Source organism: Callospermophilus lateralis, chromosome 10, assembly GCF_048772815.1.
Source record: "Callospermophilus lateralis isolate mCalLat2 chromosome 10, mCalLat2.hap1, whole genome shotgun sequence".
NCBI classification, from domain to species: domain Eukaryota; kingdom Metazoa; phylum Chordata; class Mammalia; order Rodentia; family Sciuridae; genus Callospermophilus; species Callospermophilus lateralis.
Window position 1 is genome coordinate 24498292 of NC_135314.1, and position 72089 is coordinate 24570380.

At 34.9% G+C, this 72089-nt stretch overlaps 2 pseudogenes; one reads left to right on the top strand and one right to left on the bottom strand.

Annotated features, from left to right (window-relative positions):
* Positions 1 to 18360: 18360 nt before the first annotated feature.
* Positions 18361 to 21323, bottom strand: LOC143407770 (glutamate dehydrogenase 1, mitochondrial-like; annotated as a pseudogene).
* Positions 21324 to 21426: 103 nt separating this feature from the next.
* On the top strand, positions 21427 to 44135 carry LOC143407771 (low molecular weight phosphotyrosine protein phosphatase pseudogene; annotated as a pseudogene).
* The last annotated feature ends 27954 nt before the right edge of the window (positions 44136 to 72089 follow it).

Here is a 72089-nt window from a genome sequence, read left to right on the forward strand (position 1 = left end):
GATCTGGAGCCTCCTGAGTCACTGAGATTATAGGTGTGTGCCACCATCCCTTCTTGGGGATTAAGTTTCTACATGAATTTTGGAGAAAACAAAACCATCCAAACCCTAACTCTTCATCTGTCTCAGCTCCATGAAGAGGAATAATGGAACAGGAGATAAAACTGAAGGTGTTAGAAATGGTACAGAGAGTAGCATGGGTATTTGTGACGTCCTTTCCATTCTCTTTCTGGGTGAGTACAACATATAGGAGGTCAGACACAACCAACAAAATACATAAATCTGTTTGAAACCCCAAATCTCTAAAGCATTCCGAGACCTGAACCAACATGTTTTTTGTAGGTTAAATGTACAACAATCATTTAATGAGAAAAATCTGACAGTTATACTTTACCATGATGGCATATAAAACAGAAATGAATCTAGTTTGATAGCTTCAGGGGGTCATATTATCATCTGATGCATATTCTGAAAAGAAATTGTGATTTCTACTTTTTAGAAACTTATGACCAAATTTATCTTCTTATTTATCTCCTGTGGAGAGTTTGGGGGAAAAAACATGTACAGTTAAGGGGAGAAAAAGACTAAGCAAAGTCCTTCTATTTAGGTAAAATTAAATTTCACTAAAACAATGGAATTTAAAATTCAAATGTTTTCAGAGCAGTTGTAGTTATCATTGTTTCCACTAAGGTGTGCTAGATCTCTAAATATTATTCATGCTCTTGTGTTACCAGATTCACTGCACTGAATTCAACAGTGTTCCCTGCCTTCCCCGGGGCTGCCAAGCCCTTGCTGCACAGGAGATTTTAGAGCTGAAATGAAGATATGCTGCACAAATTCAGCTAAAACACAAAGGCGAACAAGTGAAAAGGACAAATAGTTGCATTTTGAATTGGTGAATTTTATAAACAGACTCATATATTGGCTTTGATTTTGTGGAAATTGGTTTATCCGAGAAGTTCTAGAAGGTTAACCCGATAGAAAGACGTTTTCCAGGCAATTTTTCTTCGAATAAAACCCTTTAATGTCCTATTATTATTTATAACTAGTGCTACAAATGTGAGTTATCTTTGCTTTAATAGCATATCAATGCGACTCTCTCATGATTCCTAATGATTTAAGACCCTAAAGGTTTCCAAGATCATTGAGTGAAATTTGAAAAACAGTTAACACAAAAGAGCAGGAGGTAGTCCTGTGCTGGATGCATAATTAAAACTTTTCTTGGAGAGAAAGAAAAATTAATTCTTTTCATTTGCAGCAATGAACTTATTTTTTTTCCCCCAAGTCTTAAAGTCACCAACCAGAAGTTTAGCTATTTTGCTAAAAGCTTTCTACATATTTAGTAACTTAATGATAGACACTAAAATATTTGCCAGGAGAATATGCCAACTTTTCTCACAGCCCAAATATGGGTGCTTCATAGATGGTACTAGACATTTACCTTAGTCCAGAAGCACTTTTATATGTGGAAATAGCTTCTTTTGGTCATAAAATGTCATTTGGGGTGTGCTTTGGAGTTTGTTTCTTTATCTCACCACCGTGTTTTCAGTTAGAAAGACAAGTTGTACCTCCCTATCTCCAATCTAGATCCTTAGTTCAGCTGCTAGTCTACTCAGATAATTTGGTGTCATGATTTTGATTATATTGCCTACTTATTATAATCAATCACCTTTGAGTAATAATTTTTTTTTAAATTAGCTCTAAATTGAAATTAACCTTAAAAAACTCAAATAAAATAGCAATTAACCTTAAATTGTTGATAAGGTTTATTTGTGAAGGGAAAAGGCATTTTTATGCAGTTGCACAGTTAATTTATAAAGTGGCAGTTGATAAGTAACTATAGCTTGTCTTAAAAATGACAACTTTAGGGCTGGGAATGTGGCTCAAGCGGTAGCACGCTTGCCTGGCATGTGTGCGGCCCGGGTTCGATCCTCAGTACCACATACAAACAGGGATGTTGTGTCCGCCGAAAACTAAATAATAAATATTAAAAATTCTCTCTCCTTCTCCCTCTCCTCTCTCTCTCTCTTTAAAAAAATGACAACTTTATTGAGTAGAACTAAAAATTTTACACCAAAATAGATATTTTTTCATAGATACTTTGTTGTTGTTTCCTAGTTTGTATCTTTATAAAACACTGCATTAGAAGTCCAGACCAAATTTCATAATATTAAAAAAAAATCTTCTTGAGTCTGTTATAATTCCTTTTGTTTGGAGGAGTTTTCAAAATAATTGCAATTAGAGTGCATAATCAAGTCAGTGAATTTTCATCTATATGAACAATTTCATTGTAATATTGGAGAAAATGACATGTGTTGTGGTTCTCTTACCTTCTCATCTGGTTATTATGTCAATGAGTTGAGCAAATGTGAAATGACATCTCCTCTACTTTTACTGAAATATGTTAAAACAACATATCTCAGTAATGTAGAATAAGGAAACAATTTAGGACAGCAAAGTTTTACAACATTAACCCAGAAAACCCTTTCATTTGTGAGATTATTTGAGGTGATTTATTGCCACAATTGTCTCCATAATTATCGCCTTCTAAGTAATGGTGATTAATGATTACTTCCTAAAACCTTATGTAAGGGAATACGATTCATTAAATCCATTTTGAACACATCTAGAGGTAGATGGGAGTAGTTTGTTCCCCCAAATAGAAGTTTACAGGAATTTTTATTCAACTTAACACAAAAATGAAACAAATAGAACTCTTTATGCCCTGTGTTAACAAGTTTTAAAGAAATACTTTCTAAAAACAAAGAGGAATGAATGTTGAATATCAGCAAGAGTTAGAAGGTAATGAGAAAATTAAGAACATGCAGAAAAGTATCTAAACACACTAATTATTTCTTTAAATAATACAAAGAACAAAATGAAGATCTGCATTTGGAACAGCAGCAGCTACTGCAGAATGAAACCTGCTGGGAAACTGAGAAGGCATTTGGGTGGTGCTCAGCTTGCATTATGAGGCAGCAGTTCATCTGGTTTGCTTTAGACTCAGGGCATTAATAGGTGTGCTTTCTAAAAAGTGAAGCCTGTTTGAAATTTAATTAGAAGTGTGGAAACTCTACAAGGAATATTTATATCAGCTAATGCTCTATAATAGATATAAAAGAAAAGAAAAATACTTCATTTCCTTTTTGACAACAAGTGAAAATAAAAATGTTCTCTAGGAATGCTTTCCCAGAAATATTTAAAATGAATACAGATAATGCAAATTCAATAGATGGTTCTTTGGGAAACATGAATATATTACAGTAGTAATAATAATCATGTGTGTGTGTGTGTGCGCGCTTAAGTGATTGAGGTAGGGTGCAAACCCTGAGTGAGTGAATTAGAAAGCACTACTCATCTGCATTTGTAGAGAAAAATTGGCTTGGTTCAATGTTAAGGTTATAGTAAGAGACCAACATGAACTAGATAAACCCACTTCAAGCTTTGCAACAAAGCTATTTTGTTACTGAAGTGAGAAATTCCAAACCTGTTTTGGAACAGGAATGAAGTTTGGCTCTACAGAGGACATGGAGCTAAGGGAGGGCAGCAGCTGGGTAGAGGAACAAGGCCTCTGTGTTGGAGGTCCTGGGAGCGTGACCACAAGGACTCCAGGAAGGTCAGAGGGAAAATTTTATTTCACAATTTCATTAGTGTCACTCTGAATTAATTTTTATTCAGGTAGAAGAGAGCTATGTTGCACAAAGAACTAGGGCAGGATACTTCTTCACATGGATTGGTTTTCATTAATATTCTTTTATTGTTTTTAAATAACTAGAGTACAAATAAAACCAAATTTCACTTATAAAGGCCTAAATTTGGAAGGAAGAAAGCTGAAAAGAAGAAACTTCCAAACGGTTGGTGGGCAGGTGAGATTGGGTGGGGAAGACGAAATCTTGGATGACACAGTCTAATTTCCCAGTGAGCAAATCAGCTTATAAAAAACTCAGGATTAGAGAAAATATAAATTATAATAGGTTAAGAGTGGGAAAAGTATAAGCTTAGGATCTGAAAAAATTAATTAAAAAGGTGGTCTGTAACTTTGGCTGTTTCCTGCTATTCCATGCAACTTACTTGCAATATTAACAGAGAGAAATGGCTTCAGTTTCTTAGGAGGAGCAATTTCTTTTCACTGTGTTCTGTAGAACATGGGAGAGAGTTTTATGATTAGTAGTTATTACTTTGTATTAATCTTCATTTTTCTTTTAAAATGCAAATGCCCAAGAAATATATATGTTATATTAAGTCCCATTGGTGGGAGGATGGGCTTAATTTTGCCAAGGATGAGTCATAGAATTAGTAAAAGAATGGTTTATAATTTAGCTTTCCTTTATGCAGATTTTACTAATTCTATTTTTCTGCCTATATTGGTTGCTTATATTGGAAAAAGAAATGAAATATATGTAACCCATGAATAAAGTTATTTAACTATATTATAATCTTAGATGCTAGGGGCTCTGGGACATGTTTATAGTTACTCACTTAATCCTTATAGTCCACATTATCAATAAACCTTCTCTTTTATCAGGCAAAGACGGATAATTTTTGTGAGCATACTTTTTAACTAGATCAAGTTCACTATTAGTCCATTCAAGGAAGCCATTTTCAAAGAGATGCAACATCCACAGAGAATCATTTAGTTTGCTCTTTGGCTGGTCTCAAGGTGGGGTAATTGTGTTTATTTAAGATATGGACTCAGATATACCTGCAGTAAATAGTCTTTAGTTTTGGTAATGGGTATTTATACTTGACGTTGACACCTCACTCATTAAATGTTTTTACCTTCTTTGTCTCTCATGTCTATTGCTTTATGTTCTTGAAAGTGCAGCTTGTCTACTTCATTAACATTTTAATTCTTAGAACCAAAAGAAGCATTTTACTGCAGGACATTACTCATATGTGTTGGTTTTCTTTAATATTCTTTTTTGTTTTTTAATACTTACTGTACAAATAAAAAACAAATTACTTTAGAAAAACAAACCCCATAAACCCATAGCAAATAGAAGAGTCGGACTGAGATATAATGAGCTTTGACAACACTAAACCATGAGTCAAAATATAATCTGTATTTATTTTTAGTGGTGAATATTACTTTTATATTTATTTTTTAAAGTTGAGGTCATGTGATACATACAAAAGAGGGAAAATGTCAGATTTAATGGGTTATGCATAGTTCATGCTTTTCTGTAGTGGGTTTGAAATTTGTTGCATGCATAGTTTTTTACTGTTATCTCAGAGGACAAAATTACTAGTTCTTCCCTAAGATACCCAAATATTCCAAAAGAACATACAGCATGCCAGCGTGTTTCTTCTGTCTGGTCTTTGCTAAGGATGTTTAATGTCCCCAGAAGCCTTGAAGATGCTCATCAGTTCTCTATTTTATGTTCTACTCAAGCAGTCCTTTGTTGTGACTCTCCTCCAGTTAAAGGAGAAAAGATGGGGTTTCTTATTTTAATTGGTCAATGGGGAAATCCCTGCCGTGTGGCAAATCTCTTTTTCATTGCTGAACACAATTTTTGCTTTTCTGTGTTTCTATCCTCATGTCTGGAGTGTGAGATATTTTATCTAGGACAGAGAATAAGAAAGACATTCTAATAGTCAACAGAGCAGAGTACTGATTCAACTTGTATTAATTTTTCTAGATACCACATTGGGAGCTGAAAAACCACAGATTCAGGTTTTTAAAAAAGGATAGGAAGTACTGTGTATACATAAGATACTCTACCTCCCCAAATCTCTAAAATAATTACAAAAATAAGAAAAGGGAAAGGGGAAGGAAAGCACTGAATGTATAGAATAAAAAGCTTTAGAAGCCTTCTACCTGAGGTGAAATGATATCATGGGTTGCCAAAGTGGTAATTCGTCTACCTCAGCTATAGAGTAGAAACCAAAATTTGATTTTATATGCAACAGAGAGGTTAGTTCCTCTTAAATGAATGCATTTTAGAATTTAAATCAGAAAGTTAAAGGAGCTACCACCCATATAAAATTAAAATATATAGGGGTTGGGCCTGAGGCTCAGCGATAGCACACTTGCCTGGCATGTGTGAGAAACTAGGTTCAATTCTCAGAACCACACATAAATAAATAAAATAAAGGTCTATCAACAACTAGAAAAATATTTTTTTTTAAAAAAAATTGGAATATAAAACAGTTGTATTATTAGCTATCTCCTCCTCTTATCCTATTTTCTTAGGCTGAAAAATTTTCCATTGGTGCTTTATTGTCAACTATATTGTATAAAACAAAATGGTTTCACTTTCAGTAAGACTTGAACATAACTATGGACTGTTTCTAATATTTTAACATAAAGTTCAACGCAATATTTTTGTAGCTAATTTTAAAAAATCTTACATTTTGCTAAGAATTTTGGTAATTGACTGAAAACTTAAACTTATATTCTAAAATGAGAATATAAGTCAAGCTTTAAACTTCTAGGCTTGATATACACTTATGCATGACTATAACATTTAAAGTTAATTTAATACAAATACCATTTATTGTTATTTGCTTTTTCAGTGGAAGAGTAGTTCTCTTAGGCTCCAGCATATTTTTAGTAGCTATAGATGTATTTAAGACTTCAATTTTTACTTGTTTCTTTCCTTTCTATGTTGTAAAATTCTCTTTTAAGTTTTTCAAGTATTGTTTCTTGAGAAAATGTATTCCTTAACTTTCCCTGTGCAGATATGAATTATAACATTATCATCAATGCCCTTGCAACTGGAACACAGAAAGTCACACAGGCAAATGTACAAGAAAATAGGCTTGCTTTCTCCCCGTGAAGACAATAAAGGATTTCTATTAGACAGTAAAAACCTAAAGTTAGAAATTTATTGGACAGAGGACAGAGGGCAATCTGTGGTTATGTTGGGATTTTCAAAATTTATTTAAAATTTACCACAATTTTTACGTGGCATTTATAAAGGAAAATATCATCTTTACTCTATGAAGTCATGAATACTATTTTATAGAGTGTGTTGGGGGAATTATGGTTTAAATTTTGAATTAATGCAGAAAAACTAAGGACAGCTAACATAAAACAGTGTTATGTTTATGCAGACTTATTTAGCCAAAATATGGCATTTATCTGAGGTAATATTTACACAGCACAAGCAGTCAGAAGAAAATTTCTTTTCCGTAGGATCTTCATAACATAGTGTCCTAAGAGACAGCTATTAAACTACATACAAGCACTATTTACTTTTAACTTTCTTTCTCATTAACCCACTCCTTAACACTGCTTAGCATTCTAGAGAAGGCTAGAAAATATTTGCTTTGCTCTCATTTTCATTTGAATTATCATAAATAGTCCATTTATAGAACTGAGTAAATGTATTCTTTAACTCTTTTCAGTATTGAATCCTGATCATAACTTTCTTTCAGGGAAAGAGATGTTACATAGGGCCACTAAATAACTGATGCTACATATTAGTTATATAAAAATGAAAGAAAATGGCCAGCAGATGTTTGCTATGAATATCCTTAGAATTCTTAATTTAATGAAATATTTTAAATAACTGAAATAAAGATTAAAGTGTAAAGATTTAAATGTAGTAAGATCAGATGCTGTATGCACCACTAAATTTATGTGTTATCTTGTTTGCAAACTTTGAAGTTCAGAGGCTGTCTAAGAAGACATGTGAAATTATATTTGCTAGCGTGATTACAGATTTTACAAATGACAATGACACAGGTCAATAGAAATTGGCAAATGCAGCGTACTCCAACAATGCTAATAATAATACATGTGTTTTCTAAATCAATTTCTTTTTACGAAGGGTAGTGTAAATAGGTAACTGAAAATTTTAGGCATGTGTATCACAGCACTTTCATGGTAATGCTCAAAAAGATGCACAAAGAAAAAAACAACAACTAATTTCTATATTGGTGCAATATTTTTGTTTTATGCAAACTCCTCAAAATATGCACTAAATCATGTCATTGCAGATAGGAAACAGCCACTAAAAATGGGGTCATTGTAGTAAAGATGATGATCAGAGGACACCTACCAGGCATTGTGGACTTACTGAAATTGAATGTTCAAACCTACAAGTTTTTCCTCTCTACAAAACAAGATTTTGCATCTAGAGGTTAAGATGCTGGTTTTAAAAAGGCCAAATATTTTGTCTGATATGTGGATGTTGATCCATAATGGCAGGGGGTGGTGGGGCTGGGGAAGAATTGAGAAACTTTGGATTGGGCAGAGGGCAGTGAGGGGAGGGGAGGGGGGTGTGGGGGTGGGAAGGATGGTGGAATAAGAGGGACATTGTTACCCTATGTACATGTATGATTGAATGAATGGTGTACTCTGCATCATGTACAGCCAGAGAAATGAGAAGTTGTGCTCCATTTGTGTACGATGACTTGAAATGCATTCTGCTGTCATATATAACTAATTAGAACAAATAAAACAATTTTTAAAAATATGCCACCTATATATTGGGAGATTGAATTTGATTCAGTAAAAATATACTGTCTACTTTATTTAGATTTTTAAAAGTTCATGAAATAAAAATGATAACATTGTACTTAAACACTTTCAAAGAATCTTAGGAGAGGAAAATGTTCAGTTACTAATTGAGTTATCTATTAAAGTTCAGCAATGCAGCCTAATTTGGAGCAGTCTACATTTCTTTTTTTCTTTTTCTTTTTTGCAATGTTGAGGATTGAACCTAGGGCCTCTTGCATCCTAGCCAAATGCTGGAACACTGAGCTACATTTCTAGCCCCTGAACTTGCTTAAATTCATCAATAGTCTTCTGGGTTTAAAGCAGTTATATTATTTTTATGTGCACAGTCAGGCAAACTAAGTAAACCAAATGTTGCCTTTTTAAAGTTACTTTAACTACTAGTTAAGGATCATTTGCAATTAGTTGAGTGTACAAACATAATAACACTTGTTCTTGCTTATATAGCAATTACTTGTGTGTAACGAGAGACTTGCAAATTTGTAAAATAATGCTTTTCTTCTAGAGGAAAAAATTTCTTTGGAATTAATGTATTTAAGAGACTTCCTTGTCAATAAATAGTGCAATGTGATTTTACCTACTCTTTGACTAAATCAAAATGAATTCTATGTAAATCAACTTTGAAAGAATAAACTGCAGAAGCATTAGTACATTCCCAAATAAAAGCAGTTTATTTGTTGCTTGTCCAATGTATTCTTTTGAGAAAATTTTATTTCTTCATAGTTCTGTTTCTGTGATTCCTGTATCTTATGCAACAGGAAGTTTATCTACAAAAATTTCCCTATTGACACTGAAGATAAATTGGAGATAATTTGTTTTAAAGGGGATTCTTTATCTCTTGAAAATATTCATACCAGAATTGCTTTGAATAATAATGTACACTTGATGTCATTTAAACCCAGAAAGCTTACACATTTTGAAGATTAAAAGTTATTTCCAAGATCATTTTAAACTGTGCTTTTCAAACTTTAATGCATATACAGATCCCTGAGGGATATTGTTAAAATGCAAGAATAATTCAGGAGCTCTGGAAGGGGGCTGAAGATTCTGCATTTCTAACCAGCTCCCAGAAGCTGCTGACCTTGAGACCATACTTTGAGTTATGGGACCTAAAACATCTTTACTAATGTAGTGATTCTTAGGGTGATCTGATCATTATAAAGTTCTTTATTGCAGCAAGATACATACTGCCTGTCTCTGACAGTGGATTTCTTTTTCTATATTAATAATTCCTGAAAGGCTCAGAAGAAGGAAACCAGCTATATTAATATCTGGATTTAAAGTGACTTAGTTTTCATACACACACACTATTCCTTTCTGTCTTTTAGGACAAATTTATCCTGATTTGTGAACCTGGTTAAGACATTGAAAATCGCTGGGTTTCAGTTTTCTCCTCTGTGGGATGAATTGTGGAATACAAGGCTGAGTCTCCGGTGAACATACCAATATATTTGCTGTATAAATAAGACAATCAATTTCAGCTTTTGATTTTGTGATTTTATAAATCAAGGTGGGTGTTTTGAAAACTGGAGCATAAGTTTTTGATATTATTAATAAAATGTGATTGCATTTGGGACTTGTATATACCAGGTGAAGAGAAACAATTTGGGTCGGAATACATTAAAATTACATTTTCAAATGATAGTATTCTTTCAGGTCATTGATTCCCCAAATCCTAAGAAGGGCTTCAGTGTTTATTTTGTTCTAACTGACTTATCTTAGGAAAAATATACATTTTCATGCATGGTCTACTTGGGACTGGTTATTTATAGCAGAAAGATAGTTTCCATACCCTTTATTTCATTGACCATTTCCTGAGTAATTTACAAAGTACAAAGGAAGTATATTAACCCATTAGATATCATATTTTCTCTCCATGTATTTGTTCTTATTTTTGGCCTTAGTTTTCAGAGACTAAGTACTTTCAAGCTTTATAGAAAACTTACTACCTGCTCTTAGTTATAGACTATAGTGACTAAACCAGATAATGGAGAACATAATTGAAAAAAAAAACAGTGTAAAAATTTCAAAATGCAATATTCTTGACATAGGATCATGCTAACCATATAACTAAAAATAAAGTCCTTTCCATAAATTGGCAAACTCTATGACTCTTATATTTTTATACCTTCAAGTTATATTTCTGAGAAATTTCTGAGTGTTCTAACTCAAGAGCTTCTGAGGACAAATTTTCAGGTTGATTTTTTTTTTTTTGGCATGGAGATATTTTCAGGGTAAACAGTGTAGGAAGCAAAAGTGTTGCGAGGGCAAAATAATCGGCAATGGAAAGTGACACTGGGCATTTGCTCCATCTCCTGTTTCTAACTGTCCAGAACTGAGCCCTGGGTTATGGATGTGCCATCTCTGGCAGGTTTAGCAAGGCAAGGAGAAGAGAGTACATGAGAAGCATTTCCTGGGGTTTCACAAGTAAGAATTTGGATTTAAGGGGAATCATTTTTAAAGAAAAAGTTTTCTCAGGGTGGAAATTCAGCTAGTTAGAATTCGTAAGAACAAACTTTTTGCTAAATGGCCATCATCTTTGGAATCTCCCAAAGAGCATTCCCCGTTTTTTGGCTCCCTTGGCTTCTCTCCCAGGCCCCAGGTATTTAACTGGTTATAATTTTTGGGGGGGAGGGGGGTGCTTGGGTATTTGAACTCAGGGCCTCATGAATGCCGAGCAAGTACTTTACCACTGAGCCACATCCACAGTCCACTAAATATTTTTAATATTATCTTTAACTTATATAAGTTATATATCTTTAATTTATATAACTTAACTTATATTTATCTTCATAAATATAACTTCATAGTCTAGGAAAATAAAAAGGAAACACAATTTGAGGAAGAAGATGGTCAAGCCTTTCAAAGAGAAAATACAGAGCTGTGCAGAGACAAATATAAGTTAGCCGTCTATGGGTCTCTTTGCTACTATTAGCGAAAGGTAACTTCTAGAAAAAGTTGGCAAGGAATTTCCTTTCCAGCCTCAAATAGAAGACCCTGAAATGCAAAAAGACTGTGAGTGGCTACTCCTTTACCTTTCAAATCTTTGTTGCCCTCTTGAGCAAAGTGGTTTTGGGATTGGAATAATAGAATCATGCTATGACTTTGAAAAAATTCACAGAATAATCTCAAACTGTGCACTCCTAATGCCAATTTTAAGAGAAATTAAATTAGAGGTTTCTATGTGATATTATTTTAAGGGGTGCTTTTTGCTAAATACATCTGCAGTTAAGTACTGTGATCTTTAGAAATACCTTGCCTGGATTACTATTTTCTTTTTTAGTTGATTTGATTTTTCGGTGAGATACTCCTCTGTCCTCAGCAGCCATGACCCTCCAAGCTGTCCCTCAACCCTTTCTCAGGCTGTCATGGGGGCACTGAGTGACAAAAGCTGAAGAACAGGGAAGATTTTGAACAGATGTGGAATTTAGAGAAGGAGCCCACCTCTCCTGAGACTGTCCACACCCTGGAAATTATATTAAGAAAAGGGTTGTATGGTTAAGAGGACTAAGGAGCCGCCACATCTGGCGATCCCCCACATCCCTGTCCAGTAAAGGAAAACTCAACTCAGACTAGCTCAAAGACTCACTGTCATGTGATGGTCCTTTCTTAAACTTGAAAAGTGAATTAACATATAATTATCAGTTTGAAAATTAAGTAAGGCTGACAGATATTGTTAGGAGTAATAAGAGACATACCCGATTGTCTCAGATTGAGAATTCTGAATTATTTCAGACATGATTTCCAAAATCTTGGTGGCCTTTGACAGAGTTGATCACACTGTTCTTAATGAGACTTTTTTTTTTTTTCCTTTTTTGAATTCTTTGACATTATCTTGGCTTTTTGGCTCTCTCTGGCCACTAACTTTGCATATCTTCCCTTTGTTGCCTTTTCTTGCTGGGTCTTTTCTTCTTCCCATGATACCCCACATATTCTCATACAGCCATCTCACCTCATGCACAATATGTTTTTATCCACTTCTCACCCTTCAAGATTGCAGCAGGTTTTATTGCTTCATGCAAATGACTCCCAGTTCCACAGCTCAGCTCCCTAACTCCACCAAAACTCTAGCTACACTTCCAACTGCCTGCTAGACATCATTATTTGCATGTTCCACAGTTTCTTTTAACTAAAAATTTCTCGAAACAGATTTATCACCTTCCTCCACAAAACAACTTATTATTCCTAAATATCCAATTTCTGCCAAATATAACACTTTTCTCCTATTGACTCAGAGTAAAAAATATGGAGGTTTGTTGGAGTCCTTCATCTCTGTTTAATTAGGTATTTTATTCTTCTGTCTCATTGTTTTAATTCTGCCTATCACTTCTTCAGTTCACATCTTTATACTCCTCCATTTTTGTTCAAGGGCTGTTTGAGTTTCTGCTCATGCACTTCATTTACACACATCAGGGGATTTAGAATCTATAAAGCAAAAATTGTGCCTTTCCCCTTTTTAAGCTGGGGTAACAAGTATTTGTCTTAAGTTTAGCAGATGCTAAATAGATATTTGTTAAATTGATTATTTTACTATTACCAACTCCATATTATAGGGATAATAAGAATAATAAAACATAAAAATAATATACAAACTTGGTCATTAAAAAAACCCACCAAAATAAAAGAAATATTTCTTTACTGATTTGATTTGAATGAGTCTTGGCTAGCCAACATAAGTTCAAATATATAATGGAATTTCTTTAAATTATTTGCCTTACAGTGAGACAAATCCTGTTTCACAAGATCGACTTTAATAATTTAAATGTTTCTTTGGATTTTAGACTTGAAAGCTAAGTATATGTGGGTGGAAAAGGATGACTCTGACTGGAGTTGATAGGATTAAGAAACAACCCAGCTGAGTAAGCTTTTGTGGCTGCAATTCACTTAAAATGCAAAGGGTAGACAGTTGTATAACTAATACTAGAGACAGAGACCAATTTTAAATGTAGGAGAGGGGTTTAGACTACTAAATACCACCTTGCTTATGCATTTAGAAATAATTTTACTTGTCTTTGAAACAAGAATTAAAGATAAATTCACTTTGAAGCATTCAATGAAACTAGTGTGATGACCAAGTATCTTTATTCTTCATCTAAATGAAAATCACATGATAACACCAGGATTGGCAAAAACAAATGAAAAGGCCCTTGGGTATTATAATTGCCAAGATGTGGGCTTCTTATTATTCTGGTCATCTTTTGCATCTGGCAGTAGCTTATTGTGAACCTCTGCCTTCCCTAGTATGGATCATCTTAAGTCAGAGAGTTCCAGCACTTCAGGTCCAGTGTTATCCAGTTAAGATTCTGGACCAGGGTAGCAGAACATTTAAGCCTCATTGTCATCCATAGGTGGGAATTAGGCCCAGTCTCCTTTGTGTCATCTCCCTGGTCATTATCCCCCTCTCATCTTTATTTTATTTCCTCTTCAGCTTAGATTCCATGAATTAATTTATATTTTTGAATGAGAGTAAAATCAAGCCCAGAGAAAAACAAAATACTGTATTTTTAAAAAGAAATTACATATCTATTACCAATTTAAATATCTCTTAGAAACAGGCAAAATTGGTTTGCTAGTCTGTCTTCAATCATGTTTTTCTGGCAAAAATACCATCCCTGCATCTACCTAAATATCTCCTTTCTCTAAGCATGTGCCTAAGCACAGCTACAGAAAACCATGAACTCAGCAGATTACTGCTCTCATAAGTTCCTTAGCTGTACCCTTAACATTGTCCTGTGACTAAAGCTACCCTAGAAAGAGGCACTATGGAGAAGTGACTTTTCCTATCCATTTAATACTATTGATACTCTGTGATCATATTTACTCTGTGCATATATTACATTTGCATTGATAATCAAAGGATGAAACTAGCAATAAAGCATAACATTAGAAGGAAGAGAGAGTAGTTAAGGGTGTCAGTTCATCAACAACTGCTGAGAAGTCAAATAAAATAACTGGAGAACAATCCCTGAATTTAACCAGGTGAAGGTCATTGGTCATTAACTGAGAAAGGTTTGGGAATGCAAGGGAGTAAATACCAATTTTTCAAGATATTTGACTTTTTCTGATTAATATATGAAATTTCTCCTTTATGTGGAGAATAGAAATAAGGCTATAAAAATAGAAATTGAATATGGATTTAGAAATAGAAATAGAAGTAGTTAGAATGTGGAGTCAATATGATGCTTAGTCTTTATCATTACTATTTACTATTACACATTTAAATGTACATGTGAAGAATTAAATAAAGGATGCAGGTTGAATGATTTGGAAAAAAGGAAGTTTGCTAATAAATTTCTTGAGAAGAGCAGAAGGAATACGATTGGGAGGCAAGGAGTGGAAGAGTGGACATTTGTAAGAAAGATACTTAATTCATTGTTTCAGGAGAATAGAAGAGAAAATGAATGTAGGTGCATGAATCTATGAGCAAGCATCTAGATTTGGTGAAGGTAAGTAAAGAAAATTCATATAGTGATTTCTATGTGCTCTGTGGAGCTAACCAACTTACATTCAGAAGTTTGAGGTGAACAGAAACGTTTTGAAATATTCCTGCACAGAATGGGAGTTGAGAGTTGACCAGTGGTATATCAGACTACTGGACAATGTTAAGGGTCCAGTTAAGGAACTTCTGATGGTAGTGGTCTGCTGAGCATGAAAGCAGATGTGTTAGATGCAGGGGCAGTATTTTGCCAGAGAGATGTGATCAAAGACAGAAAAGCAAGACAACTTTGCCTGTTTTTAGAGAGCTATTAAAATTGGCACAGATGCATCATTTTAGAAAAACAATACAGAATTTTATTTTTCTCTAACTGACCTTGATTTCACTTCCAAACTCCATGTAATCCAGAGGCAGAAAAATTTTATTAAACTATATTTTTTACTATCATTGTGTTTTATGGTGTGTTTGTGCCTCTATTTCTTGCTAAATTAACTTTGAAAGTAGCAAATTTCAAGGCATGAAAGATGAGAAATTTTATCTCACTTATACTTTTTCCCCTTACCCAAGTTTTTCTTTGTATATGAAATGGGATGTCAAATGGTAGCTTCTCCTTGGGCCCAAAGTTCAGAGCCAAGGAAAGGCCTTGAAGTGAAGGAAGGTGTTTTGAATTGAATCTGAATGTGAAGTTCTAATTTAGCCTAAAGCGTATCTTTTTAACTTGAAAGTCTATCATTACATTGTTTCCATAGGTGACAGTGGTGTGAGAACCAGGGATCTACTCCAACATTAGTTATGGAAGGGAAGGGAAATCTCACAGAGCACTATGTACAGCTTTTTCTGAAGTTTCTAGTGTTTAGAGAAAAAGGAGATCATTTCTGTTTGATTCTGACTGGCTCAGACTCCTTAGCTTACCAATTGCATGTCATATTTGGTTTTTCTGTTGGTAGCCCTTATGTCTTTAGATACTAAACACAAATTTCTGATTCTTTTTCACATAGGAAGAGGAAATTAATTCTTTCCAGTTCTCTTCCCATCAGACTTCACTTTCTAAACAGCTGTCAACTACATCTTTACTGTGGAAGTGTAAAGTTGACATCATATTGTGCCAATATAATTATTTTAGGCACTATGTTTGTACACTGATTCTAAACACTAGAAGCAAAGAGTTTTGTAATACTTTGAGGATGTAAATGTTATTTACGATAGAATCAAGTCATGCAATTGACTTTACAGCTGATAAAAATAATCCTGTCACTAAAAGTAGAATGTTCCAAATATCAAAGTTAAATGTATTATATTTCAACATTTGCTCAAATCAATGCTTAATTTTAGTTTATTTCATATTTGGGCCTTTCGTTACTTGCACAGCTTTTTCTGAAATTTCTAGTGGACTTCTGCTTTGTCTTCTTTATCACATAATTATGATCTTTTAGATTAACAAATATGTAATCTGTTATGATTTTTATTTCATTCTTTGTCCAAAAGTTATATTTCTTGGAGTTCTCTAACATCCGTCTTCTGATCTCTGTTCACTGGTTTCAGAGGTTTTTCTCAGCCACAGTATTGAGTTTCTCCTTTTAAATGAACTTCCATATTGTTCCACAATTTTTTTTTCTCCTCCCTTTTTTTTTCCTTTTGATATTTTCTTACTTATTTTGTTAGGGTGCATCCTGAAATAATTTTCAGGAAGAATGTATGAGAAGTTACATTTCTCAATGAAGCTATGTGTACTTCTTTGCTTTCTTTTATCTTTAATTCTGTTTGCTCAGGACTTTAGTTCGGAGATATTTTTCTTTCTTCAGCCTTCAAAGTATTTTTCTCTGTTTCTTTGATATTTTTTCCCACTGTGTTTTCTCTTCTATTGTTATATATGGTGGATGTTAGATAAATAGAGTTGACCCTTTAGAACTCTCAAATTTTCTTTCTTATGATATATTTTTCTTCTAAATATTTTACCATTTATAATTTTGGATATGAATGAAAATTTTCTTTTATCTCCCCTTTGTTCATCTCATGACCATATTATTCTCAGTTCTTCAAATGGCAGAACTGATAGAAACTCAATGAATGGATAAATAAATAAAATTTATATATATATGCTTGGAACCATAATGCATGGAAAAATTCTCATGGGTTACATTGCTAGAATTAAGCACTCAGTGATCCAGTGCCTGTTATATGTCAGGCATTGTTAGTAAAGCTGGGGATGTAGTGGCAAGCTTCCTGTTCTTTTCTTTTCTTTCCTCCTTTTTCTTTTTTTGAAATGGTAGACTTTTAATAACTGCTTTTATCACCAGGTAAGTCATGCAGTTACAAAGTAGATAGAAATTTTTGAAAGGGCATTATTATTATTTTAAAAAAGCACCCATTCTTACATAAATATTTAGCACTTCATTGGGACACAACTGCTCAAAAGGCCTTGCCCCCCCCAAAATCTCTAAATACTAGAACCCATGTTGTTTTCAGCCTGCTGTTCACGAAGCTGGGTGCAGAATGCAAAACCTCCATGAGGAGAGGACATATAGTCAGGCTGGGTCAGGGCCACCAGCAGTGCTCAGAGCAGCTGGACTTCAAACAAGGAGCTCAGTGGGTTTTCTTGGGACACTCTACTTAAATTATGGTTCAATTGGTCAACACAATAGATCTTCAAAAGGGAAGGACAATTAACTGACTTGATAAAGGGGTTACTGCATTCTTTGGACTATGTGTCATAATGGTAGTTAGTGAATTCTGATAATCTTAACAAAAAATAGCCTCCAATGTTTCCAGGTATGAAGACAGACCTTCATCAGGCTTTTTATTTTTGCTGGATAATACATGACTGGTAAGCTCTAAATGATAAGTTTTATGTTATAAAAATACTAGCTTTCTTCATTTACTATGTTTATAGGCATTCACTACTTGAGTCTAGGTTAGGCTTATTAAGTGATTCAAGGCAATTTTATTATAGAAGCATGTAATAAAGAGACAGATTTTATTTTTGTTTGTTAACTTGTAAAATTGAGTTATTATGCAGATGTAAATCATCAGTAACTCATTTGAGGACCATGCCACCTTCTAAAAATATCATACATTTAATTCTCATATGTGTCAAAGTTACAGCACATTCCAGACTTGTCTAGAGCAAAAAATGAGTGATTGTTCTTGACTTCTTTCCCTGGAGACAGCACTGACTGTTGGGAAGAGCCCTGGAGCAAGGCAACACAGTAAGGTGGAAGAGACTTCTTATTTTAAAGCAAAAGGCCTAAAGGGCTTTTTGGAATAGGTAATTTCTACTTTCACACTCATCAGATTGTACATGATCCTCTGAGCTTAATTCCTTTCCTCTTAAGAGGCTGAATCAGGTTGACTTGTTGAGAACAGTGTCCATTGTTTAATGTGCCATGAGAGAAAGATATCTGCAGTTACATCTAAACTTGTGATAGGTCAGCAGAAGTTACAGGTGAAGAGGGTGGTGAACAAGTTAACAAAGATCTATCTTTGTGAAGGTCATGGCAGCTTCATTGCACACTTTGAAGACTTTCTCAATGGTATTGACATAGGTAGCTGTTCTCAGGTCCAAGCCCAGGTTATACTTCATGGTCGAACGCATAATTTGCATGGCTGAATGCTCCAGGTATAGGCTAAGCCAGAATGCACAAGGTCTTTCTATCATGCACTCACTATCCTATCCTGGAACACTGTGGTGGGTACAACAGGAATTATTCCACCATGCTTTCCAAATTCTCATTCTAAACACGCTTGAACAGACATGAACAAGGGGTAGTCAGAATCCCGTTCATATTTGAAGGTTAATCGGCCATAGCTGACATGATTCAGATTCTTCAGTCACTCAAAGTAAGATACTGTCACTCTACCAGCATTTAAGTAGAGATCTGGAATAACCATGATGTTCCTCTCCAGGAGAATCTTATTAGCTTCTGGAGTAGTTGGTCCTTTTGCACCTTTAGCCATGATCTTGGCTTTGACTCTGGGTGCATGGGATTTGGTCAACTGCTTCTCACATGCAGCAGGGATCAGTATTTCACAGTCAGCTTCCAAGATACTTTCTTCATATACCTTTGCCTTGGGGAAGCCCAGAATTGATCCATGTGACAATCTGAAATTTTCTAGTTCCTTTGGGTCAATACCATCTGGATTCCATATATCCCATCAGATTCACCAACACCAATACATTTAGCACCCAAACAATGTAAATACCTCATAAAGTACGGGCCCATGTTACTAAGTCTCCGAACCACAAATGTTTTATCTCCAAATCCTGGTGTCATTCCTAAAAATGCTCCTGTAAGAAGCTTCATTAATGAAGTTTTCAATCCCATAAAAAACATTCAGGCTAGTAGCAGAGATGACTCTGTGGATGCATCCTTGACTGATGAATTTACCAGTAACACATGCATGTGCATTAATATCATAGTGCCCTATGGTGCTGGCATAGGTGACAGTGATAGAGGACATCTCTCCCTAGCCTGTGCTCATGTCTGGGGGCAGGCACGTCAATGCCAGGACCACTAAAACCTTTTTCTGCACACTCCATGGTAAACCTTCTTGTGATCTTCTCCAATTCATTATCTGTATAGTACTTGGGATAGATCTGAACACCTGATTTAGCACCCTCAAAGGACAGACACATCAACCACTGCACACTTACAAGTCAGCAGAGAAGCCAATGCTTTTACTTCATCTACACTCACATCCGTATGGTAAAGGATGCCTCCCTTGCAGAGTATGCGGTGCTGGCTGTGCTGGGGTTCAGTAGCCCTCCATAACCTCCAGGAACGGTGGTTGCGCCAAATGAGGAAGGAGAGGCTCAGCACACGGTTGCAGGGTGTATCCACCACAATGCTGATGCCATGGTGGAAGAAGACCTCCATCATCTTGAAGAAACTGGGGGTGTCTTCAAGGCCAGCTGTACCCTCGCTGTAGTGGCCCTGGGTGGGCTGCGTGAGCCCTGGCTGCAGGGAGGCGGCGGGTTGCCCGTGTGACCAACCCAGCAGCATAGCCCAGTTGTTGGGTCCAGCGGCTTTGCCCAGGCAGCACTACACAGCGGAGTAGAGGCCAGAGGCTGCCTGGGAGGCCCCGGTCTGAGGGAACTCCGTGTTCTTATAAATTTAAACTCTCTGGAGTGGATGGAGGGAGTGGGAAAACAAAGAAATAAATACTAAATATGTGCCAACAAGCACATCTACGTTGAAAAATGAATGTATGAAATATTTAACAAATAAATAAGGAATGAATTACATTGTAATAATGCAGTATAGAGAAGTAAAGCGAGATTGGTTAGGTAGTCCCTTTAGATTGGGTTGTCAGGTTCAGACTGAACAGATGGCATTTAAGTTGAAATTTCAACAGATGTAGAGAGTTTTTGAGGCAGATGGAACAGTTGGGTAAAGCCCTGTTGCGGAAATAGGTGATCAGAATGGTCACTGTAGGGTGTGTGTGAGAGAATGATATGACTAAGATAGAAGCATAGGCAGGTGGCACATTCCTGTAATTCCAGCGGCTCAGGAGACTGAGGCAGGAGGATTCAAAGTTCAAAACCAGCCTTAGCAACTTAGTGAGGCCCTAAGCATCTTAGTGAGATCCTGTCTCAAAAAAAATTTTTAAAAAAGGGTTGGGGGTACAGGATGTGGCTCTGTGGTGAAGCATTCTTGGGTTCAATGCCTGGTACCGAAAAGAAAAGAAAAGAAGAGAAGAGAAAAGAAAAGAAAAGAAAAGAAAAGAAAAGAAAAGAAAAGAAAAGAAAAGAAAGAAGAGACAAATTCCCCATGGCTTTGTAGGTCATGGTAGGAATCTGGATTTTCTCCTGATTTCTTCCCTGTGATGGAAAGTCTTTAGGGGATTTTAAGGAGGAATTGGTACAATCTGATTTGTGTTTTAAGATGACTGCTCTTGTCACTGTATGAAGAATGGGTTGAAGGGGATTGGAAAGAGCAGGGGAGCAAGTAAAAAGGTTTTTACAGTAGTTCAGATAAGATATGAAGGTGGTTTTACCAGTCCTAATAAAGATGGAGTAAGTGGTTCATTGAAACCACTGGGCCAGTGTGCATGTGGTTTTCCAATTTTATAAGTTGTTCTTCAAAAATATTTTTTTTGATTTACCCTCTTCCAATGGTGTATGAGAGTATAAAATAATAATATAAAGCTGGAATTTATCTTAGAGATCCATATTTCAGTTTTATAAAAGATGAAAACAAGGCCAACTGATCTTACATGCATTAGTCCAAGACGACAAGTACTTTTCCTAGGAAGGAGTCTCAGGGGTCTTCCAAATTCTGGCAATCTATTAAATATCACAATACTTTCTCAGATTTCTCTTTTGTCTGACACCCCTCTCTAGCACCTCTACATGTAATTTAGGTACAGGTACATGTTCACCAATGCCTTTAGGTTATGAGTTCTGAAGGCAGGCAGTACCTGTGTCATGGTACTCAGCAAGAATGGTGTTGAAAGTGGTGTTTAAAAAAGGTGCTTGAAAGACCCATCCATGTTCAATTGAATAGACCTTGAAAAAAATAAGAAACTAATCATGACGTCTGTTTTCTCTGCCACAATCTAGTCACTAAAAGGAGTGAATGACAATCCTACCATAATTATTCAATATCTATGTTTACATTTTACAAACTATTAGGTGAAGTAGCCAAAGAATTCCTTTCAGCTATATGTAGAGGAAAGAATTTGGAATTCAGAAAAAAAAAATTTGAATTCAAGTTCTGTCTCTGCTCCTTTCTGGTGGCGTGACCCTGGGCCCTGGTTTCTTCAACCTTCAGTTAGTCTAATAATATGTACATGTCTTCCTTGGGTCAGGAGATTTTATGAGATTCTGAACATTGTATGTGAAAAGGACTTGTAAACTTTGCAGTACAAAGAAAGACTGCTATTTAATAATAGCTGTGATTGATTAGGTTCTGTTATGGACACTGTTCTAAAAGTTTCATGTGCATCAATTCATTGTTCCTTATCACATTTCTGTGAGACAGGACTATTCGTATATTCATTTTTCAGCTGAAAAAATGAAGAAGAAATTATGTACCAGGAAATGCCAGAGGCAAGACTTAAACTGAGGGTATTTGACTCTATAGTCAAACACAATATACAAAATAATATAATGTAATACAGTATCTATGTTAATCTATGTTAATGCTTTGTAAAAGTGGAATTTTTAGATCATCCAGAGTGCATAAATCAATACAAAATATGTGCCAGGCATACTGCTAAACATTGATGGCACAATAAAGGAAAGGTAAGGATCAGTCAGAGACTCTTAAATAACTGTGTAGAGAATTTCTTTTTTTTTCTTTTTATTTTCAGGAATTGAACCCAGGGCCTGGTGCATGCTAGGCAAACACTCAACTGCTTAATTACACCCCCAGCCCTAATTTTTCGTTTTTAAAATCAGAAAAAAAATCTTCCTTCTTGAACGATATTGTGGAAATATTTTACTTAATTCATAGATAATGTTTTAATATTAGAACATAGGCTAGTTTACATTTTATCACATATTTGTTTTATCAGGAAATATTAACCTGGCTACATTTTTTTTTTCAGAAAAATAACTTTGTCCTTTAAAGTTTCAAAAAGATTAATTTTCTTCCAAGTAAACAATTATTTTATTTTTCTTTCTTTATATTTGTGGATATTCAAACACATCCAAGAGTTTAATCATGTTTAAAAATTTGAGCTACTGGAACACCAATTTCATTTTCAATTTAGTGGACAAAGTGACTTTTTCTTCAAGAATAATAAAAATAAACAGTCTGTGCAGATGGGTTTACTAATATAAATTTTGATAATTATAGTACCATGGAAATTGGAGTTCTGAAGCTTGACACAACACGCCATCTTACCTGCCAAATGGAGGTGTGGTGTTTTTGTATATTTAAAAGAATTCTCTTTAGTTCCCTATTATATAAATTCAATCTTTTCTTGCAAAGAGTTTTCTATGACACCACAGATGATTATCCAAGGCCATTTATGTAAGTGAATTGCTCAGTGATATTATCAGCCAAAATTGTAGGTTGAGGTCAAGTGATGTCAAGTCATTATTTAAAGAAAGAAAGACAAAGGGAAAAAGACAAATTGTGGAGAAGAAATTTAATACATTTTGGCAACATAAGTAGGAAGGTCAATAAAGGACATGAGGCTAGAGTGATGTCATTATAATTGGCTTCAGTTCAGAAGTGGCAGAGTGGCAGTTAGCCAAAAAGGCACTTTGATGTTGTTTGTTTATATATTGCTACTTAGCTATCCACATCCAGAGTGGAGATTGCAGCAGATAATTTTACGGTGGATGACTGAATATTGTGGTTATGCCATTATCTCAAACTTAGTTTCTAAAATACAATGGCTTTATCTTAGAGCTTCATTTTTAAGAGGCATTTCCTCCATGCATGTAGCCCTGTAGAGATGAAAAGGTCCAACTGCTGCACAGGTATTTTTTGGATGGGGTGATATGGATATACGTTGTGAGTTCAGATAATATATTTAGGAAAGATTCCCATGATGTTTTAAAATTGTGAAATAAAATTATGAAAATTATGAATATGAAATAGGCAAATCTGTGCAGCCTCCATGTCCCGTTTCATGGATGGTGTTTATACTATCCTCTGAAGAGGGAGAAAGGAATGAGCTTAAGGGATGTTTTCCTTTCTCAGTTTCTCATTAGCTTACATTGTATACTTTATTTCCGTGCAGCTCATGAGCATCTGAGTAGTTTTTACTCTATGAGCTATATCATATGTATTTAGATATCTAAGGCCCTTTATTGGTTAGAGGTTTTAACCAATAAGGAGTGATTTTTTTTTTTTTTGCATGCAAATATTGGAGAGCAAACCTGTTCAATAGAAATATAATGCAATCCACAAATATGAGCCACATGTTATTTTAACATTCCAATTAGACACAATGAAAAAGTTAAAATTATTTTAATAATATATTTTCTTTAAAGATTATATCCAAAATACTATCATTTAAATATATAATGGAAAACAGACCTAATGCTGTCACTGTTCTGGAGGCTACAACAGATGCTGTCTTGCTTCTACCCATTCTATATCCTTATCACCCTTGATTTCTTAGTCTCAGTGGCTTTGATCCTTACTTTCACCCTGTGGAGCTATGACTGCTGGTTACCATGACCTTCTCAGATCATGCACCAGCCTAACTACTTACTATAAAATCTTGACAGAGGCATACAGTGGGTATCTCAATAATAGCTATTACTTCCAAAGTCAAGCAACTCACCAGGGGTCAGCCTGAGATCTGCTAACTACCAAGTGTATCTATTCTAATGTAACATGAAAGATAGAAATAATGATAACTGGATTGTTCCACCTCCTGTTGCATGGTGGATTTACTTATTACCCTATGCCGTACTCTGATATGAAGTCCCAAATGACTTTGAGTTCCTGAAAAATCAACATTAACTTGAAATTTCTGAGTACATTTTGAGAGGGCCAAGTGTTGTCTTGAAAGGCAGATGCTTCTGTATCATCTAAAAGTAAAGCAGGCAGCTCTAGTCTCTAAAAAAGGAGAAATGGACCATTTCTTGAGGGTCTGGAATGTTCAAGAACATCTGGGTATTTAAGATTTTTGAGTGCAAAGACCTGAACATTCCCATTTCAAGTTTACTAATCCTGGTACTAGTCTTGGCATTGTAGAACTGCCTACATTAGAATTTAACCTTCTCTGGAGTTCTGCTACATTTATAATTCAGTTCTGGGAAAGGTCTTAGCTTTCTTTGCCCTTCAGCTATGGTAGAACAAAGATTCTTTATATACTGCCAGGGAATCCCTCTGGCTTTCAAAATTACCTTGAACTGGTGATTAATTATTTCCAACTTTTTGTTGTTTTTCTCTAATGAAGTCATAGCCCTTAGCAACAGATGCCTCTTCCACAGTCCCTATAATTACTATTTCCTTCAAATCTCCCAAATGGTTGAGATAGATGTTGCCCCCAGACAGTGTTTTCCCTTCTCACTCCATCCAGCTTAGGTGAAAGTTTTAACAATTGCACTGTTACCAGGTGTGCTGCAGGCTAGCATTGCTCCACCTACCACCCATGAGGCATTACTGAGCACTAGCCATGAACAGATGACTTACCTCTAAAATCCCATTTCAGAATCTGAATTCAATTGCTTTAGGATAGTATTCTTGGAAACAGACTTTGAGATGGAGATGCAGGAATTTTATTGGAGAATACATGCAGGGATTAGACTTAAAGGGATTGATAGAAACAATTAGGTAGAGGGAGAAAATGAAACTACTTTTTAGTTGCAGCAAGGAAGTTCAGGAATTTATGTGTTTTTTCAGAATTGTCCCAAACTGAGGTATGGGAGATTGGTCATTTTACATTAATCCCCCCATTCTGCCAGAAAACTTGTCATTGGATGTGAATTTGTGTGTGTGTGTGTGTGTGTGTGTGTGTGTGTGTTCATATTAACTGACATACTTTCTTATTTGACGATTGACTTATTTTAATTTCCCAAACATGCTGGTATATTTTATGCCTATTTTACTCATTTATGGTTTTGCTAGAATGCCCCACCTGCCTTCACTGCTGTCTTTACCTGGTAGTTTCTCTCATAGTTTAAATAAAATCTCTTTGGTTATGCTTTTCCCAGTTTCTCCCCCAAAGAGCCAGTGGCTTTGTCCTCTGTGCATCTGTACCACATTCTACAAGCTTTTGCTGTAGACACCATTAATTTGTCTTGTAATTACAGTGGAAAAGCATGAGATGGGCATTTGGCTTACACAAATTCAAATACATCTGCTTGTCAATAAGAAGGAAAATGTAAAAGGTGGAGCAAAAGTGTTCAGCTGTGGATGCACTCCTGTTTGCAACAGTCTATGGATACCTAACAAAAGAGAGTTGTGAATTGAGGATTGTCTTTTTTTCTACTTTCTCAAGGAAAAATAATGTGGTGTTTAAGTTATTAGGTAGATGGAAGATGACGGATTTCTGAAAGTAGTCTAGGAATAAACATTTTACAGAAAATAGTGCAAAGCATTGGTGAGAGGAAGTATATAGAAAAAAATTTCCCTATTAGATGAAAATGCATGTAAAAAATAGCGGGATCTAGTAGGTTGATATTTTTATGATTTTGATAAAGTTTTTAAGTTGTTTTCTATAATTTCTAAATATGATCTAAAAAAATAGATGCCTTAGAGTACCAAATACATAGCATGTTACTATGCATGTATTACAGAATAATATACACATATTACAGAATAAAGCCATTTATACTGTATTTTGCAGAAAATTTACATTTTTTTTTGGTATTATGACTTTAGAATTAAATCTAGTATACAAGTTGATATGTTACCCTCTGCTGCTGCTTCTACTGCTTAGTCCCTCCTGAACTTGTGGTTTTCAACTGAGGAGAGCATATTCTTAGGGGGCGGCATATCAGAATTTCAAAGTGAACTTACCAAAACACCTCACATGCAAAGATTTCTCAAAGATTCTGATATGTACTCTTGGAGAGTAGGGGAAGAGTCACAGAAGTCACTTTCTGTAAAGACTGGTATTACTGATGGGATGGTTATTTTACATGTACACTGTGTAACAGTGGTTCCTTCACTTTCTGCATATAGCCCTCATTGCCCTGAGGCTTATTTAAAAAAAAAAAAAAATATATATATATATATATATATATATTTTTTTTTTCTCTTTTCTCCTCTCCCCCCTTCCCTAACAAGATTAGGGAGACAGTGTTATCTTTTCTTCCTCTAGTTAATTGCCCTTGAACACACCCACTACAGGAAGGAGATGCCTGCTGAGGATCTGGGAAGTGAATGAATATCTCCCAAATGAACAAGTGAATCCTAACACTCCGTCAGGACACCCACCCTGGGACCCCTTACAAGAGCACATCTGGAATGTAATCCTTGAAGAGTTCCTTTTAAACCACTCTGTCTCTTCTGATAGAGAGAGTCACAGCTTTTGGGACAGGAGTCCCCTGTGTTTCTTCTTTCCTAGCAAAGCAAAAAACCTTATTTTTCCTTTTTCTCAAAACCGTGTCCTTATTATTAAATTGGCATTGATTATCATTGGGGACAGGGACAGAGCTTTCGGTTACAATTGTATGTAGTAAGGAAAAAAAAAAAAAGGCTGGGCTGGGGTTGTAGCTCAGTGGTAGAATGCTTCCCTAGCACAGTTGAGGCTCTGGGTTCGATCTTTAACACCCCATGAAAACAAATAAAATAAAGGTTGAATTCTTTAAAAAATAAAAAGAAAGAAAGAAAAGGCTGAGACACAGTATCACCGACTTAGCAGGGATTCTAGCTTGTTTCTGGCAATTCTTTTTCCCCAGTATCCACTGTGGTACCTAACATAGAGAAAATATTCAATAATATTTGTTAAGTAATGTCCTTTGGCTCTATTTTTCACAAAACTGCAATTGGGATTGTGTCACCATTTGCTTAGTGGAACATGACTTCTAAATTGGCCTGATGACTTTTGGAACTGTTCTCTCAGCAGTGAATAGGCTTGTTGGAAAAACTTAATTGGTTATTTAATGGGAGAAGAGCATTTTCAGAATACTGCTTAAAACTTGCATTTTTCTCTTTTCTTTTTCTTTTTTTTTGTTTAGTACTGGGGGTTAAAACCAGCGCCTTGTGTATGTGAGGCAAGTGCTCTACTGGATCTCTTTGATCTTTCTTTAATGGAAATTATCTAGTTAAAATTCTTCTTTTAAACTTTTTTTTTCTTTTAAAAATTTTCCCTTCCCTTCCGTGTCTAGAGCTCTGGTTGAATGTGGTTCTGCCTCTGTTGGTCCTATCCTGTCTCCAGCTTTCCTTGGGGAGGCTCTCCACTATCAGGCCTTTCCTCTAACCTCTAACCATCATGGCGACCATGCCTGGACTCCTGTCTGCCTTTTCCATGTCAGTCTCTGCCTAGAGCATTAATGATGTGGCATTGTATCACATCACTTATTTTTAAAATTGATAATGTTCTATTATTTCTTATTTATTTTCTCAGTAATTCCCTCATGTAAGTACACAGATCTTCTTTGACTTCTAGAAAAATACATATTGTTTCAACCTGTATGTGCAGCTCATTGTGTACCTGTAAACATAATGAACATCATTTCTCCCATAACATCTAGACCAGGAGTAGCATACTCACTTGCTGAAAGAGTTAGCCAGGTAACAGTTGGACATAAAGTTGCCTGATAGGAGAAAAATGGGTGATGTCAGGACTTTGGAAAGAGGAGTATCTGCCTTATCTAAAAGATACTAAAATTTAGCTTAAAAATGAAAACTCTTCTCTGGCAAAAATCAACTTAAAAATTGTCTACAGGCTTGATTCTGATTCTTGATTTAAATCACAGACAAAAAACATTACTAACATGGAGTGCTAATGACACCTTTGTTCCTTTATCATTTAACACATTTATTTAATACTGACTGCAGAGTTCCTGTTATCCAGTAGTCGCTGTGCCTCTAAATTATCACATAACTACTACTAATACTAATAATAAGTATTTGTCTCTGACCTCCAGATTCTCTGGATCTAGAAAAACAGGTGGCAAAATAAATGCCTACTCAGAGTACTATGGGGTAAATATTAGGAAGTGGTGAGTTTCCAGGGGGCCTGAGAATACAGATCAGGGGGTGGTGATACTTGAGGACTCAGTGCCTAACAGAATAGTGAACGTCTTGCTTAAATGTCAAAAAATAAATTTATGACTTTGGTGTATGGAGAAGAGAAGGTTGGAAAATGAAGGCAGAAAACAGATTTTGAAAATTAACAGGTCACTCAGTGATTTTTTAAAAAAACATTTTTACTTGTTACATATGTTAAGATTAGAAGAGCTGGAAAAGTGGTTCTCATAATTCTGGGAATAATTCATTCTATATTATTATTTAAAGGATTTTTAAAAGAAGCATTGTTTCATAATTATTCATAATTAAGTGGAATACTGGTTGTTCTGGTGATTTCTGGAAGGCTAGGCAAAACTAACTAGTGGCCCACAGGAAAAAAATAGAAGGAATTCATTCGTGTGTTGTTTTGGAGTTTCATAATTCACATTTACATATTAAATATCCTTTCCCCACTCTTTGTCCTTCTAACTATCAACATTTGTGGAACAGTGTTATGCAGAATAGTGGATTATAAATTGTTGATCTGTCCTACAACAAAACAATTATTGAAGAGTGAGAAGTCATGGTCATCGAGGGTCCATTTGGGTTGTATTGGCCCAAACAATAGCCCATTTTTAATTCTTCCTTTTTCTTCTGTTATTGGAAGAAAACATATTGAACATTTTATCAGTTAATTCTGTTACAGAGTTAATTTTTTATTGAAGAAGCTGAATTGAATAGTAGTTTTTGAACTATAATAGGTACTTGCAAGGATTGCATAATAGTGCTATGATAATGATTAATTGTACTCTAGTGCTATTAGAAAACAGGTTATTAGATGTTCCAAAAATATAAATAAAAAATAGATATTACTGAGTATTGTTGAGTATCCATTCAATAAAATATGAATTAGATCTCTGCCTGCCAAGAGAAAATGTGCTCAAAGGCAAGGAAACCACTAAGAAAATAATAGGTGAATCTTCAGGATGGTATGGGCTTCCAAACAGAGCTCAATAAGTTTCAGAAAGTAGGATTTTAAAAAGGCTTTTTGTTTTGTTTTGTTTTTTAACTTTGGCAACCACATTTTTGCTGTGTTACTTGTTACAACATTAAGTCCTGATTGGGGTTGGAGGTTGACCTATGAAGGTCCATTCTGTAAGTGCAACATCTAAACCACAAAATACTTGCTTACCCATATTGTTCTTAATGCTCTGTTTAGAACACCTGCAAAACTCTCTCCAGAGATTATTTTTTCACTAATCTGCATTAAGCAGTAGGCAGGGTCTATGTGGTATCGAGATGAGCAGCTGGCCCAGAGAAAAGGCAGAACAAAACCAGAACTCAAATGTATGAAAAGTTGCATTCTGCTTTAATTACCTATCAAAAAAAATAAAAGAAATCCTAAAACCTATTGATAGGGAACTGGTTAAATATATTAATACATACATATAAACTGCTAGCTAAACTGCTCATTAAAGAGGTACTGAGGAAAAATTTCCACAGGAAGTTTGCAAAAAGAGAGTTAAGAAATATTGACAGTTATTATTCCTGAAGAATGAGACTAGTGTTCAGCTTGGAAATAAAACTCATTTTTCAGTATATAAATCCTTCTTTTGGTGTGTATGTGTGTGCGTGTGTGTGTGTTCAACAATGACAACAATGAAAGCAACAACATGAAAACAGGCCATGACAAACTCAGTTTGGTGATGGTGCTCAGCTGGGTGTCAAGAAATTTTACTTCTGTATACACTGGATGTCCACTGCCATAAATATTGTGAGCATGCATAAAAAAGACTGTTGGAAGCAATAGACAATGCATAGACTTGTATGAACATGTTTGAACATGTTAGAATGTTGACTTTTATTAATAGTAATTAAGTTAGTACAGTTGAGACTTGGATTCCTCTTCTGTAAAATAGAAATATTCTTGCCTTCTAGATTATCATGAAGGAAGTGTCTGGCAGAGTGCCTGTTGTTATGATTTCTATGTATTAGATGGCCTCCCCCACCTTGACTATTTTAATTTTCATTTTATTATACAGATCTCATGCACTATGCTACTTTTTTTTTTCTTTTTGGAAATTTAGGGCATTATTTAGAAGATTTTTTAATGTTCTATTTTTTTTGGAGGCTCTAAAAATAAATTGTTTATTTAACAAATACAAATTGTGTGTGTGTGTATAATATATGGCATACTGTATGATGTTTCAAAATATGTAAACATGTAGGCTAAAATAAGCTAATTTAATATGTATTATCTCAAATACTTGTCATTTATTTCCAGTGAAGACACTTTAGCAATTTCCAAGTATATAACATGTTGTTATTGGCAAGAGACTGTACTGTAAATCTTTTTGAATTTATTCCTCCTGACTGAAATTTCAATTTGACCAACATCACCCCGTTATTTCCTTCTGACCCCAGCTCCTCATAATCATCATTTCACTCTCCGATTCTATCAAGTTCTTAATATGTGATATTTCCTCAAGATTTTCTTTCTCCATGTGAGAAATAATTTTATTATCTTTGTTATACTCTGTATCTGAACTAGGCCACTAGGTCCAAGAGCACCTTTTGTTATTGAATCATCTTAATTATGAATCCTATGATAACTTCTCTTTCCTCCTTCCCCCCCTCCTCCTTCCCCTCTTTCATCCTTAAAATAATTCTTTCTATTCTTTGCTTTGGTAGAACTATGACCTGGAAACCCATTTTCATTTTTCTGTCCTGAGAAATTTTTAATGTAAAAAACAAATCTGTTCCAGAGATACATTTATGTTCTTCTGTCTCATAACCTAAAAAACAACTTTAATACATTTTATAATTTCAATGTATGTAATTGTTAGCTTAATGTGGCAATTTTGCCAGGCCACAGTGTCCAGTTATTCAGTCAAAACAGAGCTAGGTGTTACTGTGAGTATACCTTGCAGATATGGTTAATTATAACCAATTGACTTTACATAGAGGAAGTTACCCTTGACAGTGTGGATGGGCCTCATTTAATCAGTTGAAACACTTCAAGAGCAAAACCCGTTTCCCCGAGGAAGAGGAACTTCAATCTGTAGACTGTAGTCTCAGCTCCAGCTTGAAAAGTTCCTGTCCATAGACATCCCTTACAGATTTTGGAATTGCCCAACCCAGAATTCACAATCACAGAAACTAATTCAGTGAAATAAATCTCTTAATGTGTACCTATAAATCACACTGGACTGTTCTTCTGTAGAATCCTGGCTTACACATATTTTGGTTTTGAGAGTAGTAAAGGTTAGAGGCTGGAAATATTTGATAGAAAAAGTCTCAAAGACAATGTTGGTGGAAATATGAATATTAAAACTATTTCTGTTAAGGTCTCAGAAGGAAGTGAAACACAGATTATCTTCAGAATCTTCAGAGGTACCAACCCTGCCATCACCTTGATTTGAATTTTTGGCTTAGAAGTAATAAGAAAATAAATTCCTGGCATTTTAAGTCATGCTTATGAACCACTTATTCTGTCTCAGAGTTATGTCATGCTTCTGGAAAGTCCTTTTGCTTAAAGTGTGTTTTATCATTTGAACTAAACAACAATTTTGCCATATCTCATGTCTCCTATACTATGCCTATATTAAGTTGTAATACTTTGTAATGATTGTAATCATTTCTCAAGAGTTTCTGAAAGGGTTTCTCTTGTCAAAGGGTGTTTACTTGCAAACTTGTTTGAGACAATTTAGCAGATTTGCAGCTGAAAAGATCCAAGGAGATGATGTAATTCTGTGGCTCAAACATTTCCCTTATTGGGATAATCACTGAAGACTATCAAGCTTGTATTTCAGAACACTCTCAGAATCTTTTGATGTAAGAAGCTTTTCAGGGAAGTAAAACATATAGAGCAACAGGTTGTTTTTTTTTTTTTTAACCCAAACAAGCTTTATCTTTTCCCCTTTAGAAACATAGACGAAGACAAAATTACAAAGACACAATTACTAAGAAATGTCCGGTTGGAAGTATAATTGAGAAACATAATTCATAATCATCCACCTACTGATGGCACATCAAGGCTATTACGTGAGGTAGACTGTGCTTTGAGTAACTCCATTTTTGCTGTCGACTTCATTTACTCCACACAAAAGCAAATGGTAGTACTGGTGACTGATTTTCACATTTTGATAAGGATAAACTTGGGATAATTATATATTTTTAAAAGCAAATTATTTGTATGTCTTGGTAATTTAATTATTATGAGGTAGAACTACTTGCAAAACATTGCCTGGTTGCTCATGACATAACCATGTGTCATAATACTGGGGCTCTGCATTGTTGAACTAGTTCAGCTGCTTTATTTACAGGAAATAAAAGCTAAGATCTGCACTAATAACAGAATTGGGACTAGGGGAGGGAAGGAAATCAATCTAGAACTTTTTTTGTACCTGATATTGTCCTAATCATTCTACATATTCTCCCAATATTCATAGCTCTTCAAGGAAGATGTTAATTTTTCCATCATATAGAGGAGATAATGGAGTTCAGAGACTTGAATGATATATGTCAAGTAAGAAAACCAGCAGAGATTTAGCCCAGGTCTAGATGTCTTATTACTCCCATGTACTTAAATGTAGAACTCTGATCTTTTTCTTCAGTTGTGTAAACACCATATACAATTTTTTCCCCTTAAAAGAAGTTATAAAAAAGTCAATATGTGCCTTGTTTAGTATATTCAAGACATATTGCTACTACTTACATTGAATTAGTTTGTCTCTATAATTTATTACATGTTTTGTTGATTTTCTTCAGAGCAAATATCACTTCTCCTAAATGTTTTTGGGTCAACTATTGACAAACAAACAAACAAACAAACAAACAAAAACAACCTTGGACTCATCAAAAAGGGTCAGAAAGGTTTTACAGTAATAGTGACCAAATCAAATGATTGATCATATCTTCCTCCTTTAATAATTGAAAAAACTTGCTATTTAAGGTTATTTAGGAAAAACTGCTATTAAATAAATTACATAAAGCTTAAGTAAAATTTTAAAAACTTGAATACCTTACCTACTTTGGTATAGTGAATTAGACAATTACTGAACAGCACCCATTGTTTTATCTATACAATCTTTATAATAGGCATGTATAATTCCAGTGATATGAGATTTCTTTCTTCTGCTATACCCCTATATAAATAGCCATTATCCAACTTATTTTGGAAGATGAATGGCAAGCTATGATATTTCTAGTTTAACATTGTACTCAGTTATCTTGTTTTTATATAGCATTGTACTCAGTTATCTTGATTTTTATATGGCCAAAGCTGTATACTTAACTGTGCTTATTTCATTTATAAACCTTCCATTGTGCTATTAGCCTCCAAATTTTATTAACACAAATGGCTGAATCATATTATTCTTCAAAGATTCATTTTTCATCTGGAAGTCTGAATTGGCTTAGCTTACTTTTACAATCTAAATCAACAATTATTTTCTCATAAATGTGTTATATTTAACAATCTAACCTAATTTATTCTCCTATCCATAAATAATTGCTGATTTGGAAAAAGCCCCCACCTCCTTTTATTGAGACAGAATCTTGCTGTGGTGTTCAGACTGGTCTTAAACTTGTGGGCTTACGTGATCCTCCTACTTCAGCCTCCCATTTAGGTTTATAGATGTTTTCCACTGCACCTGGCTAAATCATCTAATTTCTACTTTCTAAAATTCACTTTAGAAAGTTCAGTAAATCCTAAGAGGCTGCAATTTATTTCAATATAGAATGGAGGAGAGTTACAAGTTAATAGAAAATTCAGTTTTTGCTTAGGAATTATGTTGAGACTGTTGAGTTAACTGAATTTTAAGCTAAAATTTTGAGTTCAGCTGCCATAGACCCAGCCAGTTACAGAAAAATATTTTGAATTATAAATAGAAGTTACATATTTTTCAGAATAAAACTATAAATAATTAAAATGAATATTGTTTTTGTTGCAAGGAAGGAAGGACATTATGTCTAACTACTCATATATTTATTTTCCTATATAAAAGCTACCTCAAATCATTTGTGTATTTGTCTAATTAGAAGAAAAAAAGGAAGGAAGGAAGAATGGAAGGAATGAAAAGGGGCATGGACATGCTAAGGTACAGCTTCTCAAACACTACTGGTAGTCCACAGGAGTGCTTTTGGAAGCAATTTTGTTGAAGTCTTGAAGGAAGCAGGTTTGGGAGAGAGAAAAGTAAACCCATTAGGTTGCAACAGAGATCTTAGCTGCTACATCAGGATCTAGAATTATGCTCTTCAGAGCATTTCTAACTTGAGTCAGAAGCTGGGTCTTCATTCTTGTGCACCATTCACTGGTTGCAGGCTATCCCTGAGCAAACACTACCTTGGTTCTGGTGGCTTAGCTCTACTTCCCGTGGGCTACCACTTCCCTCACTCCTTGCTGCAAATTGAAGTTCTAGGCCATGCAAGGTGGAAATCATATTCTTAAGACAGAAAAGAGAAAAATAATTCAATATAAAAAGAGTTGCATATATAGTAGTGTTTCAATAGGACAGAATGTTTAAACACTTTTTAAAAAGTGTAAATAATAAAAACAAACCAATTGTTCTTTATTTTCTTAAATATATTGATGCAAAATTATTGCCTGTCTGTCATAGTCTGATTGTACTGTTTTAACAAAATACTTAAGACGGAGTAATTTATAAAGAACAGAAATGGATTTCCTGTGGTTCTGGAGGCTAGGAAGTCCAAAATCGGGGGGGCTGACTTTTCTGGTGAGGGTCCAGTTTCTGCTTCCAAGGTGGTGCTTTACACCCTATGTTCTAGCACAGGGCAGAAAAGTGAAAGAGAGAGAATTCAGTCTCGCAAGGGCTCTTCTCTCATGACTTAATCACCTCAAATTTATTATTGGGTTTCATCATATAAATTTTGGAGACACATTTACATCATACACTGTCTTTCATTATTTTTAAGAGTTCTACCTTATCTTATAAATTCTGATAAAATAAAGCTACCTTTGCTCTTAATCTGAATTGCTTTACTTTTCTTTATTCATGTTTTAAATACAAATTCTATAATCTCTACAGTTTCTTCCCAAATTTGGCTATGTCAAAAATTTCTTGCCATGTTACCATGGTCTGCTACAGAAAGAATTGTCTTCTATTTTGTCTCTTTCTTTTCCTTTTGTTCATAATCTTTCTCTTCTCCTTTCTGCCTTTTTCCCTTTTACTACCTCTCTTTCTCTCTCTTATTTATTCATAAATTTATTTGTATGCTTCTATCTTTTTCATTATCTTTTTCCCTTTTTCATGTTTTGAATTAATTTTCCTACTTCTTTTTTTAATTAAAAATGAGTCATATAAATGGCACAGTATCTTATAAATCACACAAAGTTGATAAGACAGGATTATGGCCCATATCAACTTATGTTCTTGAATAGTAAGTCCCCCCCACCCCCAAACAGCTTTTCTAGAAATAAAAAAAAAATAAAATTATGTCAAATGAAAATTTCCACCAAGACAACAAAAATGAACAATATTATTCTGAATAATGCTAGATAATTTTTAGAAAAACAAGATTACTAACATTTACTTTTGTATTTTAGATTCCCATGCAAATATTTAAATTCATTTAACAATGTATATGTATTCACCAACTCTAAATTTTGTGTACTGCTTAAAATCAAATGTTAGATTCCACTAGAAGAGTTTTGTTAAGTCAATTTTCTCTTTTGCCCTTTCATGTAAAGGAGCCACCTATGAGTATTATCACACACATATTATGTAAAAGATTTTATTCTATTTTCTAACATAACAGGTTATCAAAAACCGTGAAGGGTTTAAGAGTCTACCCTATTTGCAAGCTCAGAATTTAGACTGTAGACTCATAAAGAATTTAGACTATAGACTCATAAAGAATTTGGCCTTTGTCCTGAGTTCCTTGAATAGAGTCCTAAAACCCTTAGAATTTCTTGAGTAATAGGAGCATCTCTGTTGTGTAAATATGATGACAAATGATGGGACCCTTTACAGTTTTAGAATGAAGGTCAGCAGAAAAGCCTGACCTCTAGGGTGAATGAGAATTTGGAGACTGGGTTCATTCATGTGGCCAGTGATTTAACAAATCTTGCATATGTAAATAAAGCCATAATAAAACCTCAGGATGCTGAAAGCTCACTGGAGCTTCCTGATTGGTGAACACATTGATATGCTGGAAAGGTGATGCCTCTGACTATGGGAGATGACATAAAAGCTCTGCCTCCCTGCCAGACCTTGCCATTTAGAGTCTCTTCATTTGTCTTATGGTGATATGTATATATATATAAAATAAAACTGTTATAAGAGCAGGATTTCCCAGCAACTTGGGAGGCTGAGACAGAAAGATTATAAGTTTGAGACCAGCCTTAGCAACTTAGTGAGACCCTGTCTCAAAATAAATAGATAAATAGATAGATAGATAGATAGATAAATAAGTAAGAAAATAAGTAAGTAAGTAAGTAAGTAAGTAAGTAAAAAGGGCTGGGAATGTAGCTCACTGGTAAAGTGCCCTTGGGTTCAATCCTCAGTACAAACAAACAAAAAGAATAGTATAAAAATAGTATTTTCCTGAGTCCTGTGGGTGGTTCTAGCAACACGTTGAACTTGAGGGAGGCAATGGGGACTCCTGGATTAGTGCCTAGATTAGTACTCCAGGTGCTTATGGGCAACTGGGTACCCCTAAGTCTTGTAGCTGGCCTTAGAGGTAAGAGCAGTCTTGTGGCAAACTAAGCCCCAAACCTGTAGAGTCTGATGCTAACTTACTGTCAAAACTGGATTTCAATATACCCAATTTTTATTAACCATTGTGATGGAAATATAGTAGTACACAATTGAATAAATAAGTAATTTTCATAGACTAAGTTGGAAGGACATTTCTAGCTGCCTTTGCAGGACTAACATAGGAAGCAGTAACTGAGAAATATATTTCTAGTAGAAACAGAAAAAAGTAAAGAGAAATCTAAATTCTTCTCTTTTTAGAAAGCATTATTCCACTTATGTATGATGTGTCAAGTGCATTCTACTGTCATGTATAACTAATTAGAACAAATAAAAAAGCATCCTATTAAAATTAAAAAAAAATACATAAAAATAATAAATGCTATCTTATTCCCTTAAGCATTTTCACAGTATTTTCAGTTCAGAAACATACAACATGATCTTAGTTTTTTTTTTTTTTTTTTTTTTTTGTGTGTGTGTGTGTGGTTTTACCTCTGTTTCAGCCTCTTAATGACTAATACAACTTGCTAGGAGTGTAAAGCTTTAATTAAAAAAAGAACTTAGGATGTATTTTAAGTATTACAGAACATTTTATAATTGACATAATTTCCCCAGGTATTTCACAGTTAGATGGAGAGAGGAAGAGATGTGTATTCAAAATTCCTAGCAGAATACTGGCAGAGGCTTCAATCACTAGAGGAATTTTACTCCTTTTTACACCTGGAGCTATATAAAGCAGTAGTTCCCTTGCTAATTGAAATAAAATAATATCAAATGGCTAAAGGTGAAATGTTCAAACTGAATACTTAGCAGCTGAAAAAATATCAGCAGTATTTCAGATTTTTTTATTTTATTTCTGTTTCTAATAGAAGAACAAATTTTGCCCATCACAGATAGCAAGAAGAATAGAAGACAAACATCACCAATCTCTTCCTAGAACATGTATAGAAATTGAAGAATATTTTATATTTATCTTTTGTCATTAGCACAAAAAACTGAGAAAACATAGGATGAAACCATCTTCCTTTATTGACTCTTGTGAATATGTGTCTCTATTTGTGGAAATGGTTTGAAATCAACATCTAAGTTATTTTCCAGATAGAACAAAACTTGTAAATAACCTCTTAACTCTTGCCATAATTATTCATTTGTATCACAGAAAGTGTTCCCTATAAAATGCTGCATGGCTTTACAATTTAATATGTCTTTATCCTTTTATTGCATTGTTTGATGTTTCACTCAGCTTTTTCATCGCTGTGACCAAAAGATCTAACAAGAACAATTTTAGAGGAGGACAAGATTTTTTGGTGATCATGGTCTTAGAGGTCTAAGTCCATAGATGGCTGACTCCATTTCTCAGGGCCTGAGGTGAGAAACAACATCATGGTGGAAGAGTGGTGGAGGAAAGTGGCTGAGGACATTGCACAAGGAGCAGAGATGCGGGGTGGTGGGGAGAGAGGGCACTCCTTTCACCACAGACAAAATATATACCCCCAAGTCATGCTCCCATTGACTCAGCTCCTCCAGATATACCCTACCTGCTTATAGTTGCCCTACCAGGTGGTTAATGCATTGATTAGGTTAAGGCTCTCATAACTCAATCATTTTATCTCTAAACTTTCTTGCATTGTCTCACACATGAACTTTTGGGGGCTAGCTCATATCCAAACTGTAACATTTAATTTTTTATTATTGAGTTTTAGAGTTCTTTATGTATTCTGGGAATTCTTGCTCCTATCATTCATATTTCTTTCATTATGAAGAGTGTATTTTCATTTTTTAATAGTATGTTAAGAGCAAACGTTTTTATTTTGATAAAATAAGGCATAGATATGTTCTTTCATGGATTGTTTTTATATACACAAAATTTTGCTTAACTCTAAGCCACCTACATTTTCTTTTATGTTTTATCCTAGAGGTACCTACACTTATAGATGTTAAACTTAACTCTATAATTCATTTGACTTAATTTTTGTATACATGTGAGATGTAGACCAAAAAAATTTGCATATTAAAGAGTAACATGTAATGTTTTGATACATGTATATATTGTGTAATGTTTGAATCAGGTTAAACATCTATTTCTTCAACCATTTGTCATATTTTTATGGAAAAAATTTAAATTCTTTTTTCTAGATATTTGTTACTTGTATTCATTTTATTATGCAATAACACACCAGAATTTCTTGTTCCTATCTAACTTAGTACCCATTGATAAACCCTTCCCTCCCTCTCTTTCCCACCCTACTTTCCTGACCTGTGATAACTACCATTCCACTTCCAAATTCAATAAGATCAACTTTTAAAGGTTCACAAATGAGTGAAAGCATGTGGTATTTGTCTTTTTGTGCCCATTTTATTTCACTCAACATCATCATTTCTAGTTCATTCATGTTGTTTAAATAACATAGTTTTGTTTCTTTTCATGGCTAAAAAGCATTCCACTGTGTAAATATACCACATTTTCTTCATTTGTTTATAAGTTGATGGATACTTAGATTTTTTTCCCATTTCTTGGCTATTGTGAATATTGCAGCAAAGAACATGAGAGTGGAGATGTTTCTTTGACATACTGATTTCATTTTCTTTGGCTATATGCCTAGTAGTAGGATTGCTGGATCATATAGTAGGTCTATTTTTAATTTTTTGAGACATTTCCATCTCCATACTTTTACCCATAATGGCTTTACTATTTTACATTCCCAACAAGAGTACAACTATTCCCTTTTTTCTAAATCCTCACCAGTACTTGTTATATTTTGCTTTTTGGTAATAGCCATTCTTACTGGGGAGAGGTAATATCTCACTGTGGTTTAGAATTGGATTTATCTGATGATTGGTAATGTTAAACTTTTTTTTTTTTCGTGTACCTATTGGCCATTTGTACTTTTTTTCTATTCATATAATTGTCCCTTTTAAAATTTTATTATTTATTTATTCATTAAGTGTTTTGAATTCTTTATATATTCTGGATATTAACCCTCTGTCAGATGAATAGCTGGTATACATTTTCTCTAATTATGTACATTGTATCTCTTCACAAAATTGATTCCTTTGTTTTCCAGAAACTTTTTAGTTTCATAAAATCACATCTTTCGATTTTTGCTTTTTGTTTCCTGTATTTTGGGGATCATATTCAGAAAACTACATTTGTCTGTACCCATATCCTGAAGTGTTTCCTATGTTTTCTCCTAGTAGTTTCAGAGTTTCAGGACTTACATTACATTTTTAAATGTTTTCTCTTGCCTGAATGGGAAATTTCAAAAGACCTTTCTTCAGATTCAGTCTTCAGTCAATCTTGTCTGCCGTTGAAGCTTTCAACAGAATTTTTAAATTTCACTTATCTTCACTTCCAAAATTTCTGTTTGATTCCTTTTTATTTGTTGAATTTTGCATCCATACCTGCATTTTATTCATAATTTTATCTAACTTTTCATCTATGTTCTCCTGGATCTTATTAAGATTTTAGAAAATCACTATATGAATACTTTGTGAAGCATTTCATTAATTTTGATTCCTTTGGAATCTATTACTAGAGAGTTATGATTTCTTGAAAATGTCATACCACCTCTTGTTCATATTTCTTGTGTTCCTAAATTCAGATTTGCACATCTGATGGATCAGACATCTCTACCACTTTTATGTGATGGCCTTCTTAGTAAATGGCTTTCTTCTGAAGATATCCTGGGGTATTGGTTTTTTTTTTGCAAAGACAATTTTATTTTCAGCTGGATGATGTAGTTGGGTCTCCCTGTAGCTTCTTTGTCTGTGATTGGTGAGTTTGGGCACAGTGCATAGCAATGTCAGAGTCTGAAAGACCCAGGGTCTCTGCAGGCCATGCAAGAGTGGGGATATTCTAGCGTTGTGTCTTTCTCATTTCAAAGTAAAAAATGACATCATCTTTGAATTTCTGAAGAAAAAGTTACATTTTGTTACAATAGAAGTACATTAAAAAAATTGATTATTTGGGGAATTTTTTGTTCATTATTACTATGAAGATGATTTGGCTTATAGAGTTCTATAACTTACTAAAACACTCAAAATATAGGGAGAATATTGAATTTAAACATTAATTTGTAATACCTGGACTTATTTCTTTGATAGCTCAAATTCTTAATTACTTTTGTCCTGTTTTGTTCCAGGAGAGATAAACTAATTTATATAGAGTGGATTTCTACCAATGACCTTTCTAAAGCAAACTTGAAATGCTTTCCCCTTTTGTAAATCAGTTTCCTTAGAATTTTTTTTTATTTTACAGACAAGCCTTATCCATTTGTGCTAACCTGGTAAAATGTTCTCAGCATTATTTTTTGTAGTGTTGCTTACTTTTTCAATTGCCAGTCTGATCAAGTTTGCAAAGTTTTGGCATTCTTTGGAGGGAAAACAGCTTAAAAAAGGAACCCCAATAGTGTATTGCAAGTCCTCCATTTGAAATATTCCTTTTGTCACTTCAAACCCAACTGCAACAGAATACAGTAAGGTTGCTCTTCAGAACTTGAGAGATTGGAACAGTGGAAATTTGTAACTCTTAAAACTTGCATCAATTTTAGTTTAGTTTTGATTGATTTCATAGAAATGTTCAAACTTTTCTTTGATGCAGGGTTTTATTTGGAAAGTTCCACACATGCAGCAGTGAGCTTCAATAGATTTACTACTTTGTCTTCTGGCAGCTGTTTGGCTATTTTCACTGAAATGATATTGGCATCTTTTTTGGATATTTTTACTAGCTTTTGCCATGTACAAAAAATAATTCCTATATTATTCGTGAGTTTACTTATAGAAAAAAGGTTTTATGTCTCTCTTTAATTAAAAAAGTAATAGATCTTTCAAAATGAATCTGATTTCTACTGTAATTTTATAATAAAGGAGAAGCTGTGCGAGAGATTTTATGTATGCTTCCTAAAATTAGATTTAGATACAAAAAAGCAATTACTATCTTTTCTTGAGCACTTGTTAAGTGGAACTTTGTGAGAGTAAGGAATCATAATAAATACAATAATAAATGTGGGGTAGATTAATTTTTTGAGTACTGCCATGAGTTTCCTGGCTAAGCTAGATGGAGATGTCAAATAATAAACTGAAACCAAACTAGAATTATAACTTACTCACATAAGGATGTATGTTAAGTTTGAGAGAAATAGTTGTTGCTTTGGTGAACAAGCTGTTGTTCTCGTTTTTTTTTTTTTTTAATTAAACTAGAACAAACACGTTGACATGCACCCGGACATACATACACAGTTTTTCAAGGAGACTCTCCCTAATACTGCAAATTCTTGGCTATTTTCGCATCTAGGGAGAGGTTAGCCAGAGACTAAACTTTACTAAGACCACCCAAAGTATCAGACTCCACCTCTTCTCTGAATCTGTGCCACTGTTCTGCAAATGAAGAAAACTTAAGGGGTGGAGGGAATGAAGCAGAGAGCAAATGGGGGAGATGCAGGAAAAAAAGGAGACAGAAAAGAAACTGCAACTTTTAAATTAAAGATGAAATTAAAATTTCTTTTTTCTACTTTCTGGAGGGATGAAAGATACAAAACAGCTACATCAGTCACTTCTTAGCATCTGTTTTTTGTTTGCTGCTTTAGCCACAGCACTTGCAATGTTTTACAATAGTCATAGTTCCAAACTGCAGTAAGTGTTATTTGGTCCATCGTAGATTTTAGATTAAAGTACATACACTATTTTTAGAATGTTCCACAGGATTAATCTAGTTCCAAATTTGTACTGTAGCATTTCACATGGCAGGGAAGCATAAAAGTCCACTCTATGACAACCAAAGTTTTATAGAAAATCCTCACTCATTTTAACCATTCTTGTTTGGAGACCTTTGGATTTAGATGCTAGGTCCTGCCGAGATTCACTTGTACTGAGACACTTTAAAAGATTCCCACAAATGTTTATGAGAATTATTCAAATGTTTATGAACATCAAAACATCAAAACTTTCCTTTTAATAATTGATTTTTTTTTAATACTGGAGATTGAACCCAGGGGTGCTTAACCACTCAGCCACATCCCCAGCCATTTTTATTTTTTATTTTGAAACAGGGTCTCCCTAAGTTGCTTAGAACCTCACTAAGTTACTTGCTGAGCCTGGCTTCAAACTTGTGATCCTCCTGCCTCAGCCTCCCGTGTTTCTGGGATTACACGTATCCACTATCATGCCCTACTAAATTATTATTTTAATTGTACAATTTGACAATACAGTATGATAATTCAATACATGTGAACAGTATATGATGACCAAATCAGTGGTAAACACTTCCATCTCCTTAAACACTTAAAATTTTCTTTTGAGTAACATGTAATAATAGCTGTGCATTCTTAACTATCCTTACCAAGGTTGTGTGGATCCTTTCCTGTAAGACTCCTTAAAATGTTTTATTTTCAATTAAATGTAGGAGCTGGCAGTGCACACGTGCTACATCAGGATGCACTAGGTGAGGGTGTTTGTGCTTGAAGATGACCTAGTGAGTGTCCAAGAGGGTGTTTGTTTGTGTGTCTGAGTGACATTTGCCAATCACTCCTTGCAGAAGCAGTTTCCAGAAATCTTGCCACTGATCAACATGTTTCAGATAACTGGGCCATTGACTGCACCACTGCTTTAGATTGGAACATTGGCCTGGCCTGGGGTCCAAGACCTGTGAGCAATCTAAGAAGTCATGGCATCAACACAGCCATAAGGGAAGACAGGTTTACCAAAGACTTCACCACATTTGACTATGGGCTGTGTACGGAAGAAGGCAATCTGAGATTTTAATAGAACAAGTAATCAAGTTAAAAACTGCAAAGTTAAAAATTGAACTACTTGGGAGCTATGATCTACAAAACAACTCATTGAAGATCCCCATCATGAATGACTCTGACTTTGAGATGGTGTACCAGGGATGTGGCAGGTGCTGCAGAGCCTTCCTGGAGAAGGACCCCTGCGGTTGACCATTCCCCACCTTCTCCCCATCAGAACTCTGCCTCTGTCATCCTGTGTTGGGGTGTGATGTCATTTCTGAGCCCCAGACCCCACCTATTCTTATTGTTTCTTATCTTAAATATTAAGGTGAAAATTCATTGTATTTACAAATAAATAGTAAAACAAATAAAAATGTTTGATTCAGTTTGGGATGGCATAGTAAGCACTTTTAGACTTGTTGAACTTTCCCCTACTTACAAACAGAGGAACAAGTAAAACTGAAACAATGAAATAGACACAGGGAAATAACACAGGGAAGTAAAAATGACCTGAAGGCCCAGGTCAGCCTCTGAGCCTAATGAGACTGGGGTAGTGGTCTATCTCCAGCTAGATAATGTGGGCCAACCCCAGACAGGTACCTCGGCTTGCCTGTGCACCTCTTTCTGGCCCTGGCCTCTTGGGAGTCAGAATAGCCTGTGGAAGTGTTTTTAACTCATACATACTTATAATGGGCACTTGTATATTAAAAAGCTAAGAAAGAGAGAAAGATTGGTAGAATTACTCTTTAGCTCTTTTAATACTTTTAAAAAGTTATATCATGAGGAGATTAGCTTATTTCCTCCCACTTGAACTACTTAGCCTCTGAAACTTTAATTGTATCTAGAGAGAAAGATATTTGTGTGCAGTTTATCCTAAGTTCTTTTGAGAGATAAGTCTGTTTTATCTGTACATGTAACCCAAATATCAACTATAAATTGGATCGAGTGTGAAAAAACAATTTAAAAACTTGGAAAATGTTCTATAATATTGGTGGGCTTAAATATCGATCTATTAACAAGTCGTCTTTCATTAGCTTTTAATAAAATTATAGGTGAATTTTAAGGCAATCTCAAATTCATATGGTAATACACCAGAAATGATCATTTTCAAAATAAGTTGGGGAGTTATAAAAATACAACTGATATATTAAAAAAAAGTTAAATGTGAGCACACTGAAAGATGGGGGGGCAGGTCCATGTGCTGTGTAGGAACTTACAGTCATTTTTTCAGCTTGCTATGAAACGAAGAGTATACAATTGTGCTTCAGAGCATCAGAAAATATTCCAGAAGATCAAGGCAGATCCCCTCAAATAGATCAAAGGAAGCAATTAAGTAAGAGACAATGTGAAGAAAGTCTGAGGGGACATCTGAAAGAAAAGATTAATGGAGAAGACGGGCTTCAGTGTGAGGACTTGGAGAAGAGGATTGGATGGAGATTTGCTCCAGAAGCCACGTGCTGTTGTCCATTGCTGGGTGGAAGAAGGATGGGAGGAGGTTGTAAGAGTAATGACAAGAAGAAAGAAATGAAACCCAGCGATTAATGTGTCCTGCACATGGTCACATGGTTCTTTTCTTGTTCTCTGTGTGCACACTCCCAAGCTTCTACACTGCCATGTGCATAGAATTGGTTGATTCACTCTTTGGGACTCCTGTTAATTTCATATAAACATTCCCTTAGTGGTTTAAATACTTCTGGGAGCAATGTTTCTTAGAAGTAATTCTGTGCTTTCCAGTCAAGATACTGTGAAAAATGTTGCCAGTCTTAAAAGTCAGACATTTTTTTACTGTTACTGTGAAGGAACCTTAAAATTTTCATGAAGAAATCATTCTCAAGGACCTAAGGTCTTGGAAACTTCTACTTGAATACATCTAAGTACCTATGTACCTATCTATGTATCCAAGTATCTTTAGATATTTACATTTTGATACAAGCTGGCCTGTAATACACTTCATACATTCATACTTCAACATCTTAAACTTGGGGAAAAAATGAGAAGTGTTTTATTCTTTTCAAGTATAAGAGGATTGTTTGTAAGATTCTCTACAAACAACAAACATTTCAAGTCTCCATTTCTTAAAATCAAAAGAAAAATCCAGTATTTTAAATATCTGTCACTTTAAATTTTGCATCTTACAAGAACACAGTTAAATTAAAAATTCTAATCCTCAATTCATTGACAATGCAAATTATTTGCCAGCATTTGGAAGTCAAACAGGGTGAGAGGGGAGAGCCTTTACATATTCCAGGTTTAATATCTAAGCACCAGATGGAAATAATTCTACAATGAAAGAAAGAAATCTGTTAGGATATTTTGGAGATCTGTTCAGTTCAGCAGCACGTCACTGGTTATGGAGGCCAATTTCTCAGAGGACTTATTTGAATTGCAGATACTGAAGTAGTGCACTGATTTAACCCAGAAAGTGCTGAATTTTAGGACTACTTAAATTTTAATATTTCTTCAGTTTAAAAAATGTTTTGTTGTCAATGACGAATTTATCTACTTGAAACAAAGAATTTTGAGACAGAAAAGGATGAAGGGCATACTTTTTCATGTAAAACTAGAATAGCAAGAAAAAGTTTCACTGCTTGTATCTATAACTCCAGCCATTTTAAGGGGATTTAAAAATTGTTTCCATGCGTTTTTGCTATGATTTTTTTAATCCAGGACAGTTTATGGTATTTAATGTTAAAGGATTAGAATAAATTGAAAACTAAGAATAAATAACTTAGCTTAAATTGGATCTTTCAACCGATGATTTTAAGCAAATCTGAAGAGAAACAAAGGGCAAAAAAATGTGCTTTGTAAATAATGGATAGTTGAGTTTGACAATGAAAGACGGAGGAATTAATGGGACACTAAGCCAATAAATCTCAGAGGGGGCCTCTTTCATATTCATACCTGTGTTTTCTGGCAAAATAAGTGTCAAAATTTGCAACTGTATGACAGCAAAATTATGCATCACATGGTGAGTTATAGATTTCGGATGAACTCCAACTCAAACACTTTCATAAGAATTTGACACGATAAAACACATTGCTTTTCCAAATTGCATTTATTTTAAAATAAAAACCAAAATGCTACTATATAATAGAGGATTAGAATGTCAGTCCTTCCCACTCCTATTGCTGAATTTCTACTTCATGAGAAATTGTGAGAGGATGTATGACTATCTTATTGTCATCCATACACAAGATGCTGAGATATCAAATGGGAACAAAGATAATAGAAAACAGGAAATTGGCTGCAGTTTGTACATGTATTTTGGGTTGGGAGAATGGGGGTCTTCACAAAGGGGACAGAACATTCAATCTTCAACTCTCTGACTTAGTCCCATCGTTTCTGCTGCATATTTGAGCAGAGAGATAGAAGCAAGCAAGGAAGAAATAGAATGGGGTTTAAAAGCAGCAAAAAAGAACAGAAGAAACAAGAAAGAGGGAATAATAGCGGGGAAACTGTATTCTTTTGAAGTGGAGTTCTTGGTTTCTGGGGAAAGGACCTTGCCCAGTGACCTTTCCTGTCTTCTCAAGAACATCTTCGGGGTACTCTACCTACCTCCATATTACTAAATCGAAGGGATGAACTGAGACTAACTACAAAACACATTGCATAGTGCTGGGATTGACTCTGAGTAACTTAAGGAAGGGGTCAAGAAGAGTAAACCTCCTCATATAGACTTTACCTATAATTTGTACACTTTGTATTGTTAAAGAAGGTGGGACAACTTTTTGTAAGGACAGTAGATGATGGTCCATGAATTATAAAACCTGCATTCAAGTCTCATATCTCATCTAACTGGGACTAAGTAGAGAGGAACTGAGTCACTAATAACCATATAATAATAATCTCATATAATAGGTGGGAATTTATTTATTTTTTAAAATAGAATGGTTTCTGAGAACGACTTGTCTAGAAGCACGTTCTCGCAATGTATATTCAGAGAGTTAGTTCTTAATTCTGATTTTGAATAAAAGTCACTGAGATCTGTTCTTCACAATATACGCTTAGTTTTATATTAATAAGGTCTAAACTTACACAATCTTTCTGAATTAAATCATAGAATGGAAGGATTTTAGGGACAGAGTACATCTTACTATTGATCTTTTTCCAATTTCCTACCTAAAGATGGCTACAGAACAATAATATGAATATTAAACCGGGACTGACAAGACTAAGTGTATTCCCCAGCTTCTTTGCTTTCTAACTGATGACTTTGGATTTCGGGAATTTATTTTGGGAGGAATTCAGCTGTATTTATTTACCTATTAACAATTTAAATAATATCATATTGAGATAAAATTCAGACATTAAGTTTACCCCTTAAAAGTGTATATTCCCAGAGTTGTGCAACCATCATCACTATCTAATTTTAGAATACTTTCATCACTCAAAAGAAAAAGCTCCTGCCCATTAACAGTTCTCTCTATTCTCCTCTACCTCCCAGGTCCTGGGAACTACCTTCTGTTTTTATGAGTTGCATACTCTGTACATTTTATATAATGCAGTCATACAGTATCTGGCTTCTTTCAATTAGCATCAAGTTTTCAAGATCATGCATATTACAGCATGTCATGTCACTTTTTTTATGTCACTTGTTTTTATTGCTGAATAGTAGTCCATTATATGGAGAAATGTGAATATGCCACATTTTTAATTTAATCCACATTTTAAATTTTTAATACATTCATCAGTTCATGGACATTTGGATTATTTATCTTTTGACTGTTATGAAATATTCTGCTATGACATTTTTGTGCAAGTTTACATGTGGACATACATTTTCAGTTCACTTGGTTATGAATGTAGAAGGAGAATTTGCTAGGTCCAATGTTAACCCTGTTGAACTTTTTGAGAATATAGCAAACAGTTTTTCTAAAATGGTTGCTGCTATGACTTGAATGTGTTCCTTAGAAGTTCATGTGTTAGAAAACCCAGAGGGTCCTGTGCTCTTGCTTCAGGGCTATGCCGGGCAAGGAAGCACTGCCTAGGCTGGGGCCACTAGGAACATATGGGATGTAGTTTCCATATGGGTTTTTGGAAATATGCTTATCATGGTTACAAAGGAATTTTGAACCTGATTCATGGAATCGCTGTAAGGCTCAAATTAAAAACAAGTATACATGTGTATTTGGAGGAAAGATTAGAGGAAAGATGCACTTTCCAGAAGTTCTTTTGTACCAGGTGTAAAAAGCAGGAAGATTGATCCTCAGCAAGATGGGTAACTAAGGGAACTACTAAAGTTCAGTACTGGATAGTAAAAGAAACCATAGAGATCCAGAAAGTTTGAAACTTTGAACATAGTATAAGAAATAATATGTTAGAGACATTCCAGTTTGGTTGGTGGGGGTGGGGTGGGGAAATTGGCTTGGGGGAACTTGTGGAATAAAGACGAGACTGATCTTAATGGGCCCAGAGTTGGTGGTGGGGGTAAGTAGGAGAGCAAAAAGCAACCAAAAGCACTCAGCCATGGTTGGATATGGGAACCAAGGTTACTGGCATAGGAACCATTTATATTAACTGTGCTGTTGGGAGCAGAGACAGGTCAGGACTTTATAAAGGAAGTTGCTAGCTGGACCAAGCAGATTTCCAGTGTGAGTCCCAGAATGTGCTTGGACTAGTGTGGCTATACTAGAGGCAAAGAGAATTGTGCCTAGGGCATCTAGGCTCTGGATACTAAGGAGAGAGAGCTTCTGTTATTGCTGGTGCCCCATAAGCTATACCAGAAAGATGTCAATAATAGGCAGACAGGAACATCTGCACTTCAGGGATGATCCTGGGTAATTCATATCTAAAGAAGTGACTGTGAGACCTGTCGAGGTTTGGACTCTGTTTACAGAGCTATTAAAATCAACTTCTTTGGCTCCTAGCTATAATGACTGGTAGTTAGGTGAGGAACAAAAAGATGATGGACTTTAAAAACCTTCAACCCTTGACCCAAGGGTTACTGAGCCCCAAAGCAAAAGTATGAACAATTAAAACCAATCCTTGTCTACAGTTTTAGCCACCTCAGTGGAAACAAGCCCTTTATTTCTCACTAAGAGTGTTTTTTTCTCTTTGTTTTCATAGTCCCATTCTCCATTTTTTACTTTATTTTAAAATTTAAATTAAAAAATTTTCAAATATAATTTCATTATATTTGATTATTTTTTACTTTTTTTCTATTCTGTAAGTGTGTGATCTCATTGTGCAGATTAGTTGAAAAACTATGTATATCCATATAATTTTACTTTTATTTTAATTGCTTTCTTCTTCAGCCATTTATTATTTAGTCTTGGTTTGACTTAGATGTGGTGTAATTATATGTGGGTTTGAGTTGTTTTGATCTTACATTTGCTTGTTTTTACCTTTTTTTCCTTTTATTGCCCCTTCTTCACTCTCTTTATCCACTAACAAGTTTTCTGTTCCCCTTTCCTTTATTGTTTATTTAAAACTTAATTTTAGTTATTTTTTTATTCATCCTGCTTTATAGCCATCACCTGCTATTTATCTCTTGCCTCTTCACTGTTCACTTTTTAAATATTTCAAAATTTCTCTTTCCTTCCTACCCTATTTTTTTCTTCACTTAAGAAATCATAATCCCACTATCTGATAATATTATGTAGTTTATGTAATTCCTACTCATTCATATTGTTGTGATTATTAATACAATGAATACCTGTTGTTTAATGTCTGATCTAGTTCACAGTTCTATATTATTGGTACTGATATTAAAAGCTGACTCCGTTATTCCTATATAGGTGGCAATTAGTGTTACAGTTGTCAAAGTAGATGCTAGACATTTATCTTAAAGATTGTACACTTGTTCCTAATATGAGTGTTACCCCTGGCACCCTCTTTCTATAAGAAGAGCTGAAAAGTGATTGGGACACTTGATCACAGAGTAGAGATTCTGTTGCTGAGAAATACAACTCAGCCAAGTAATAGTGAATCTCACTTCACACTTTATGTATTTTCACCCAAGCTTCAACAATACATTAATGCATAGAATTGGGGCGAGAAAAACTCCAAACCAACAACCAGGTCCCAAGGAAGAACAACCAGAAGGGGACCTCACATCTTACTCCTGGAAATCTATTCCTACATCAAAAACAATGAGAAGTCTCAGAATAAAAAAGATCACAGAAGGACACACATATAAATTAGGAAAGGGAATCCTTCTTGATTAATGTGTAAGTTCAAGACTTCTGAAGAAAATGCAGATACAAGCAAACAGATCTCCCTCCAAAATTCATAATCCCCCAACAAAGTATCCCTCAGATATGGAAATAGATGAAATTCCAGAGAGATTAGAAAAAACCCAATTATTAAAATGTTCAATAAACTGAAAAAAAGATCTAAGAAATAAATAAAGAGAACAAATACAGGAGATGAAAGAAAAACCAATATAGAAATAGAGATAACGGAAAGAAACCAATCAGAGTTCCTAGAAATGAAAGAGACAATGAATTAAATTAAAAATTCACTTGAGAAAACCACTAATAGACTAAATTACAAAGGAAATAGAACTTCAGGCCTGAAAGACAGAACTTTAGGCCTTGAAGACAGATATAAGCTTGAATACTTAATATGTAATAAAGGAAAAGCAAATAAAAGACCCTGATCAGAATATGCAAAAACTCTGGTACAGAATCAAGAGAACAAACTTGAAAGTCATTGAGATAAAAGAGAACATAAAGATATAGACTAGAAATTTCCCCATATTAGAAATGAGATAGACATCCACATATAGGAACATATATAAGATGCACCCCAAATATATAAGATCAGAACAGAATCTCTCCAAGACACATAATCAAAATGCCTAACAGAAAATAAGAAAATAATATTAAAATTTGCGAGAGAAAAACATCAGGTCACATTTAGAGGTAAATCCATAAGGCCCACTTCTGATCCTAAAATCAAGGAGGGCCTGGAATGACACAGTCTAAGCTCTTAAAGAAAACAATTTACAGCTAACATTTTTTTTTAAAAAATATTTTTTCAGTTGTAGATGGACACATATTATACCTTTATTTAATTTATTTATTTTTATGTGGTGCTGAGGATATAACCCAGTGCTTCATGCATGCAAGGCAAGCACTCTACGACTGGGCTATAACCCCAGCCCCTGCCGCCAACATTTTTATGTCCAGAAAAGTTATCTTTTAGATTTGATGAAAAAGTAAAACATTTCATGACAAGGATAAACTAAAAGAATTCACAACCCTCAAACCAGCATGACAAAGAATACTCAACACACAAAGAAACTCAAAAACAAACTCCAAAGCTCCAAACTAGATGAAGAACACTAGAGGAACAACTAACTACATGAAATCTAAGACAGAATTAAATATAACAAAAAAACTAAAATGGCAGGAAATAACAAACCCATAACCATAATAATAATGAATATAAATGGTCTCACTCCCCAATTTAAACACAGATAAACAGTATGGATTTAAAAAAATCCGACTCTTTGATGTTTTCAAGAGTGTCATCACATAGGCAAAGACAGACTGAAAGTAAAAGATTGGGAAAAAATTTCCATGCAAATGAAGTTTGAAAACTAGCAGGAGTAGCTATTCTCATATTTGATAACAGAGATTTGAAGCAAAACTTAACCAGAAGAGACAAAGAAGATCTCTATATCCTAGTAAAGAAAACGATCAAACAAGAAGCTATAATGATTGCGAATATATGTGCTCCAAAAGTCAGTGCACCAAATTACATTAAAACAAAATCAAACAGAACAAAATAAAACTTCTTGACACTAAATTCTAGATAGACTACAATACAATAATACTGGGTGGTTTCAACACACACTCATCACCAATAGAGGGCATCAAAACATAAAATCAGTAAAGACATTTCTTACCTGCATAATACTATAAATTAAATGAATCTAACAGACATCTATGCAATATTTCATGCCAAAACAACTGAATTTATTTTCTTCTCTTCAGCTCAGGGAACCTTTTTCAAAATAGATCATATTCTAGTTCACATTTTAAGTCTTAATACATATTTTTTTTTAAATTAAAAGAATCCCATGCATTCTATCAAATTATAAGGAAATTAAAGTATAAATCAACAGCAGGAAAAATAATAAAAACCACATAAACAAATGGAGATTAAGCAAATCTCTTTTAAATAAAAATGGATTGAGAATAAAAATTGAGAATAAAAATATTACACAGGATCAATGCAACAAAGAGTCGATTCCTTGAAAAGATAAATCAGATTGAAAAACTCTGAGGTAAACTAAAAAAAGCAAAAATAAAGAAGACCCTCATCAGTAAAATTAGAGATGAAAAAGTAGATATCACCACAGGCATTTCTGAAATACAGAGTATAATTAGAAACTATTTTGAAAATTTACACTATAATAAACTGGAAAATGTGGAAGACAATGACAAATTTCTAGACCTGTAAGATCTTCCCAGATTGAAGCAGGCAGATTCAGAAAACCTAAAGAGACCAGTATTGAATAATGAAATTGAAACAGCAATTAAATGTCTTTCAGCAAAGAAAAGCCCAGAACCAGATGTATTCTCAGTTGAGTTCTACCAGAACTTTAATGAAGAACTAACACCCATCTTTCTCAAATTATTCTATGAAATTGAAAGGGGAGGGAAGACTGCCAGATTCATTCTATGAAGCCAGTATAACCCCGATTGCACAACGAGACAAAGACACATAAAAGAAAGAATATTGCGGACCAATATTCTTGAACAAAACTGCAAAAATCCTTAATTAACATATTGGTACATTGAATTAAAAAACATATCAAGAATATACTGTACCATGATCAAGTGGTTTTATCCCAGGGATATAAAGTTGTTTTGTACACAAAACAAGGAATGTGATTCACTACAGAAATAGAATTAAGGACAAAAATCACATGATTACCTTAATAGATGAAGGAAAGTCCTTTGATATAATCCATCACCCATTCATGATAAAAATGTGGGAAAAACCAGGGATAGGGGGAAGTTACCTCAACATTCTAAAGACTGTATGTGATGAACTGAAAGTCAACATCATCTTGAATTGGGAAAAAATGAAAGCATTTCCTCTAAAATCAAGAACAATTTAACAATGCCAATCTGATCACTTTTATTCAATGTAATTTTAAAAACTCTAGCCCCAACAATCAGGCAAGTGAAGAAAATTAAAGAGATACAAAGAGTAAAAGAAGAAGTCAAGTTATCTCTGTTTGTTGATGACATAATTATTTATTTAGAAGACATACCCCCCCCCAAACAACAACAAAACAAAACAACAACAATAACAACAAAAGACAAAACAAAACAAAAAACACTCCACCGGAAGACTTCTAGAGCTGATAAGTGAATTTAGCAAAATAGCAGGATACAAGATCAACATTCATTAACTTTTCTGTATTACAGTAGCAATTCTACTGAGAAAGAAATTAGGAAAACTATCCCATTTACAATAACCTAAAAAATACTTGGAAATTAATCTAACAAAACAGGTAAAAGATCTCTATAATGATAGCTATAGAACACTGAAGAAAGAAATTGAAAAATATCTTAGAATATGGAAAGACTTTTCATGTTCTTGGATAGACAGAATTAATAATGTCAAAAGGCCATATTATCAAAGGCTATGTACAGATTCAATGGATTCCTTATCAAAATACCTTGACATTCTGTACAGAACTACAAAACAGGGTTAAAAAACTCATTTGGAAGAAAAAAAAAGACCCCAAATAGCCAAATCAACCCTGAGCAAGAAGAGGCATTGAAATACCCGATTTCAAAATGTACTACAGAGACATAGTAATAAAATAGCATGGTATTGGTATTAGTATTGAAATAGACACAAAGATCCATGGAATAGAAAAATAGCCTACATATCTACAGTCATATGAAACTTTACAGAGGTTACAAAAATACATGTTGGAGAAAAGAATAGCCTTTTAAACAAATGGTGCTGGGAAAATTGGTATCCATATGTAGAAGAAAAATTTTGGAAGTTACTGCCCTGACAGGGGATTAATATCCAGAATATATAAAGAAATTTTTTAAAAAGAAAGACACAACAACAACAAATAACCCAATCAATGAATGGACACAAGAACTAAACAAACATCTTTCAAAAGTAGAAGCGCAAATGGCCAACCAATACATGAAAAAGCATTCATAATATTGAGAAATCAGGGCAATGCAAATCAAAATTATACTAATATTCATCTTATACCAGTTAGAATAGCAGTTATCATGATTATAAATAATAATAAATGCTGGTGAGAATGTGGGGAAAAGGTTCACTCATACATTGTTGGGGGGCTGCAAATTAGTACACCCACTTTGGAGAGTGGGGCACAGATTTCTTAAAAGGTTAGGAATGACTTGGGAGGCTGAGAAAGAAGGATCTCAAGCTCAATCCAACCTCAACAACTTAGGCCTTAAGCAATTCAGTGAGACCCTGTCTCTAAATAAAAAATAAAAAGAGCTGGGGATATGGCTCTTCTTTTATCGCTTAGTAATTGAGTGCCCCTGGGTTCAATCTCTGGGGCTAGGACTGGAATCATCAAATGATCCAAGTATTCTATTTGGTATTTGTCCAAAAGAACTCTAGTTTAGAACTTTAGCAGCATACTATCGTGATACAGCCACATCAATGTTCACAGCAGCACAATTCATAATAGCCAAATTATGAAGCCATCCAAGTTATCCATCAGGTAATTAACAGATTAAGAAAGGGTGGTAGAGTTTTACTTGGCCATAAAAAAAAGAATGAAATTATGGCATTTGATGTTAAATGGATGAAAATGAAATGCATAACATTGTGCTAAGCAAAATAAGCCAGACTCAAAAATCAACAATGGAATATCTTCTCTCATACCTGGAAACTAGAGTAAAATACAGGGGGAGGGGGAAAGGCAGGAATGGATATCATCAAGATATAGAAATATCAGTGGAGTAGGAAAAGAGATTGAGGGAGAAAGAGGAGGAATAGAAAAGAGGAGAAAACGTAGAATGAATTAAACAAAATCACTATATATATCTCACAGGAATTTTACCTTTACGTATATGTAGATAGCACCAATCAAAAACAAATAAACAAACAAGCAAAAGGAAGGTCAGTGGAGTAGAGGAAAAAGAATAGTGGAAAGGAAGAGGGGAGGGAAAGTGGTGGACAGGAACTGAAATTGACTAAATCAAATTCCATGCCTGTTTGTCAAAATGAATCTAACTAATATGTGTAACTACAGTGTCTAATGGAAAAGTTCATATGTTAGAAAATTAATCCCCAAATTCATACACTAGTGTTATTTTTAAATGAGGTCTGAGATGCAATTAGATGAGTTCATGGTGGAGAAGGCATGATGGCATTAGTGGCTTTATGAGAAGAGGAAGAGAGACCTGAGATAGTGCAGTGGCTCTGTGTCACCATTTGAAGACTTCTACCATGTTACAAAGCAGCAGGTAGTCCCTCACTGGATGCTGGTACCATGTCCTTGAACTTGCTGGTTTCCAGAACCATGAGTCAAATAAACTTATATTCTTTATAAATTACTGAATGTCAGGTATTTTTTAAATATATGTATTTTTTTTTTTTTTTAGGTATAGATGGACACAACACAATGCCTTTATTTTTATGTGGTGCTGAGGAACGAACTCGGGTCCTGAACTCGCTAGGCGAGCGCTATACCGCTGAGCCACAATTCCAGCCCCCAGGTATTTTTTATAGCAACAAAAATAGACTAAGACAGCTGCATAATATTAAATTTCTATCATCATTTTATGAGGCTCTGATTTTCTCAACTTACATTTGAGATATATATATCTCCTTTTGATTATGACCATCCTAGTGTGTGAAATTTTACCTTTTGTTTTTGATATACATTTTCCTAATGATTGATGATGTTGTCTATCTTTGATGTACTTATTGGCTATTTGTGTTACTGTAGGACTACCTGTTGAAATTTTTGAATATTTAAAAATGGAATTACTTATGTGTTTTGTTGAATTGTAAGAATTCATTAAATACCCCGTGGGGACAAGTCCCTTAACAGATATACAATTGGAAAATAGTTCTCCCATTCTGTGTATTTTTGACTTTCTTGATGGTATCCAGTAAAACAAACAAACAAACAAAAAGTTTGATAATGTGTAATTTATCTATTTTTTGTTACTTTTGCTTTTGGTATATTATCTAAAAAAGAATTGTCTAATCTAAGGTCAAAAAGATTTATGCTTACCTCTAAGAGTATTTTTGTTTTAGCTCTTTCATGTAATACTATTGTTTTAGTCAGGTTTTTTGCTGCTGTGACCAAAAGACCTGACAAGAACAACAATTTTAGAGGAGGAAATTTTATTGGGTCTCATGGTTTCAGAGGTCTCAGTCCAAAGACAGCCATCTCTATGGTTCTGAACCTGAGGTGAGGCAGAACATCATGGGAGGAAGAGTGTGGTGGAGGAAAGCAGCTCAGGACATGGCACCAGGAAGCAGGGAGGTTTCACGACTTGAGGGATGTTTCCCCGGTTTCCCCAAACTAGGGCTGATGAGAGGTTTGGAAATAAGAAATATGAGAAATAAAGACAAAGACTCAATTATAGGTGGAAGCAGGACTCAGTGGGTGAACCAGCCCTGGTGTGGTCTGATTTCTAACAAGTATTGAGACTGAATATTTTATTAGACAGGCAAAAATATCAAAAGGATTTATTGTGAGAAAGTGTCTTCATGATAAACGAAAGTGAGGTGGTGTGGAAAACAGCTCTATTGGGCTTATCAGCTTGCCTGATATTTCTCCCTCCTCCAGGCAGCTGGCATCTGAAGGCTATTAAGCACACCCATATCTTTTCCACCCCCAGGGCAGCTGGTGTTTGAAACTAAGGCTATTTGAGCCAATAAATTCTGTGAGACCCAGAACTCTCTATGAGCAGGGAGCCCCCAGCAACTGAGCAGTCTCCACTCTGCAAGAGAAGGGCATCACCACAGCCTTGGGATGGTCCAAACAAACTTGTAATTAATTCACCACTTCCAGCAGGGAGGGGGTTGGGGAGAGCGCTTTCCTCACCAGACACAAAATGTATTCTCCAAAGTCATACCCCTAAAGAGCCACCTCTTGCAGCCATACCCTAATTGTCTACACTTACCACCTAGTGAATCCCTATTAGTGAATCAATGCAGTGATTAGGTTAAGGTAATAACCCAATAATTTCATCTCTAAACTTTCTTGCATTGTCTCACACATGAACTTTTGGGTGACACCTAATATTCAAGTCATAACAACTATGACCCATTTTGATTCAAAACTTACATACAATATGAGATGGGAGTCCAACTGCATTATTATGCATGTAGATCAATAATCAGTTGGCTCAATATCAGTTTTCACCCATTGAATTTCTTTGTCGCCCCTTGAAAATCAATTTACCATAAATTGAAGGGTATATTTCTGGATTCACAATTCGATTCCATTGATTTCTCTATCTCTCACTATGCTAGTACTACATTGTGTTAATTATTATAATTTTGTAGTAAGTTTTGAAATATGAAATGTGAGTCCCCTAACTTTATTTTTTTTTTTTTGACCATGAAAAGATTGTTTAATTCCATGAAAATATTCTCAACAGAGCTTTATTTTTTCTTTTAGAGATTATTTTGACTATTTGGAATGCCTTGTGTTTCATGTAAAATTTAAGATCATCTTTCCAATTTATTTCCTTTGCCTGTTTACCATTGCTAGAACATTCAGTGCAGTGTTGAATAAAGTGCAAGAGTGGACATACTAATCTTGTTACTTATTTTACAAGGGAAATGTTTAGATTTTCACAATTAAGTGTGATATTAGTTGTTTTTTGTAGCTGGACTTGGGTGGCAAAAGGCCTTTTTATTTATTTAAATTTTTAAAAAATTTTATTCTTTTTAGTTATACATGACAGTAGAATGTATTCTGACATATCATACATACATGGAGTATGACTTCCCATTCTCGTGGTTGAACATGATGTGGAGTTACACTGGTTGTTTATTTATATATGAACATAGTACGTTATGCCTGATTCATTCTACTGTCTTTCCCATTCTCATCCTCCCTCCTGCCCTCAATTCCCCGCTGTCCAATTCAGCCTATACTTCTCCCCCACCACCCACTCCATCCTTGCCTATTGTGATTCAGCTTCTGAATATCAGAGAGAACATTCGACTTTTGGTTTTGGGGGATTGGCTTATTTCACTTAGCATGATAGTGTCTAGTTCCATCCATTTACTGGCAAATGCCATAATTTCACTCTTCTTTATGGCTGAATAATATACCATTGTGTATATGTACCATATTTTCTTTATTCATTCATCTATTGAGGGGCACCTACATTGGTTCCATAGCTTAGCTATTGTGAACTGAGCTGCTATGAACATCAGTGTGGCCATATCACTATAGTATGCTGATTTTAAGTCCTTTGGGTATTTGTCAAGGAGTGGGATAACTGGGCCAACTGGTAGTTCCATTCCAAGTTTTCTGAGGAATCTCCATACCGCTTTCCAGAGTGGTTGCATAAATTTGCAGTGCCACCAGCAATATATGGAGTACCTTTTCCCCCACATCCTTGCCAACATTTATTATTACTTGTATTCTGGATAATTGAAAAGGCCTTTTTTAGATGGCATTTTTCTTGAAAGAGGGTTGGGTTGTGTCAGAGGCCTTTCCTTTATCTATTGAGATAATTGTATGCTTTTAGTTCTTTATTATTTTAATATGGCATATCACCTTGAGAGATTTGCACTTGAGGTAAGTTCTAGTTAATTATGGCATATAACTATTTTTTAAAAATATTTCTGCATTTGGTTCACTAGCACTTTCCTGAGGATTTTGCACTGATATTCATCAGGGATTTGGTCTTTAGTTTTCATTTATTATGATTTCTTTGGTTTGGTGTGATAATGCTATTCTAATGGAATGAGTTGAGAAATATTCTCTCCTCTTCTATTTCTTGGAGAGGAGTTTGTGAAGGATTAATGTTAATTCTTCTTTGCATATATATAATTAACCAGTGAGGACAGCTGAGCTTGGAAATTTCTTTGTGGGTTAAATTGTTAATTCATTCTTTTTACTTGTTATAGATCTTTTTATATTTTCTGTTTTTTAAAAAGTCAGTTTGGGTCATTTGAATTTTTCTAGAAATCTGTTCATTTTATTCGCATTATTCAATTTGTTATTATGCAACTATTTGAATTATTTCTCTACAAGCTTTTACAAAATTCTGATAAGTTTGGCAGTGATATCCCTTGTTTCATCTTTGATTTTAATAATTTGAATCCTCTCTTTTCCTCTTGGTTAATCTAGCAAAGGACTTGGCATTGATATTCTCAAACATACAAATTTCATTTTGTCGATTTTTAAAAGATGAGGCAAATTACTTTTACTTTCAGATTCCATTCTCCAATGTGAAATATTTCTGCGAAAAAGCCGAACAGCTCACGATATTCCTATTATTGTGCATCTCCTCCATTTTTCTTGCTTAATACAAATACAAGCCCGGAAATGTTTTTACTCTGATGATGTAACAAGAGTATGCTCTGTCACATCCAGAGTGACTGTTAATGCTCAGACTTATCCATTGCTTTATTGATATAATAGGGTTTGCTTGTTTTTAAGGTCATTTGAGCTCTAATGTTGTTTTTTCCTTTTTGCTGTTCTGTCATCTCATTTTCACAGATGACTGGTAGAGAAAAAGAGGGATTTGGGGCAGCCTCATTCATGGGCAGACTGACTCAGTCACCCATTTCCCTGCAGTCCTGATTCTCCTTGTTAATGATTGACATGTGTGTGACAGGGGTACTTGGGGGATGTAGAGCTTGGGTTTTACTTTGCATTCAACAATAGGTTTCATTGCTTTTAAAAAATTGTTTTTCTGTTATCCATTTTATTTTTATCTGACCTCATCTACTATTTTCTTCCTTTTGCTTTGGTTTCAGTTTTTCTATTTTTTTTCAAGGTAGAAGTCTCCGTTATTGACATGAGCTTCTTCTTTAACTCATTTTCTTTTCCTTTAGAAAGATGTTTGATTTCTACATATTTGTGAATCTTCCAAATTTTCTCCTGTTTTTGAGTATTAATTTCACTCTATCATGGTTGAGGGGAAATAATTTGTATGATTTCAATCACCTTAAATTTACTGAGGTTTGATTATGACCTAACATACAGTTGATAATGGGGAGTATAGTCCATGCACATGTAAGCGTATATTGTAACTGTTGGGCAATGTTTATAGATTTCTATTACATAGACTTGTTTCATAATGCTGTTCAAGTTTTTATTTCCTTATTAGTATTCTGCCAAATTGTTCTGCCAATTACTGAAAGTGAGAAACCATTATTAAGATCACAAACTTTTTATTTAATTGCCCATTTCTTTTTTCAGTACTGTTACTTTTTACTTCATGTATTTTGTGTTCTTTTTAAAGTGCATATGTATATTCAATTGTTGATGAATTGCTTCTTTTATCTCTATATAACTTGTCCTTTTTTTTTTTTGACTGTAGTTTAGTTTTTCTCTTAAAGGTCGTCACATTTCTTATTAATACAACCATTCCAGCTCTTTTGTTTTATTATCTGCACAGCAAGGCTTCCTCCATCTTTTCAACTTATGTCTTTGAATCTACTGTGTGAGTCTTGCACATAGCATGTACTTGATCATTTTTCCTTTTATCCTTTTGATTGGAGTGTTTTGTCCATTTGCATTTAAGGTCATTGTGATAAGGTTGAATTATGTCTACCATCTTGGTATTTATGTCTTATTTTTTTCCCTTAATTTTCCTATGACTACCTTAAAAAATAGACATCTTCTAGTATATCATTTTTATTTCTCTATTTTTTACTATATTTTGAGTTAGTTTCTTATTAGTTGCCCTAAAAATTATGTTTAATATCTTAGTTTTTAAAAACCAACTTTAGATTAATATCTATTTGATTTCATAATTATATCCAAGCTCTGTTCTGCTAGCAATGGTGGTGCATGCCTGTATCCTCATGGCTTGGGAGATTGAGGCAGCAGGATCACAAGTTCAAAGCCAGCCTCATCAATTTAGTGAGAGTCTAAGAAACTTAGTGAGACCCTGTCTTAAAATAAAATAAATAAATAAATAAATAAAGAGACTGGGGATGTGGCTCAGTGATAAAGTGGTCCTGGGCTCAACCCCTGATACCAGGAGAAACAAAACAAAGCAAAACAGAAACTCACTTTGTTTCATGATAACTTTAGTTCTTCAACCCTTTTATGTGTTGTTATTGTCATAAAATTATAAAAATATATTATATACCCTGAGAATTAAAAAAATAATAATAGTTATACTCTTCAAATGTTTTTGTTAGTACTAAATGCCCAATCCATATGATGCTCTCCATAAACACTATCCTTGGTCCTAGTAAAAACTCAAAAAATATTTTATAAATTGGTGAGGAGTGCAGGTAATTAGTTGACCACTTAAAAAACATCCTAAGGTCAGAGAAATTCCCTGCCTATCAGTGAGTATTCCCACTTGTTCAACAGCCTTGTTTTCACATTCTTGTTCATATCTTTGCTTCATATTTTTTACCCATTGACTCCAGATTAATCTTCTGGAGCTATGTAGATAGTTTTTTGTCCCTTCTACCTGGAAACTGTTCATTCAGCTTGTGCAAAACTCTTGTTCTCAACTTTAATAATATGTTGTTCATTAATTCTTCTGCAAGATGTAGTCCTTGCACTTCTCAGGATTGTTTTATCCTCCATGTTTACTACAATTTTCAATGTTTTCTATAAATACAAAGCCTAAAATTAGTCTTATCACAAATCTGAATTAAATTAAATTAGAAAATACTAATGAGATTTCATGGTCACCTAACACTATTTATAATTATATATAAGAGGCAGTTTCTAGAGTAAGCCTTATTTTGTAAACCTCGACTCTCTATTTGCTTGTTTTTTTTTCTGTCTCTAATATTCTCCCATTAAAAAAAAACCCCAAAGACCTCATAGAATATTAAAAATGTTTTCTGTGAACCTTGGGAGATGGTCATATAGTAGACATTCACATTAGAAGAAAAGAGTACATGTTTCATTGAGGTGTGAAAATTTCTAGTCACTCCCCCTCTTCTGCAGACACAACTCATTAACCTTGCTTGAAATTTATTATTTTTCACTCTCATGCTTTGTATTTTAGACATAAAATATATTTCTTCCATTTGATTTTTAGCCATAGAAAGTTATACTGAAAAGCTCCACTGCCTCTCTTTTACATGTAAGAAAAGATGTTTCTATTTAGTTACATACTGAGTCAAAACTCATAGGGTGCTGTTTCCAGCACAGTTGTTAATTCAGAAACTGGTGAGGGGTGTTGGGGGATTAAGAAAATACAAACAAACACATAGAGAAAGAAAGCTGTGACCAGGTCCTCTAATGGAGGCACAGTGACCTAGGATTAGCTCAGCACATTTATTATATAGGTTTTATCAGCAAAAGGTTGTGAGAAAGTTTCAGTAAAGCAGACTTGAAAGTTGTAGTGAAACTTGCGAGATATTGAGGTTATCTTGTTATGCCCAGAATTCTCTTTTCCTGGGATTTGGTGCCTAAGCTCAAGGTCCAGGCTGATATAGCTCTGCATCTTTGCATGGAGACTACCCAGGCTGGGCATCACCATAGCAACTGGGCAATCTTGACTTGCATCTGTACACAGGAAGTTCCCAGCACAAATGCAGCCATGAGGCAATCAGACGATGATCTAAGGCATCACTCTTCATAATAGGGTGTCACCTAAGAGAGGAACTTCTCCTCCTCCTCTCTGCTAGATCCCTCTCTACCATACCATCTCCATGGTTTACATGAATCATGGAATCCTTTAATCTTGGAAACTCAACCAGTATTGGTGCTTTTACCAAGCTGGTAACCAATTCCAGAGACCCCAGTGGTTTCAAAGTTGATGGTTCTAATAATCATTCACACTCAGAAAATGGAGAAAGAAGCTGCACTTTAGCTTTGCCAGTATGGGAGTTAGCTTTGTGTTGCTGTGATTAAAATACTGACAAAAACAACTTAGAGGAGGAATTTTATTTTGTGTCTTAATTTCAGAGGATTCAGTCCATAGTTACTGGCTGCAAGGCAGAAACTTCATGGCAGAAGGGCAGGGAAGAGGAAAGCTGCTTAGCTGGGAAAGGGACAGAGGAAGGGAGAGAAGGAGGAAGGACAGGGGGATAGAGAGAAAGAGAGAGAAGGAAAGTGGTTGAGGAGAAGATAAACCCTTCCAGGGCACACCCTCCAGTGACCTTCTTCTTCTAACTAGGTCCCATCTCCCAGTAGTCTATGAATTGATTAATTTGATGGGTTAATCCACTGATGACATGAGAGCCCTCATGTTCCAATCATTGCCTAAAAGCCCCTGAACCTTGCTACATTGGGGAGCATGCTTTCAACATGTGAGCCTCTGGGGTGATTTCACATCCAAATCACAAAAAAACAGGTAGTGAATTTCCTGAAAAATCCTAAAATCATTAAGACCAGGAATCCTCTTTGAGTTTCTGGAGATTAAACAATTGTCTGACCTCAAATATTTGTTAAAAAAATGATTATCAACCGAGCCAAGAATGAAGAGCTATGCAGGAACAGTATAAAACCAAGGACACACACAAATATCATCTGTAGCAATTTAAGTTGGCTAAGAATAAGAGAAGGGGTCCAAGAGACAGTCTTCCATAAGATTCTATAATAATCTTTTAATTATCTTTGTTTCATTAAATAGAGGCAGTGTGATGTAAAGAGGAGAACTGCAGTCTCTCTTTTTAAAGTCTTTAAATTTCAGCCTTGCCGTTGTCTAGCCGTCTAAACATGGACATTGTAACACAGTCATTAAGAAGTAGTGATTATTACACATAGGAAGAAGTAAGGATCTCCCAGATAAGTCCTGGTAGTCCTCAGTTTATAAAATCCCACACAACAGAATTCCAAATTTATTTCTTAAGTACAATTCCCTGAAACTGCTCTATGTCATAATATACTACTGCTTTTTATAACTCTGGAATTTCAAGTGAATATAGAACTTTGATGCTGAGAAACAGAATGTAGAATCCATTATGATATTAAACACTAGACCACACTGAAGCCTTTGTAAATATACATATATATCTGTGAGATTTCTAGTATGCTAAGCTTTAGGAATAGTGTGTGTGTGTGTGTGTGTGTGTGTGTGTGTGTGTGTGTGAGAGAGAGAGAGAGAGAGAGAGAGAGAGAGAGAGAGAGATCTAGAATCCTCCTACCCTAAATTGTCATGTGCTTTGGAGGCCCTCTATTTTGTCAGATGCTGTATCTCAACAGAAACAGGACTGGGTAGAGAAATACTACGTGCCTTGTGTTGCTTTTCTGGTTTGCTTACTTAGGGTTATAGTAGGGATCTGATAGTATTGACAATAACTGAGGAGTTTCTTTAATTGTAATTTTTTTTAAAAAAATGGCACAAGAAATCCTACATTATGTGATGAAATGAATCCTAATGTCAAACAACAACTATAATTAATATATCTTAAGGTTCTGATAATATTCCTAATTTACTTTGTTGACATATGAAAATTCAAACTGGATTCTGGTTTTGTTTGAATACTTCTTATTTTTTATTCTTGATTCTCTTCTGCACTCTGAATTAGTCTTCTTCCCTGTTTTCCACTGTAATGTCACATTTGTGTAATTGGTGTCTAACTCTCAGTGTCTTTGTTGGACTTGGGTAAAGTCTAGCCTCTAGCATTCATGGGTTAGAGAAGCTCGTCTTCTCCTGTAAGACTGCTGGTTTGTTTTACGTACTCTTAAGTGAATTTCTTCAGTCTGTTTATGTGGCACACTCTTTCTTTCTGCCCAGATGAGTTTGGTCTTTGCTACACTGCACTTAAGAGGGGTACTTTCCTTATGGGTGTTCAAGCTGCAAAGATATTTCTTTATTTTCCTCAGTATTACTTCCTTTATTAGTACCATTAAATGTCTTCTGCATTAAATACAGCAGGTCAGGCAATGCATCTGTGAAAATGTTATATTAAGAGTATTTTAAATGATGTTCCCACAGTGAGTAAGCTGTGATAATCTAGATTAAACCACATTGAAACAATCCCCAAATGATGTGGCTGAATCTGATTAGAATCCAATTGGATTTTTGTGATCTTGATAAAATAAATTAGAAATTTTATTAAAAACTAAGATATAATAATGATAGTTGTTTACAACTAGGATGCATTTTATCACAAATGCCCCAACCCCAGTGATTTTAAGTAGTACATTTTGCATGTCCATCCTGTTGACTGGGGTGGGGATGGAGGTGTGTTCTTGGCTCCTTTTGATCATGTAGGGAGATAGGCTGACAGAGGGTTCCATTTCTATACATGCTTCCACAATTGCCATGTTAGAAAGAAAGCACAGTAAATTGCATACTGACAATTAAAATTTCTGTTTGAAAGTATGACATGCCACTTATCTTAATGTTTTTGGTGAAAACCACTCACTTGGCTATACCTCATGTAGAGGACAAGAAAGTAGGATCTGCCAAGTGTCCTGTGGGGAGCCACCCCTGAGCTATTTGAGTGTTTTCACTCTGCCTTGGAGCCAAGGAGATTTTGGTCTGGCATTGCAAGCTATTTTGTGGCTCCTCCCACTTAATGGATTGAACAATGCATGTGACCTTTGTGGCTAGGAAGACTGATCTCATAGCTCTAGAGTTGCGTGTGACCCATTGGGAACTGAACAGCCCACCCTCTTACCTTAATTGGCTATGAACATTCTATAGAAAGCCTTTGAAGTTCCCCCGTATAAATAAAGCAAACATGGGCTCTCATTCTCTCTTTTTAGAATGAAAGCTTGACTCTTAATGTAGAAGAGCTGTCCTGCCCCCTGCTCTTTAAAACTATTTTCTGTGTCCTGTGATTCTTTTTTTTTTTTTTCTTTTTTGCTGTATTTCTCAGCCAGCCTACTCCATGCAGGGGAACCCAGCTTCCATCGCCTGTGCAGGCCACCGGTGAGAGTGTCCAGATGTGGGGAGAAAAGACACAGAGAAAATAACTGTAATAGCAGATAAGATATCTAACGTCTAGTGAGAGTAAGCATATATATTCAAGATCATCTAATCTTATTAAGTCACCAGCAATGACAAGACAGAAACTCGAATGAAAATTTACCATGATGTGACTCATATGTACTTCAACTGAAATGGGCTTTATAAAGAATTAGAACCAAATAGCCACATACTCTTTGAAGTGGGAATTAGAAGAGCAATTTCAAGATGAAACAATGGCTTAAGGAATCAGTGATGCATTCGTTCAAATAACGTGCTGAGACTGTGGCTTGCTGGGAAACAAATGGCAGACAGGCAAGTCTGTACACGGTATCCAAGGCTGTGTGCATGGCTCTTTCTTAGCAGAGCTGTGAACTGTCTATAATGCTTAAAGGGAGGAGTCAAGACACAAGTGCTGCAAAAGGCAGGTGGCATGGAGAATCAAGAATCATTTTTCGTGAGTACTAAATATGCAATGACTCTTGATTGAGCCTCTTCATTCCATTGACCCTACCAGTCCCTCCATAGTAATCATGAGCATTTTCCTGCAAGAAGAAGAATTGCCATTTAAATTGATTCTCTTTAACGTGTTGCCAGGAGCACATATTCCTCATAAAAATAAAGCCTTAGAAGATAAAATGTAAAATGAGTGCAACCTTAATTTAAATGCTCTCCTGTTGCTAATTCTACAGTCAAGATGTAAAATTAATAGCATTTTTTTCTGTCATTTTTGATGATCTTTGGACTCTTTCCAAACTATCCCATCCCCCCTTTTTTGGGTACTCACTGATGATGATGAATCAGATTAGACTTGCTAAAGTCGAAATGTTTACATTTCCTAAGAAGCCTCATGTTTCCTTCAATATTGGATGTGACATACTTGCTCTGTAATATATTCAGGTGGAATTGAATTCGAACTTCAAATGTGTTTATTTTTACATTCATTATACAAGCTTTAAAGGAAATTTGGCATCCAAATGAGTACAGTTTTATCTCACTAAGATGAAAAAAAAGTATTTCTAAAAAATGTTATGTCTTCTGCTTGATTTGAAATTGCATATTTCAGAAGATCAGTTTATCTTATGTTCATATTATCAGTGGAACTCTTTCAAAAATAGCCAGTTGAATTTTGCCAGGGATTAAGTCTTCTTAATTCACTTACTTTCTGATTACTGTTCTTTCATAAGTTTGAACGTTTATAGAAATTGGAGGGATTTTTTTTAATGATACAAAGATTGTTTATATAAACGTGTGGATGTTATACCCAGGTCTATCATTTTTTATCACACTAATAAGTATTTAAAATGCTCTGAAATCTTGCTGTTTTTTTTCTAACAACATCAACTAAACAATATTTATATCCATATATTCAAGTTTAGACAAGAAATCCTGGGAGGTCTGCTTTCTTTTTATCTGGGATTTTCTGTGCATATTTTCTTTATGTGTTATTACAAAATGTTCATTACTTCAGATGCAGCATTTTTATAATTTTTTTTTTGGTAAAATGATTCTAGTCTATTTCAGAGTCCTCAACATAAATTTCTCTGTTCTTTTAGGAGCAATTTTGAGCTTTCTTTTATTTATCTGTTGTTGTATTAGAAACCAAAATGTAGGGGCTTAAAAGCAGTGACTCTTATTGCTCATAATTCTGTGGGTCAAGAATTCAGGCAGAACTCAACAGAGATGACTTTTCTCTGTCCTACCTGGTGTAGGATAATGTGGTTCCTCTGGGGCTGACGGATCCAAGGCAACCTCTCTACAGTACCTGGGGCCTTGGTGCTGAATGCTGGCAAGATATCTTGGTTCCCTTCCAAGTGTCTTATCTCTCTTTATATGGTCTCTTGTCATTCAGTTTCTCCATTGAGTGTCTTTACATGAAAGGTGAATTCAGAAGGAACAAAAGCAAAGTTGTAAGACATCTTAGGATACAAGCTCAGAACTGCTCATATTTGCATCCATTATCCTCTAAGGGTACAGCCAGCCATGAGGATATCTTAAGTTCAAGGACAGGGAAATATATTGTTTTATGGGAGGAGGGACACACTCACTTTGCAAAGGGTTTCATGGGAAAGGAGGGACTGTTGCAATTGTTTTGGGAAACATTAAACCACAAACATAAATAAGTGAATTACATTTCTAAACCTACTATATGCTCCTCACCCAAGTTACAGCCTAAATTCTAGCTGCATGAATTTATATATTTATATTTCTGTTTGGCAGAATCTGAACTCATCAGTAAATTGAACTCAATGGTTTTTCATCCTGTCTTTCAGGCCTTGGTAGTTTGTTGAAAAACAAACAAACAAACAAAACCTTGCTGTGGTCTGGAGTGTGCCAAATGGAATGAATGTGGGTGGGGGAACTATTGGCAATATCAGAGGCATTGATACTTTAAACGGGGTCTTTAGTATTCACTGTGTTAAAGTACAGTTCCAGGCATAGATTTGAAAATAAAGATGAATAAGAAATGGATTCTAGGGCTGGGCCCTGTGGTGCACACCTGTAATCTCAGTGGCTCCGGAGGCTGAGGCAGGAGGATAGGAGGATCATGAGTTAAAAGCCAGCCTCAGCAATTTAGTGAGGCCTAAGCAACTTACTGAGATCCTGCCTCTACATAAAATATAAAAAGGTCTGAGGATGTGGGTAAGTGGTTAAGCACTCCAGTAGCCCCGCCTCCCGCCATGAATTCTATTCTATGATATTTACTTATTTGTCATGATCTCTTCTTTTTAGGTATGGTATCATGCATCCACAGCCTTGTCCGGGGATCATGGATATGGAGGATATTTCCCTATATCTCTGAGGTTGAGTTTGTCCACATGACTTGCTTTTGCCAAAAGGATATTAACAGACACGTTGGAAACAATTGCATGAAATTTGCTTGCACAGTGGGATTTGCTTTATTTATTTCTTCTCCAAAACCATGAGAACTAGGCCCTAGAAGTAATAATCATACCCAGACAAGCAAGGATCTAAGTCTAGCCTGATTCACAGCTTGATGCAGAGCTGATCGTAGAGTCAGCCTTGATCTGCCAACTACCAGGTTGTTTTTTCTACACACAAAAGCAGTTTGAAGCAAGTTATTTTCTGCCTTGTGCAGAAGAAAGACATAAAAACTGATGATTATACTATAGTGCAGACTGTGTAGCCATTGAGATCTCTATAGAAGGCACCAATTTCATTCTCTGGGTATGTGTATGTGTAGTTATTAGAGAACAGTGAGGAACATGTTCTAGAAGGAGGTGACACAAATCTGAGTCTTAGAACAAATGAAAGGATATGTGAGAGTTTACAAAGGAGGGAAGTATTACAAGCCAAAACGCAGTGCGAGCAAAGGTATAAGGATAAGCTCCAGCTTGACGTGAAGAAAATCACATAAACAGTTCATTGTTCTTGGAAGTGAATGAAAGGGACTGTCCTGCTTTACCAAGAAATGTAAACCTTTAAATTGGTTTTGCAATCAATTCTAATTCCAAGAGATTTCTAGGCTGGTAATAACTAGGATTGACATGAACCTTGTTGATCTGACTAAGCATTTTAGAGAATTTGCCCTACTAAATTTAATATGAGCACAGACAGCTCCATTGTTTCTGCCTTTACAAATAACAAAATTACATTTTAATCAGAGATTTCAGTTGCATAGCTAAAAAAGGCACAAATAGGAATCACAGTCATGTTTTAACAGAAAGATGCTTAATTTAAAATTAACAAGAACTACTCTTCCACTGCATGCTATTTTATATAAAATTCTAGGTGCTCCCCCTTTCAAGTAATATCTGTGCTCCCGAAAAACTGTTTATAAATCAAATGATATTAGATATCATTATAAAAATATTCCAATAGGGAATACTTTCTAGAGATATGGGTGGTTTGTTTCATAGGTATAATGTCTAGGCAAAGTTTTATTTTTGTTAAAGGAAGCTTACCTTTTTATGCAGTTATAATTCAGTAGGTGATTCCTATTTTAATCTTAATTTTAGAACATTGGTGATCATGCTTTTGACACATGAGATTTTCAACATCTTCTATTCTTCATTTAAATCTTAGTTAATTTTCTGGCCCTGCAGCTATGAAAGCTTGGGCAAATTTGCAAATCTCTCTGTATCTCAGTTGTCCCCATCAGTAAAAATGGGTAAATAACTCTTATTGTATACAGAACCCTGTGGTGATGAAATGAAATCTTACAGAGAATAGTGTCCAATTCACTGTGCAACATATGGCAAGTACCCAATAAATGTTATTTACTGTTATTTTCATAATAACAGTAAATAGCATAATTACTAATTACTATGCTACTTTATCTTGTAGTTGAAGAAACAAAGAGGCAGAGAGAGGCGAAAGGACTTGGACACTGGTGTTTGCTTAGGAGCTCTATAACCTGAAAAAAAATTTCAGTTCCTGAATTTTATGCCAGTGCTTTTACCTGCCAGAGGCCATCTCCCTGACAGAGTTTCTAAGAACTTCATGATGAAAGCAGAGTGTTTGCAGAAATCACTGCACCTTTGAAACTGCCTTGAAACTGAAAGGACATGAATTACTAAATGAAAATATCAAAGGATGGGCAATTGTCCCCAAATACAAACATAAGAAATTTAATTCAAATAATTGCACTGGGGTTAAATTTATCTTCCTGGGAATTCTCCATATATGATAAGCAATAAATTGCTTGTAGGTTTGAAGCTTGTGGTCAAATTCCAACCAAAGAAGTAGATAAAATGCCTGGAACATTTAGTAAAGTTAAACGAAAAAGGCTGCTATTTCAGAGAGTATAGCTGATGGCCATTTCAGTTTTATCTAAATGACTGCACACAGCCCTACTTCAATTTCATTATACAGGTAAAATTAGGAAAGCTAAACATTAAATCTTATAAAGAATATAATTTAATTTAATGTTATTAGAAGCCAGTGCAAAGTATAGAATATGGAGCTGGCTTAACTGCTTCCGTGCTGAATAAAACATCAGCCCTTAAACCATTCACCTCCATGCTCCCAGTTATACCTGTTGGAGCTAATTTCCACTCATTAGCTCAGTCATTTCATGGTATGCCATTTTAGGGGCACATATGTATTCTATTAGCAATAATGAATTAGTGGGGGGACATGTGGTAATATGATAGCAAAATTCAGTAAGAATTCTATTTGAACTTAATTC